General features: G+C 46.9%; 1 protein-coding gene across 1 annotated transcript; it reads left to right on the top strand.

Annotated features, from left to right (window-relative positions):
• The first annotated feature begins 51,468 nt into the window (after positions 1 to 51,468).
• LOC141098816 (vomeronasal type-2 receptor 26-like) lies at positions 51,469 to 57,734 on the top strand. Its single transcript, XM_073586791.1, has 2 exons — positions 51,469 to 51,823; positions 56,806 to 57,734. The coding sequence occupies exons 1-2, from the start codon at positions 51,469 to 51,471 to the stop codon at positions 57,732 to 57,734; spliced, it is 1,284 nt and encodes a 427-aa protein (XP_073442892.1).
• Positions 57,735 to 72,089: the final 14,355 nt, after the last annotated feature.

Genomic DNA, 72,089 nt, shown 5'->3' with positions numbered 1-72,089 from the left:
CTTGTATTGTTTTTATACAGTTAAGCAAGTTGAAGATGAAATTATCTCTAAAAAAGATAAAGATAAATTTAACACATTTCCTTTGTATTTTATACCAAAAAAAATTGCATTTTTTTAATTTAAAAAAGTTCCAAAAAGGGTATTGGGCCAAGGCAAACGTTTAGGGACCTTTGGTGATTTGTGTGCTCAGATAACTTGTTTCAGACCTTATTTAGTCTTTTAGGGATACGTCTTGTTCACTATCATCATCAGAAAAGGCCAGAGGATGAAAATTCCTCAGCTTTGTGAAAACCCAGCCTCCTCTAATCTTGTACCAAAAAACAAAGGCCATGGATTTTTCTAAGCAGCTGCTTAGCACTCTGAAAATGAAAATGTTGGAGGTCCATGATGCATGGGAAGGCTTTAAGAAAATAGTTTCACTTTCCTCAGTTTGAAATGTAATTGAGAAATGACAGTTAACAGGAACAGTGGAGGTCAAGATATGGTCTGGAAGACCAAGATAAATTTCAGTGAGAGCTGATTGTAGGATTTTTAGAGAATCAAATCAGAAACCCTGCTTGATTGCAAGTAACCTTCAGAAAGATAATGCAGATTCTGGAGTTGTGGTATATTGTTCTACTGTTCAGAGACACCATCACAAATATGGCCTTCATGGAAGAGTCATCAGAAGAAAACCACTCCTGCATCCTCACCATAAAATTCCCATGCTATGGGATTGTGTTTCAGCCAATGACACAGGAAAAATTTCACGGGTAGAGGAAAAAATGAATTCAATGAAATTACAACAAATTCTTGACACAGACTTAACACTATCTGTAAAAAAGCTGACGTTGAAAAGAGGATGGCTTCTACATTTGTATTATGATCCTAAACACATGTCAAAATTTCCAATACAAGGTTTTAAAATGGCCCTCACAGTGCCCTGATCTGAAAATCATTGAAAATCTTTGGCTAGACCTCAAAATAGCAGAGGATGGAAGATGACACAGGAATCTCACAGAACTGGAGGAATTCTCCAAGGAAGAATGGAGGAAAATTCCTCGAACAAGAATTGAAAGACTCTTTCTGACTACAAAAAGTATTTGCAAGTGTCATGGTATGCCTAGGTTACTTTAGGCAAAAACCCCGGGACCCCTGCGATGTCCCTCAGACTAGGGGAACCCTGTCTGTCCCTCTACCCAGGGTTTACACTGAAGGTGTGCCTGCCTGAGCCTCCACCCTGTCCCTGTCTCCTGTCCAGCCCTAAGCTGAACCCACCACCCTCCACCCAGTGAGGGGACCAGACACCAGACCCCACAAATACGTATGGACAGGGGTAAAAGAAACACCACACAGTTAATACACAAGGGAATACAATAATGTGCAAGGGCAACCAAATATATATATAACAGATTGGAGAAAGAACCACTGAGGGATATACTGCACCAGATATCAGACGCTCCAACACCACCACTGCTGACCGGTATTGCTAGCACTAGGCTAAAGCTATAGTCGGCGACGCCCATAGTCAGGACGAACTATTTAAAGACCAAGGGCGTGGCCCAGCCCTCAGCCAGCATGACAACCTGGTTAACCCTATCCCGACTGGAACAGAATACCCAACAGGGTATTACCGCTGTCTGCCGGACACCCTGGTGTGAACAGTGTCCGACATGACAGTACCCCGCCTTCTACGAGGGACCTCCGGAACCTCACCATGTCGAGGACCTGGCTTGTCCGGATGGCGACGATGGAACATAGTAACCAGTCGATCAGCATGAATGTCAGAGGCCGGCACCCATGTCCTCTCCTCAGGACCATAGCCACGCCAGTGGACCAGGTACTGTAGAGTGCGACGCACAACCCTAGAGTCCACCACTTTGGACACCTCAAATTCCAACGCGCCATCCACCAAGACGGGAGGTGGTGGCCCGGGGGAACCATCCACCAAACCCACGACCTTCTTTAGCAATGCTTTGTGAAATACATTATGAATCTTATACACAGCCGGCAACTCCAAACGAAATGCCACTGGGTTGATCACTGCGGAGATTCTAAATGGGCCAATGAACCTGGGACCCAACTTAAGTGACGGTATCTTGAGCTTAATGTTCCTAGTAGATAACCACACCCAATCACCCACACACAGGTCCGGACCTGGCACACGTCTGCAGTCAGCCACCCGTTTGTACCTGGAACCCACCTTCAACAAGCGCTGCTTGACTCTCCTCCAAACAGACGACAATTGAGCTCCCAACTGGTCCTCTTCAGGGACGCCAACTGAGCACCCCTGACGCAAGGTGCAAAATTGAGGATGTTGACCATACACACAAAAAAAAGGAGATTCCCCAGACGATTCCTGGCAATGGTTGTTTATTGCGAATTCTGCCAGAGGAAGAAACGCTGACCACTCTTCCTGATTGTCGGAAATAAAGCAGCGCAAGTATTGCTCCAGGTTTTGGTTCATCCGCTCAGTCTGTCCATTCGACTGAGGGTGGAAAGCCGATGAATGAGATAATTTGATTCCAAGGCTAGAACAAAAAGCTCTCCAAAACTTTGCCACAAACTGCGTACCTCGATCAGACACAATGTCAGACGGGACACCATGAAGTCTGACCACCTCGCGAATAAATATCTGAGCAAGAGTCTTAGCATTGGGCAAAGACGGTAAAGCAACGAAATGTGACATTTTGGAGAACCTATCAACAATTACCAAAATGACCGAGTTCCCTGCCGAGGCGGGCAAGTCAGTAATAAAATCCATGGAAATCTCAGTCCATGGCTTACTGGGCACCCCGAGAGGCTGCAAGCTACCAGCGGGACGGGAATGAGGAGTCTTGGCCCGTGCGCACGTGGTACAGGCAGCCACATATGAGGCCACATCCTGCCGGATTTCAGGCCACCAAAAACGACGCGATACCAATTCCAGAGTGCTCTTAACCCCTGGATGACCTGCCAGTACCGTGTCGTGATGTTCGCCCAACACTCTAGAGCGTAGATGTAGCGGCACAAAAGATTTATTAGCAGGTAACCCCGGCGGTACCACCTCCTGAGCCTCGGCAATCTCTGCCTCAATCTCTGTCGTGATGGCAGATACCACCACACCCTTTTGGAGAATAGGCACCGGCTCTTCACATAACTCTCCACCAGGAAAACACCTGGATAAAGCGTCTGCCTTAACATTCTTCGACCCAGGTCGATAGGTAACAATGAAGTTGAACCGGGTGAAGAATAATGCCCAGCGAGCCTGTCTGGAGGACAGGCGCTTAGCAGATTCTAAATAAAGCAAATTCTTATGGTCGGTTATCACAGTAATCTGATGAACAGCCCCCTCCAAGAAGTGTCGCCACTCCTCAAATGCCAATTTGATGGCCAATAGTTCCCTGTTGCCAATATCATAATTACGCTCCGCAGGCGACAGCTTCTTGGAGAAGAAGGCACACGGATGCAACTTGGCCCAAGAAGGGCCCTGAGACAGTACAGCCCCCACTCCAACCTCCGACGCATCCACCTCCACGACAAACGGTAAGGAGACATCGGGCTGCACCAGAATGGGCGCTGAGGCAAAACTATTCTTGAGGAATTCAAACGCCTGTACCGCAGGCTCAGACCAGTCAGAAAAGTCGGTACCCTTCTTAGTCATGTCAGTCAGTGGTTTGGCAATCATAGAGAAGTTCTTAATAAATTTCCTATAGTAATTGGAGAAGCCAAGAAATCGCTGAAGCGCCTTAAGATTATCAGGCCGATCCCAATGTAGTACCGCCTGCACCTTTGCGGTGTCCATCTTAAAACCTGAGGCGGAGATTATATAACCCAAGAACGGTAGCTCCTATACAAAAAACACACATTTTTCAAGCTTGACATAGAGCCTGTTCTCTCTGAGCAACTGCAGAACCTGTCTAACATGCTCTATATGTGTATCATGGTCGCGAGAGAAAATGAGGATGTCGTCAAGATAAATTATAACAAACCTCCCCAACAACTGAGAGAAGACATCATTAATGAAGTGTTGAAAGACCGCCGGTGCCATAGTCAACCCAAACGGCATTACCAAACTCTCAAAGTGACCCTCAGGGGTATTGAACGCTGTCTTCCACTCATCCCCCTGACGGACTCTTATAAGATTGTACGCCCCCCTGAGGTCCAGTTTGGAGAACCACCTGGCACCAACCACTTGGTTGAATAAATCGGGTATAAGTGGCATAGGGTAAGGATCACGGACCGTAATCTGGTTGAGTTCTCTGAAATCCAGACACGGGCGTAAACCGCCATCCTTCTTTTTAACAAAGAAGAAGCCAGCAGCCAGAGGAGAAGAGGAAGGTCTAATATGACCCTTGCTCAGGCTATCCGCAATGTATTCCTTGAGAGCTAGCCTCTCGGGACCTGAGATATTAAACATTCTAGCTTTAGGTAACTTGGCCCCTGGTTTCAACCTAATAGCACAGTCATAGGGGCGATGCGGTGGTAGTTCCGAACAACCCTTCTCAGAAAATACATCCGCATAATCCAGCAACGGCTCCGGGATACTGGGGGTCAAAGCGGAAATACATGTAGCCAGGCACCTCTCCTGACACTCCCTGCTCCACTGAATTATGTCCTGGGTCTTCCAATCAATAACAGGATTATGCATTGACAACCATGGAAAGCCCAGAACCATCTGAGCCGGTAAGTTACTAAGCACCTTACAAGTTACCCGCTCTGAGTGTAATACTCCGATGTGGAGTTGTATATCCAACACATACTCTGTGATCTCCCCTTGAGACAACGGGGAAGCATTGATGGTAACCACCCGGATGGGGTTCGGCAATTTCTCCACCGGAAATCCCGCTGTATGCGCGAACCTCTCATCAATGAGATTGGCAGCTGAGCCACTATCAATAAATACTGTAATAGAGAGCATTTGCCCCCCAAGTACCACCCTAGCAGGGAGCATACACTGGGAAACCATGACGGAGGATACACAAAGGCTCAGATTAGACTCCTCCAAACCCTCTGAGCCTATCAGTTTTCCGCCGGCGCGCCCTTCTTAGGTACCAGGGGGCAAGCGTTAATAAAATGTCCTCCTTTGCCACAAAAAAAACAGAGCCCCTGCCTTCTGTGCCAAGGACGTTTAGGCTTGTTACTCGGTGACTGTGCTATACCAGCGATCTGCATGGGTTCCACGGATTCACCCGCGGCAACCTCACCGACCACTCCCCCACCTCCCGGAGGCAACGAAACCAGCGCCCCCTGACGGAGACTTCGGTCTATGCGTACTACAAGTGCCATCGCAGCCTCCAGAGAGGCGGGAGTCTCGTACATTAGGAGAGTCTGTTTAACCCTTCCAGAAACCCCATGCAAAAATTGACTTCTAAGCGCAGGGTCATTCCACTGCGTGTCCACCGCCCAGCGCCGGAATTCCGTGCAGTAATCCTCAGCTGGTCGATCACCCTGTAGCAGTGAGCGTATCTTAGACTCTGCTAAGTTTAATCTATCCGGATCGTCATAGATCAAACCCAGAGCAGAGAAAAAAAAATCTACAGATTCAAATGCCTGTGAGTCTGAAGGGAGTGAAAAGGCCCAAGCCTGTGGATCACCACTCAGCAAAGAAATCACCAAGCCCACGCGTTGAGCCTCATTACCTGAGGAATGTGGACGCATACGGAAATACAATTTGCATGATTCACGAAACACCGTGAACTTACCACGATCACCAGCAAATCGTTCAGGAAGGGGAAACTTGGGCTCAGCTGCCCTGGCTGCAGCCTCAGCAGGTACTGCAGGAGCTGACAGGCCTTGTTGCTGGACCGCCCCCCTGAGTTCAGTGACCTGTATGGATAGAGCCTCCAGCTGCTTGGTTAGGGAAAGTATAGGATCCATAGTAAGTAACCCCAATATTCCCTATCTATACCGTTTTTTTTTTTTTTTTTCTCTCACTTTATTATTTGGGCCGACTATAATGTCATGGTATGCCTAGGTTACTTTAGGCAAAAACCCCGGGACCCCTGTGATGTCCCTCAGACTAGGGGAACCCTGTCTGTCCCTCTACCCAGGGTTTACACTGAAGGTGTGCCTGCCTGAGCCTCCACCCTGTCCCTGTCTCCTGTCCAGCCCCAAGCTGAACCCACCTCCCTCCACCCAGTGAGGGGACCAGACACCAGACCCCACAAATACGTATGGACGGGGTAAAAGAAACACCACACAGTTAATACACCAGGGAATACAATAATGTGCAAGGGCAACCAAATATATATATAACAGATTGGAGAAAGAACCACTGAGGGATATACTGCACCAGATATCAGACGCTCCAACACCACCACTGCTGACCGGTATTGCTAGCACTAGGCTAAAGCTATAGTCGGCGACGCCCATAGTCAGGACGAACTATTTAAAGACCAAGGGCGTGGCCCAGCCCTCAGCCAGCATGACAACCTGGTTAACCCTATCCCGACTGGAACAGAATACCCAACAGGGTATTACCGCTGTCTGCCGGACACCCTGGTGTGAACAGTGGCCGACATGACAGCAAGCTGTGATACTTTAAAAAGAGGTTGCTACTAGGTGCTAACCATTAGTAATGCACAGAGCCCAATACTTTAAACAGCATAAATGGCGATAACCTAAAGTCATGGTTCGCCATGATAATGAATGGTTCCATTCCATAAGCATGTATTTATTACCGGAGGAACACAGAGTGATTGAATCCAAGAAAGTGGTAAAAATGTATATCAAACTTTATTATTACAAATGTACATAAGAACATACAGCATTCATAGCAAAATTGCACATAAGTACATAACACCCAAAAACGAAAAGGAGCAAATGGGAGTAACAAAGTGCACGCAAAACTACGCCTCTCCGCTACAAAAGAAGAGACCCCTGCCTGCATATAATACAATTACAACCATAATAGGTACAGAGTGGCAGAAGGTTTACAGGGCAGAACGAGTGGGAAACGGTAGCGGAGGAAGGTAGCGGTAAACCAACCCGCAAATACATAATCATGCCATAATGGCCAAATGGTCAGGCAATGGGAAAGCTCACCTACTGCTGTCCTTGAGAAAGCGCTTATGGTAAGCGCGAAATGCGCGTCGGAGACTCTGCCACAGCCGGGGGTTCTTGTGCAGCAGTAGGTGAGCTTTCCCATTGCCTGACCATTTGGCCATTATGGCATGATTATGATTTTGATATGAATACTGTATGTTCTTATGTACATTTGTAATAATAAAGTTTGCTATAAATTTTTACCACTTTTTTGGATTCAATCACTCTGTGTTTCTCCGGTAATATATAGGTACTAACCATGTGTGGTGTCCAAATTTTTGCATTAATCCATTTTCCTTTCTGTAATTTTTAAAATGTAAGAGATGAAACTATACTTTTGTTTTCCTAAAATACAAAGGAAATGTGTCATCTTTAACTTTAGGCCTTTTAGAGATCATTTCATCTTCAGCTTGCTTAACTGTTCACAATAACAGCAATTTTGACCAGGCGTGCAGAAACTTTTGCATGACCTTGAATGCGTACAGTTAGGTCCTTATATATTTGGACAGAGACAACATTTTTCTAATTTTGGTTCTAGACATTACCACAATGAATTTTAAACAAAACAATTCAGATGCAGTTGAAGTTCAGACTTTCAGCTTTCATTTGAGGGTATCCACATTAAAATTGGATGAAGAGTTTAGGCGTTTCAACTCCTTAACATGTGCCACCCTGTTTTTAAAGGGACCAAAAGTAATTGGACAATTGACTCCAAGGCTATTTCATGGACAGGTGTGGGCAATTACTTCGTTATGTCATTCTCAATTAAGCAGATAAAAGGCCTGGAGTTGATTTGAGGTGCGGTGCTTGTATTTGGAAGGTTTTGCTGTGAAGGAAACATGCGGTCAAAGGAGCTCTCCATGCAGGTGAAACAAGCCATCCTTAAGCTGCAAAAACAGATGAAACCCATCCGAGAAATTGCTACAACATTAGGAGTGGCAAAATCTACAGTTTGGTCGCGGCCCAGCGACCAATCAGCGATATTGGCGCGGAATTTAACCCTCACTCACAGCGTGACATAGTTCACTCATCTTTACTGAACAAGTTCTGGCAGTAACAGTGCCACATAGTTCAGTCACGTTTACTGGACAAGTTCTGTTAGCCACAGTGCCACATCCAGTGTTGGACTGTAGTGCCAAGGGCCCACCAGTAACATTGACTTTGGGGGGCCCACTTTTCACCTGCATACAAATATTATACTACCCTCATTCAAAAATTTAGCTCTATTTCAATATAATAATAAGCTGGGTAGTTTGGTAAATGAATGATGAGATGCTGCTTTTTTTTGTACAGAGTGAATCAAGTTAATTATGCCAAGTACTGTCCATAGAGTGGGGTTGGGGGTCCAGATCTGCACAGGGGCCCACCGGGGAATTCTCCTGTTTCCCTGTGGGCCAGTCCGAGCCTGGCCACATCTGTTAGCCACGTTTACTTAACAAGTTCTGTCAGTTATAGTGGCATGTAGTTCAGTCATGTTAACTGAACAAGTTCTGTTAGCCACAGTGCAATATAGTTCAGCCACGTTTACTGAAGATGTTCTGTCAGTCATGGTGCCACGTAGTTCAGGCACGTTCAGTGAACGTTCTGTCAGTCACAGCGCGCTGAACAAATACTTCTTTACTGTACACTATGACGATTTAGGCTTCCAGTCTTCCAATGGGTCATAAGCGAAAATACGCCAGTGATAATGACGACAGGAAAACAGCAGCAGTAGCAGCAGCAAGGCAACGGTAATGTTGAGAGCAAGAAACACTTCAACAATCTGCCACCAGACAAGCCCAGAATGCAGAATCTCACAGACAACGTCGGGAACAGGAGACACCACAACAAACTGCCGCCAGACAAGCCCAGGATGCAGAATCTCACAGACAACGTCGGGAACAGGAGACACCACAACAAACTGCCGCCAGACAAGCCCAGGATGCAGAATCTCACAGACAACGTCGGGAACAGGAGACACCACAACAAACTGCCGCCAGACAAGCCCAGGATGCAGAATCTCACAGACAACATTGGGAACAGGAGACAGCACAACAAACTGACGCTAGGCAGGAACACGATGCCGAATCCCACAGACAACGTTGGGTGAATGAATCTCCACAATCCAGGGCAAACAGACAACAACGCGATCACAAAATTCATAAAAAACGAATACTCTACCAACTAAGGCAAGCTCAGCAGAATATTCAACAACTTGCACGTTACGTAACAGACAACGACACTACAAATATTCAACACTACTGTGGGAATATGAATGCAGTTTGCTCTAAATGCAACTCTCTGAATTTCATTGATAAAAAACCATCTGATAATCAGTTTACTCAATGCTGCCAAAAAGGAAAAGTTATGCTACCGAGACCTCACTACTCAGATCTGTTTGAGCAATTGATGAAAGGAACGCATCAACATAGTAGAAATTTTATGGAAAATATCTGCAGCATCAACAATTCTCATGTGTTTGCTTCATTTGGTGCCAACATTGCACCGCCCCCTGGATTCGGACCGTATTGTTTTAAAATTTACAGCCAGATCTACCACCGCACTGGAACACTTCGCCCAAAATAGGACAACCACCAAATTTTGCACAATTATACATCCCTGATACAAATGAGGCTACAAAACAAAGAATGAACCTGAAAGAAAATGAAAAGTGTGATGCTGAACTGATGAACCAAATTGCTGTACATTTAGAAAAAATCAGTCCATATGCTGCCGCATATCGCATGCTAAAAGGCGTCTAAGCTGAGGAGGAACAGAGGGCTATACAAAATGGAACTAAAATGCCTTCTATTGCCATGGCCATTAAACAAGAACATACACAGGATCCCCGACTTTACAACAAACCACTAGAGTTGAGCGACTTTTGGTTTTTTAGGGTCGAGTTTCGTTTTGTGAAACCCGACTTTTCCAAAAGTTGGGTCGAGCAAGATCGGCCGATTATAGGGAAAAGTCGGGGTCGTCCCGAAACACGAAACACAATGTAAGTCAATGGGGAATAAAAGTCGGCAGTGAGAGGAGGACAGGAAACACACCTACAGTGCTCATTTGAATGCTAAAAGCATCAATTCTTACTTAAGCTGGTCAACCTTAATTAACTTCATAATACAAGTTACGCACTGAAAAATGGGGGTTATTTGGCTAAAGTTGTGGGGGGGGTAGGGCTGGCTCCAGGTTTTCATGTGCCCTGAGCGAAAGAGCGCCCCTTTAACACATACCACAACTCATCATGCTCCGAGAAATAGCGGTATAGTACAATGAAAAATACTTCACTTTTTACATCTCATGACGAGGCCCATCTATTTCTCCATACAGAATCATTGGTCCCATATAATGTTTGAAACATTATATGATGAGCTCCACATAATGCTACAGTATATGTTGGTCCCCATGGATGAAGCTCCACTGTCTTATGGGCCCAAATAATGCTCCAAACATAATGGGCCCCATTTCTAATGCTCTAGTGTATAATGGGCCCTGTAAATGCTGCTCCAGTGTCTGATGTCCACCTTTGGAATGTTCCAGTGTATGGTGGGCCCCATCTATCATTCTCCAGAGTATAGTGCTCCCCAAAAATTGCTGTCCCAACATTGAAAACAATCAAATAAGTCTCCTCGCTAGGGAATCCCTGTACTAGTCTGGACTCCTTGTCGTCCCCATCTTCCATCTCACTGCACAGTATTTCAACCTTGCAAGTGAAGTGATCCTGAGCAAGCAGGGGGGCCCACTCGTTGGCGACGGCACTGGCACAGGGCCCCTGATAGTACGGTGGTGTGTCTGATGGCGGGTGGGCTGAACCTGCACTTTCATCTGCAGCTTCCTCTTTGTCACCGTATAAGATGGAACTGTATATGGGAAGGGTAACCTGAGTTTCATCAGGGTCAGATTCAGGCCGTGTAGCGTGCGAGGGGAATGTAGTGGTCTGGGTCAATGTACCAGCAGATTCATCGAGCAGTGGCTGGGCATCAGTGCACTTGTGTCGCCCCCAGGAGTACGGTCGCCACAGTTGCATTACCTTCCTCCTAGGGAGTGTGATGTCATGCTTGGGAGCAACGAAGGATCTCTTTAGCAGGTTAACTGATTGGGCGGTGTTATTCCCACGAGTCATGACCCTCCAAACAGCGTTCATGAAGGCAAAGTGTTTGTTTTACGTGGGCAGTATGGTTGCAAAGCTGAACCTTAAAGGAATGTCCAGAAGGGCACCACCAGGAGTGGAGCCTATGGTTAAATTCGACTCCACCTGGGAAACCTCAACCATGCCAGCTACAGAACAGATGCACACATTGCAAGCTTAATTCCGTTAATGAACGAGACTCCGTCATGCCCCGCGGTCCGAGTCCGGCTTACTAGAGGGACACGTGAGGCTCTGGCACATGAGATTGGCCAATAACTGGTGTGTCATGCCCTTACATGTCCGTGGCTGCATGTGCGCTACACTGAAAAGGCCAGCGTTTGTCGCTTACAGGTGCAGATAACCCGCTAAACAACGTTAGTGATGGGGATCACTGATTACAATTATTACCCGCGAACAATGATTTCCCAGTAAGTGCAGGTCAACCGCTGTTCCGGAATTAGGCCTAACCGTCATTCCTGAAAAAATGAAAAACTTACGTGTGCAAACAACAGGTGCTGTAGCTTGCTTAACAGCTCGCCAGCCGTTCTCACTCCCAGTATGGATTACACGTGATTGCACAAAGGTGAGAAAGGGTACCGTATCCCCGGATAACATGTATGGATAGCGTACACATTCAAAAGATATGTCTATACATCAGGAGGCAGGCTCAGACGGTGTTAGGCCCAGTATGGCTTGCATGTGATTGCACAAAGGTGAGAAAGGGTACCGTATCCCCGGATAACATGTATGGATAGCGTACACATTCAAAAGATATGTCTATACATCAGGAGGCAGGCTCAGATGGTGTTAGGCCCAGTATGGCTTGCACGTGATTGCACAAAGGTGAGAAAGGGTACCGTATCCCCGGATAACATGTATGGATAGCGTACACATTCAAAAGATATGTCTATACATCAGGAGGCAGGCTCAGATGGTGTTAGGCCCAGTATGTCTTGCACGTGATTGCACAAAGGTGAGAAAGGGTACCGTATCCCCGGATAACATGTATGGATAGCGTACACATTCAAAAGATATGTCTATACATCAGGAGGAAGGCTCAGACGGTGTTAGGCCCAGTATGGCTTGCACGTGATTGCACGAAGGTGAGAAAGGGTACTGTATCCCCGGATAACATGTATGGATAGCGTACACATTCAAAAGATATGTCTATACATCAGGAGGCAGGCTCAGACAGTGTTAGGCCCAGTATGGCTTGCACGTGATTGCACAAAGGTGAGAAAGGGTACCGTATCCCTGGATAACATGTATGGATAGCGTACACATTCAAAAGATATGTCTATACATCAGGAGGCAGGCTCAGACGGTGTTAGGCCCAGTATGGCTTGCACGTGATTGCACAAAGGTGAGAAAGGGTACCGTATCCCTGGATAACATGTATGGATAGCGTACACATTCAAAAGATATGTCTATACATCAGGAGACAGGCTCAGACGGTGTTAGGCCCAGTATGGATTGCACGTGATTGCACAAAGGTGAGAAAGGGTACCGTATCCCCGGATAACATGTATGGATAGCGTACACATTCAAAATATATGTCTATACATCAGGAGGCAGGCTCAGACGGTGTCAGGCACAGTATGGATTTGACGGCCCAGACTACACAGCGGAGGAGCAGGGAGAGGTAAAGATTGCAAATGCTGGGGCCCTGCCCAAGCAAGGGAGGCCCACTCGTGGGCGTCGGTACTGGCACTGGGCCCCTCATAGTACGGCGGTGTGTCTGATGGCGGGTGTGCACCACCACCGTCAGAGACACTTGATTGCACTATGAGGGACCCTGTGCCAGTGCCCGCGCCCAAGAGTCGGCCTACCCACCTGTCCAGAGCAACGGCACTGGCACGGTGTCGTGCGCTAGGTGGTGACCCCGGCCATGGGGGGGGAGGCAGCACAGTTAGGGAGTTTTAGAAAGTGGCATATGTTGATGTTGGACATTCAGCTGATGCAAAATGCGAAATAGGTCAAGTCCCAGGAAGAGGTGGACCAAAGCAAGCCATTTTTCTGTCACCCTATGTGTCATCAGGGGAAGGTGGGACAAAATCCTTGGTAACCCATGAATGGTTCATTTTAATGAAGGTTAGATCATCCACATTTTGGGTTGACAGACGGGTCCTTTTTTCTGTCAGGATTGATCCAGCTGCACTGAAGACTCTTTCCGATAGCACACTTGCAGCTGGGCAAGCGAGCTCCTGTAAGGCATATTGGGCCAATTCAGGCCAGGTGTCCAGTTTAGCGGCCCAATAGTCAAAGGGGAATGACCTGTGTGGGAGAACATCGATATGGGAGGAAAAGTAGTTTGTAACCATAGTTGACAACTGCTGTCTCCTGTCACTTTCCATCGATGCAGTATTACCAGTTGAGTGAGTGGTAATTGAAAAATCAGTCCACAACATTGTCATGAAACCCCTGTCTCCAACGCCACTTCTGCTGTGTGTACCATGAACACCTCTGCCAAGCTGCCCCTGGCCCGTATGGCTCGTGTGAGAACCATCACCGCTGCTGTGTGCTGGGAATGCCTCAAGCAACTGATTTACCAGAGTTGCTTGTTTATTTGCCAATATTAGGTCAAGGTTCTCCTGTGGCATGATGTTTTGTAATTTGCCTTTATAGCGTGGATCCAGGATGCTGGCCAACCAGTAGTCGTCATCGTTCATCATTTTGGCAATGCGGGGGTCCCTTTTTAGGATCCGCAAGGCATAATCTGACATGTGGGCCAATGTTCCTGGTGTCAATGATGCACTGCGAGTGCTGGTTGGAGGAGCACTTTCTGGCAAATCCACATCCCTCCAGTCACGCACAAACCCTGTACCAGACCTTGCCACGTCAACATTTTCACTTGCCCCACGAGATGCATCCTCCTCCCCTAAGTAATCATCCCCATCATCATCCTCCTCCTCCTCTTCTTCCTCCAGCTCGTCCAGGAGAGGTCCCTGAGCAGACAATGGCTGAATGTCATCAAGGATTCCCTCCACCTCTTCCTCCTCGTCAACATTGGCTGCAGACGCCTGCTCCTTAAGGTGCGTCAAAGTTTGCATGAGCAGACGCATAAGTGGGATGCTCATGCTTAGGATGGCGTCGTCTGCGCTTACCAGCCGTGTGCATTCCTCAAAACACTGAAGGACTTTACAGAGGTCTTTCAGCTTTGACCACTGCACACCTGTCAACTCCATGTCTGCTCTCAAAGTGCCTGGCCATGTATCCTCCCACGAATGCATTATGGCCTGCCTCTGCTCGCACAGCCGCTCCATCATGTGCAGGGTGGAGTTCCACCTTGTTGCAATGTCGATAATGAGGTGGTGGTTGGGAAGGTGGAGCAATCGCTGCAGCTTCTGCATACGAACGGAGTGTACAGGTGACCGGCGGATGTGCGCGCACAGTCTTCGCACCTTATGGAGCAGGGCTGTTAACTCCGGATAATTTTTGAGGAAGCACTGCACCACCAGGTTCAAGGTGTGAGCCAAGCAAGGTATGTGGCTGAGTTTTGAAAGGGCTATGGCTGCCACAAAATTACGGCCGTTATCACTAACTACCTTGCCTGCCTCAAGATGTACACTGCCCAGCCATGACTCAGTTTGTCGCTTCAAGTACTCGGCCAGCACCTCGGCGGTGTGTCTGTCGCCCAAACACATCATCTGCAACACAGCCTGCTGACGCTTTCCACTAGCTGCTCGATAGGGGGACACCTCGTGTGCAACAGTGGCAGCTGCAGATGGAGTGCTCGTACGACTGCGCTCTGTGGACGAGCTTTCGCTTCTGGAGTAGGAGGAGGAGGAGGAGGGTCGAACGCCTACAGCCAACTGTTTCCTATACAGTGGGCTAGGCAGCACTGTCCCACCACCGTTGTCCCCTGTGGACCCTGCATCCACCACATTAAACCAGTGCGCAGTGATGGACACGTAACGGCCCTGGCCATGCCGACTGGACCATGCATCAGTTGTGAGGTGCACCTTTCCACTCACTGACTGCTTGAGTGCATGGACAATGCGGTCTTTCACATGATGGTGGAGGGCTGGGATGGCTTTGCGAGAGAAGTGGCGACTGGGTAGGTCATAGCGTGGTACTGCATAGGCCATGAGTTCGCGGAAAGCTGCGCTTTCCACCAACCGATAGGGCATCATCTCAAACGAGATTAGTTTGGCAATGTGGGCGTTCAAACCCAGTGTACGCGGATGAGAGACTGAGTACTTTTTTGACCTACTCATAGTCTCTGGGAGGGTGAACTGGACTTGAGAGCTGCATATGGTGGAAGTAGCGGTGGACAGGGCGGACTGAGAGAGGGTTGATGATGGTGATGGAGTTGGTGTTCTATCTGATTTCCTAGATTCAGTATTTCGTTGATATAACAGTGGGATTCCCTGACTGCTGTGGCCTTGCAACGACACCTCAACATTTGCTGCTGTGCTAACCGGTGGGCTTACAGTGGGGGAAACAATGTAGCGTTGCTGACTACCTTCTTTGTGATCAGTTGCACATGTGGCACTTGAGGTTTGGTGTTGTGTCCACGCTTGCAAGTGCATGCTGGTTAAATGTCTAAGCATGCAACTGGTATTCAAATTTTTCAGATTTTTCCCTGGGCTAAAGGTCTTTGCGCACTTCTTACAGATAACCTTGGCCTGATCATGAGGACTTTGTTCAAAAAAGTGCCACACTGCACTCTTCCTACTTTGGCAGACATTTTGCGGCCTAGCACGCTGTGATGTTTTGACCCTCTGGACAAGCTGTCCAGCAACTCTTTTGATTTTTGGAACCTGTCTTTGGAGTGCTCCGGGCCTGCCAGATAACAGCTGTTGCGATGTCGATGTCTGCTGTGGATGCTCCTCATCTGAGCTATTGGAAGCAGGACCCTGGCAATGGATGCCAATCTGGGTCAACAACTGGGTCATCCATCACCTCCTCTTCAATGTCATGTGCACCTTCCTCTGTGTCACTGTGTATGGTGGTATAGTTTGCGGGAAGGGGCACCTGAGTCTCATCAGGGTCAGAATCTGGCTCTGTACACTGCGAGGACAATGTAGTGCTCTGAGTGAATGTACCAGCAGAATCATCTATCAGCGACTGTGCATCAGTGCACTCCATGTCAGATTCATCTTGGCCTGGGTAATTCACCATTTCACTTGATAATCCAGGCATGGTATGTGAAAACAGCTCCATGGAGTAATCAGTAGTATGGCCTGCGTCATCATTTAATCTTGGTTGGGGTGAAGGACACAAGGAAAGGTGTGGTTCATGAACATGAGCCTCCAAAGGCGACTCAGTGCTTTTACTTTTTACAACTTCAGAAGAGGAGGCGAAAGACCTGGAGGCTGAGTCAGCAATGTAAGACAAAACTTTTTCCTGATGCTCTGGCGTTAAAAGCGGTTTGCCAACTCCTAGAAAACTAAGCCTTCGAAGCCTTATGGAGCCAGACGATGACGCAGGCTCAACACCTCCTGCATTCGGTCCTATTTTGCTTTTGCCACTACCATCAGATCCACCACCAACACCATCATTACCAGCTGCCAACCCCCGCCCAATTCCACGGCCTCTTCTACCAGCCGTCCTCATTTTTGGTAGAAATGTAGACAAAATCCTACAAACTATATAGTAATGTAAAACAAGGTACAAGGTGTCTATAGGACAGGGGAGATTTAGATTTTCTGCACACACTAGTGGACACTGGACACTTTTGGATTGTGTGAGGCCCACTGAATATCAGAGCGCTATGTCACAGGCTCGATGGCACAGGTGTGAAAAAAGTGACTACAGGATAAGGGAGATTTTGAATTTCTGCAGACACTTGTGGACACTGGACACTTTTGGATTGTGTGAGGCCCACTGAATATCAGAGCGCTATGTCACAGGCTCGATGGCACAGGTGTGAAAAAAGTGACTACAGGATAAGGGAGATTTTGAATTTCTGCAGACACTTGTGGACACTGGACACTTGGATTGTGTGAGGCCCACTGAATATCAGAGCGCTATGTCACAGGCTCGATGGCACAGGTGTGAAAAAAGTGACTACAGGATAAGGGAGATTTTGAATTTCTGCAGACACTTGTGGACAATGGACACTTGGATTGTGTGAGGCCCACTGAATATCAGAGCGCTATGTCACAGGCTCGATGGCACAGGTGTGAAAAAAGTGACTACAGGATAAGGGAGATTTTGAATTTCTGCAGACACTTGTGGACACTGGACACTTGGATTGTGTGAGGCCCACTGAATATCAGAGCGCTATGTCACAGGCTCGATGGCACAGGTGTGAAAAAAGTGACTACAGGATAAGGGAGATTTTGAATTTCTGCAGACACTTGTGGACACTGGACACTTTTGGATTGTGTGAGGCCCACTGAATATCAGAGCGCTATGTCACAGGCTCGATGGCACAGGTGTGAAAAAAGTGACTACAGGATAAGGGAGATTTTGAATTTCTGCAGACACTTGTGGACACTGGACACTTTTGGATTGTGTGAGGCCCACTGAATATCAGAGCGCTATGTCACAGGTTTGATGGCACAGGTGTGAAAAAAGTGACTACAGGATAAGGGAGATTTTGAATTTCTGCAGACACTTGTGGACACTGGACACTTGGATTGTGTGAGGCCCACTGAATATCAGAGCGTTATGTCACAGGCTCGATGGCACAGGTGTGAAAAAAGTGACTACAGGATAAGGGAGATTTTGAATTTCTGCAGACACTTGTGGACACTGGACACTTTTGGATTGTGTGAGGCCCACTGAATATCAGAGCGCTATGTCACAGGCAGAAATTGGCTAGTGTATCACAAACTACAAGATGTATGTAGAATTGGGCAGAATAGGAATCTCCCTAGAGTGTAGGTCTGTAAGAACGGAACAAGTCCTCCACTTATCCTTCCATAGTGACACACAGATAGCTTCACTGTGGCTGTGATAACAGCCGTTACACGGTACTGTGTGAGGAGCGTACACAGCTGTATGGTGTGAATAAATGCACGCTCAGTACCTCAGCAGGACAAAAAAAAAAATTGGGATTGCTTTTAAAAAAGCAGTTAGCAGAGCAGTGGGGAAACAGCAATGCAGCTGTCAGGAAGCCTTAGAAGGCAGCCTAACAACCAACACCGCTGATCCACCACAATATAGCCTCCCCTTGCACTGCACACACAGTGACTGGTGTGTTGCACAGGCAAAATTGCTAGCAGCAGAAGCAGTTTTTTTTTCTTCTTCCCTGCCTAACGCTCTCCCTACAGAATCAGCAACCTCTCCCTATGCTAAGATCGGCAGCAGTAAGATGGCGGTCGGCGTGCACGCCCTTTTATAACCCCTGTGACGCCCACCAAAGCAAGCCAATCACTTGCATGCCCTTCTGAAAGATGGTGGTGACCCCTGCCTATGTCATCACGTTGCCCAGAGTGTCCGTGGATCCTGATTGGCTGAAAAAGAGCGCAAAACAAACTTTTGAAACGCGACTTGGGCGCGTAAGTCGCCGACCTCGTGGCCGACCTCATCCTAGGGTCGGGTTTCGTTTCATGAAACCCAACTTTGCCAAAAGTCGGCGACTTTTGAAATTTTTCGACCCGTTTCGCTCAACTCTACAAACCACGTGTAAGTGAGGTTGCAGTTGTTTTTCAAAACGATGACGCAAAGCCTTCTTTTCAAAGGGATATATTAGTCCATCTTAAGCCAGACCAAAACAACCCTTTGGTTCCTAAGACACAACGAATTAGCATTTTGCACAGCAACCTTGATGCTTTTTTCTTCTCTATTCGCTATTCTTTCCAAGAGGTGATCAAGGGTGGCATGAAAATCTACAACAGCAAGGAACTTCAAGAAGAATTACACAACTGCAGTGCTACAGTTTTCTTCTGTCTGTCCGAAATTACTTCAATCCTATTTTAAACGGTGGGAAACTGACACAACAGTACTTAGTCGACGCATACGTTAAAATTGAAGCTAATCGTCTAAATTTCATACGAATGAATCAAAAACAACTTAAAGTTGAAGACTACTGCATTCTTCAAGAACATTTGCAAAAACAATCAATTCAAAAGGGAATTCCAATTGGAAAAACAGTAATACTCCCCCCGTCGTTTTAAGGTAGCCCCCGCAACATGCAACAGCGTTATCAAGATGCAATGGCAATAGTAACATAGTATGGAAGACTTGACATTTTTGTGACAATGACCTGTAATCCAAAATGGCCGGAAATTAGCCAAAATCTAAACCCTGTCAACAAGTTGAACACAGGCCGGACTTAGTCGCACGTGTATTTCGACTGAAGCTCAGCAGCCTTATGAAAGACATCAAAAATGGTCTTTTTGGAATAGTCGTAGCAATGGTACACATCATAGAGTTTCAGAAACGTGGTCTTCCACATGCGCATATACTAATTACTTTAGACGCGGATTCCAAGTTTCGCACGGAGGAAGAAATCGACAACATAGTGTGGACTGAAATTCCTAACCAAGAAAAGTATCCTGAACTGTATAATATTGTAGTCTCTCATATGGTTCATGGCCCATGTGGTGTAGCAAATCCAAAACATCCATGCATGGAAAACGGAAAGTGTACAAAAGGGTTTCCAAAGGAGTTCAAACAGCACACTGCTAAAGACATTCCAGTGTTCTGGAGAGGTATGGCTGGTCATGTAAAAGACGCTCTGGCCACCAGGGAGATTTTTCCTCTCTCCCCAAACACTATCATCAGTATGCGAACGTGTTCTCCAAGAGGGCGGCGGAGACCCTTCCGCCTCATCGCTGCTACGACTGTCCTATTGACCTCTTGCCTGGTGCTGAGCCTCCTCAGGGTTGAGTCTACCCCCTATCTCTCCCAGAGACAGAGGCCATGTCTCAATACATCAGGGAGAATCTGGCAAGAGGATTCATTAGGAAGTCAGTGTCACCAGCTGGGGCGGGATTCTTCTTCGTCCAGAAGAAGAACGGAGAACTGCGTCCCTGCATCGAATACAGGGGTCTTAATGCCATCACAGTTAAGAATAAGTACCCTCTGCTCCTGATATCGGAGCTGTTTGATAGGCTACGGGGAGTAAGAGTGTTTACCAAACTCGATCTGCAGGGGGCTTACAACCTGATACGCAACTGCGAGGGGGACGAATGGAAGACGGCATTTAATGCCAGGGATGGGTACTATGAATACCTGGTGATGCCCTTCGGGCTCTGCAATGCCCTGACCATCTTCCAAGACTTTGTGAACAATATCTTCCGGGATATGCTTACCACCTCGGTAGTAGTCTATCTGGATGATATTCTCATCTACTCTCCAGATATCGACTCCCACCGGAGAGATGTTTGCAAAGTTTTTGACCTCCTGCGGGCTAACTCCCTCTATGCTAAGTTGGAGAAGTGTGTGTTTGAGCAGGAGTCCTTGCCTTTCCTGGGCTATATCATCTCCGCCCAGGGATTGGCCATGGATCCTGCCAAGCTACAAGCGGTGATGGATTGACAGGAGCCCCATTCTCTCAAAGTGGTGCAGCGCTTTATGGGGTTCATAAATTACTTCCGCCAATTAATCCCCCACTTCTCAACTTTGGTAGCCCTCTTGGTGGCCTTCACCAAGAAGGGTGCAAATCCCAAGTCGTGGTTGGAACCTGTCTCCAAGGCCTTCTCCTCCATTAAGTCCCATTTTGCTAGCTCTCCCATTCTACATCGCCCTGATGTAGATAAACCCTTCATTCTGGAGGTGGATGCCTCTTCCGTCGGTGCTGGAGCAGTCTTGTTCCAGAAGGACACACAAGGTCGGAAGCACCCTTGCTTCTTTTTCTCGAAGACCTTCACACCAGCGGAGAGGAATTATTCCATCGGGGACAGGGATTTGCTAGCGATGAAGTTGGCCTTTTCAGAGTGGAGACACCTCCTGGAAGGGGCTCATCACCCTTTCCAGGTGTTCACAGACCACAAAAATTGGGTATATTTGCAGACTGCCCAGTGGCTAAATTCTCACCAGGCCAGATGGTCCTTGTTCTTCTCCCAGTTACACTACACCCTCCATTTCCTATCCGGTCATAAGAATGTCCGGGCGAATGCTCTCCTTCTCCGTCGTATCATTGGAGGAGGAGAATGAGGAGCCTTGGCTGATTGTCCTGTCCAAGAGCCTGAGGACCATGGCTCCGGTCACCCTTGAGTCAGTATTTCTGGGCAAGACATTTGTCCCTGCCGGCCTGCGACCAGAGGTCCTCTCTTGGGCTCATTCATCCAGGGTGGGTGGACATTTCGGGACAAAACGGACCTCTGAGCTTCGGCGAGGATGTACTGGTGGCCGCATATGGCCCGTGATGTCAGGGACTATATTCAGGCGTGCATCTCTTGCGCTCAAAATATGTCCTCTCAGCAGCGGCCTGCTGGGCTACTTTACCCTCTGCCGATAGCGGACAGGCCCTGGGAGATGGTCTGTATGGACGTTGTGGTGGGGTTGCCCAAGTCCAGTGGCAGCACGGTCATTTGGGTTGTCACCGACCATTTCTCCAAGATGATGCACCTGGTACCTCTCTCCCCATTACCTTCTGCATGGGGCCTGGCAGCGTTGTTTATTAAGCATGATTTCCGCCTGCACGGTATGCCGGACAAGTTTGTCAGTGATCGGGGTCCCCAGTTTGCGTCTCGGTTCTGGAGAGAGCTCTGTAGCCTGCTCAGCATTGAGCTAAATCTCTCCTCGGTTTATTATCCCGAGACAAATGAGTTGGTAGAGAGAGCCAACCAGACCCTGGTCACATATCTACGACATTTTGTCTTGGCCAGGCAGGATGACTGGGCATCCTTGCTGCCATGGGCGGAGTTCGCTTTGAACAAACCATTGGCCGACTCCACCAGCCAGACCCCATTCCTACTTAATTATGGCCAGCATCCACGCGTCCCTGTGCCCATGCCCATGTCATCCACCGACTCTAGGGTGGAAGACTGGGCGGTGGAGGCACGTGACATTTGGGATTGCTCTCATGGTGCTATCCGGGCCTCCAAGAAGAGAATGAGGGTTTCCGCTGATGCACACTGGCGCCCTGCTCCGACCTTTGTCCTTGGCGACTTAGTGTGGCTCTTCGCCCGTAACATCAGGCTGCGGGTTGAGTCCACTAAGTTCGCTCTTCGCTACATTGACCCCTTCAAGGTTCTTGAGCAGATCAACCCTGTGGTATACCGTCTGGCCCTTCCACCACACTTGGCTATCACTGACACCTTCCACGTGTCCCTCCATAAGCCTGTCCACATGTACGGGTTCTCTGAGTCATCTGCCGGGACATCAGACCTGTCCTCGGACGAGTTTGAGGTTAATGCCATCGTGGGATGCAGGGTGGTACATGGAAAAAAGATTTATTTGGTGGACTGGAAGGGTCATGTTCCAGAGGCTCAGACCTAGGAGCCAGTGGAGAACATCCGCGCTCCGCTTCTCATTGCGGCATTTGAGCGTAACGAGGCGAAGAGAGGAGGGGGCCCTAGGAGGGGGGGTAAAGTTAGGCGTCGTGTTCCTGTTGCTGCACAGCAGGAATCCTGAGATTTGCCTTCGGTGGTCTCCCATTCCTCTCCGACCGCAGAGGAGGCTGCTCAACAGACTCGTCGATCCCGGCGCTCTGCTCAGACTAGCACTGTGGGTTTGGTTGCTGCTGCCACCTCTGGTCAAGCTATATCAATGCTTGCTGATCAGCAGCGAGCTACTCCAGGGACTAAATCCTCCTTGCAGTCTATTGAGCATGCCCGTGGGACGATCTCGCATTGGAGATCGTAGGTCACATGCGTAGGTCCTTCTCCAGCACAGATTGGACCATCAGGAAGGTCCCTGAAGGACGCTGCTATAAAAGGGTCGCATGGCCTCTCGGCCATGCGCTAGTATACACTCATAATGTTATTGGCATGTGTGATGATGGATGCCTGAATCTGGTGAATGACTCATTAAATTACCCCCTCCTTTGATACACATGTGTTAGGATATTTGAGTCAGCACCAACAGGTGGCTAGACTTCTGCCACTGTGCTCCTAGCACTATCACACTAGCGTCCGGTGGTGTCATCCTGTATAGGGCACTACCATACCGCGCTAAGTCTGCACCCGCCAGTGCAGCGCCATGCGCAAGTTGTGCACTGTTTAGTCCAAGCCTGGGCGATTAGTGGTGCATGTCAGAGAGGCGCCGTGCACACTTGCGCATTGCTTTCTAACCGCAATTGCGGCGCCAAGCGCTGCTGGTCTGGAGGGTCCCTTTCCCTTGTCTCTGGGACAGGGTCTTGTGACCGTAAAGCAGTGCTTCCTTAGCCGAGTTCTGTGAAGTTAACAGGCTCTGGCTTTACTTCCAGTGACTCGGTGAAGTAACAGAGTTCGCTCCTATATGCACTGAGTCAGTGGTTACCCGCCGGTGTTCAGGTAGAACTCTGCCATTACCTAGAAGAAGTATACTATCTCTGCCCGGTGGACCCCGGGTTGCGATCGCACTTTCTCATATTTTATATTTAGTGAGATTCGCAACCCTATCACTTACTTTAGAAGACACAGTTACCCTACATATGCCTAAGCAACTTCGCAAATTGTTTGCCTACATCTGCGTATTTGGACCGCCTACAAATCCGGCTCAATTTTGGGCAAATTTCAAAGAACATATCATTGAGGATTACTTCTTACGTCTTCACAACAGAAGTGGAAATTGTCATTCAAATTCCACGCCAATTTGTGGCCGGACTGTGCCTGTTGCTGATTGGTCGCGGCCGGCTGGGCGCGACCAATCAGCGACACAGGATTTCGTTACAAACGGAGAGACAGACAGACAGAATTAGACGATATATATATATATATATGAATATCATGTAATCAAAATTAAATATTCATAATTTTGTACAAGGATTTTAAATTATTAGTATGTACATTATATTAATGATGATTTTACTGCCACATCTCCTTTCTCTGCTTTGTCCTGTAATAGGTTCCCATGTCTACTTGCTCGGAACTGTGTCCTCCAGGTTACAAAAGGACTCTAAAGCCAGGACCCCATAAATGCTGCTATCTATGTTTGAAATGCTCAGAGGGAGAAATATCCAATGAAACAGGTAAAAAATGTTAACATAAATTGAATAAATATAATTTTTGCAACATTGTGATTGCAAGGTCAAGTACAAAAGATTGATCGTATTTACAAAATGTTAACTATATGAATCTTAATTATAAAGCAAATGCATAACTCTAGACACATACAATACACAAAGGTCTGAGACACTGAGACCATAATAGTCTATAAATCCAATAAACCAACACCTAGTATCAGTAGGTCTCTTCTTTTTTCATGATTTACAACATACAACAATCAACTAATCTCAAAGCTAAGAATGACAAGTGTACCCAGTTACAGTATAAAATCCCAGGTCACACCACAGGTGGCCTACGCAGCGTTGAGATATACACTGTACTTGCCCAGCCTGTCAGCAGAGGTAGGCACCCTAATTGTTGACCTTTTGGCGCCCCTGCTCCATGACAGCTCTACCTCACTTTCCCGGTATGTACCTGGTTAAACAATTGATACTCAGAGAACCGAAACTAGACAATCATATGCTATCTACTAAGAGAATTCTCTCAAGTCAGGCCAAGACATAATATCATATAAAACTTAAACCACTAATTTTGATGCTTGTCGATAAAGATTGCTTCTATGTCTCTGCCTCGATGTGCATCTCCTTTAATGGTTCATCAGGAGGCCAAAATTTATATTTATAGGAGGTACAAATGCCAAAAGATGGTATGCCTAAAATATAAAGGAAATGTGTCATAATTAGCTTTAAGCCTTTTACAGATCAATTCATCTTCAACTTGCTCAAAGGGAACCTGTCACCAGGTGTGCCCGATGTGAGATACAGCCACCACCTTTCAGGCCTGATATACAGCATTCTATAATGCTGTATATAATCCCCTAACCCGACCTATAAGAGAAAAAAAATAACTTTTATTATACTCACCTGTGGGGTGGTCCATTCTGAGAGGTGTCGATGTTCTTGGTCCAGCACCTCCCATCTTCATAATATCACCGTCCTCCTTCCTGTTTCTTATGAAGGATTCATCATCCACACAGTCTCCTCGTCACTGCGCTCCTGCGCAGTCGTACTTCGCAGTGGTCATGCACCGTGGCTCCTTGACCTTTTCTGGAGCCTGATCTTTCTTCAGTGCCTCTTTACACCTAATTAACCCCTTCAGTACCCCATATGCACAGTGGATCACCTTATTTTCCTCCAAATCTAAAAAAGAGCATTAAAAGTAGTTTAGGATAGAATGTTAAATATATATAGTGCATTATAAAAATATTTATATCCTGTGAATTCTTCCATTTTTTTACACATTTCACCCACAAACTTCCGTGTATTTATAGGGATTTTATGTGATATACTAAAACTAACTAGCACAAATTTGCAATGGAAATGATGCATGGTTTTCTAAATATTTTAAAAATATAAATCTGAATATTGTAATGTGCATTTTTATTTTGCTTCCTCCAGTTAATTTTTTGTAGAGCCACCTTTCAGTGTAATTGCTGATGCAAGTCTTTTGGGGTCAATCTCTACCAGCTTTGCACATGTAGAAGATGACATTTTTACCCACCGATTATCAATTTGATTTAGGTCTGGACTATCAACGGACACATGAATATGCTTTCAGGTTTTCTCTGCCTGACTTGCCCTGTATTTAGCTCCATCTATTTTCCCATTAACACTGACCACCTTCCCTGTCTCTGGTGAAGAAAAACCTCCCCACAGCATAATGATGCCACCACCATATGTGACCGAGGGGATGGTGTTTTCAGGGTGATGTGCAGTGTTAGTTTTCTGCCACATGTAGTGTTTTGAATTTAACTCCAAAAGTTCAACTTTGGTCTCATCTGACAAGAGCACCTTCTTCCACATGCTAGCTGTATTCCCTACATGGCATGTGGAAGAAGGTACTCTGGTCAAATGAGATGAGACTGCAAAATAAAATAAAAACCACCTTGTTAACTCCTGCAATATAAGGACCCTGCTATGAATACTGGGGCTAACTTGAGGGCATTTCTGAATTTGAGGTAAATTACCCAACAAATGTTAAAATGATATTCTTTGATTGTAAGCTCTGCATCTGAAAAATAAGTCCTTTAAATGACACAATTGTGAAAAAAAATTCAAAATTATTTTATTTTTTAAGTTGCTGATTTCCATTAAATCATGCAATATATCTAGATAAATTATTTCAAAGGTCTAGTATTCAAAATGGGGTCACTTTTTGGGGTAATGATAACTCGGAACATCTTCAATCATAAAGTGGGGTTGATAAACCATTCATGCTAAATTTGGACTATGAAAGCCTTAGGATGCTCCTTCATATTCAGATCCTGCCATACATCCTGGCAGCAAATTTGGACAACATTGGTAGTATTTCTGAACTCAAAAGAAAAAATGTGATAGCCTTTGAGAAGTACTTCTCTATAATGTTGTTTGGTGTTTGAAAAGACGTATTCTAAACAATGAATTTATAAAAAAAATTGAAAATGTATGTTTTCATTCCAAGGTTTACACTAAATCCTACATAAAAACTATGGGATTTAAAACTATAACCCAAGATATTCTTTTTAGGGAGCAGTCAGATAATAATAATAATAATAATAATAATAATAATAATAATAATAATAATAGTAGCCATACAATACAGACAACTATTGTTTCAGTTGGTTCTCCTGACCACAGTATGACAGCTTCTTGTATTTCCTTGCACCTGTGACGCTCAGTTCAGGAGAGTCAGGAGTCCATGCACTGTGTTACGATCGTCCTCCGTGTTCTACAACCATGTGACTGCACTCTCAGGGTTGTAGTATGGGGTCACTACTGGGAGTTTTCTGTCATTCTGATAGCTGAACAGCGTCTTCAATCATCATGTGGGGTTGCTCAGCCAGTCATGTAGAATCTAGACTCCGAAATCCTTAGACACAACAAGAAAACAGATTTGCAAAAATACTCTGTAATAAAATATATGACAGTAATCAGCAAGTGCTGGATAACAAATACAGGGTATTTAGTCGATATGTTTTTTTGCAAAAAAATGTAAACTAAGCTGCTCCACCACGTCAAGGTAACCCGTATTGAAGCAGTCCCTATCTAATGTATTTAAAACCTGAACATCTGAGCAGTGTCTAAAATGAACAGGATTCGGACAGGCGCGTCTTAGTATGGGCTTGTGGTGCAAGACAGCTCTTTTGTGCATGCCACACAAGAGAGGGGTGGGGTCTCTCAAACCATGCTAAGCAAGGAAAAAACGGATTAAAAACACGTGTGACATGCACACGTGTGAACAAGTCGGTAAGGCAACGTTCACACCACCCACTAACTGAGACACAACAAGAAAATAGATTTGCAAAAATACTCTGCAGTAAAATATATGACAGTAATCAGCAAGTGCTGGATAACAAATACAGGGTATTTAGTCGATACATTTTTTTGCAAAAAAATGTATACTAAGCTGCTTCACTGCGTCAAGGTAACCCGTATTGAAGCAGTCCCTATCTGGGAGTTTTCTGTCATTCTGATAGCTGAACAGCATCTTCAATTATCATATGGGGTTGCTCAGTCAGTCATGTAGAATCTAGACTCTGAAATCCTTAGGTTGATTCTTTACTTTTAGACCCTGCCCTGCATGTAATAGTCAGATTTCTCTATTCAATGTATTTCTGAGCTCCACAGATATTGCCCAATCAATCTTGAGCTGTAGCTTTCCAATCTATTGCTATATGCCAACAATAAATGTGCTCTAAAAGATGCATGAGTAGAAGAAAATTTAACTTGTTTTTTCACTTCCGATTTCTACCATGTCTTGCATAAAAATCTCTGGATTAAAAAAACTGAACATGCTCATAGACAAATTCTGTGAGACGTTTAGTTTTCAAAATGGTGTCATAAATACCTGGAATATTCTATCATTTTGACATCTCTGTTTTTTTCAAATATGGCTAAGTGAATAAAACAAAATTCATACTAAATAATGCAAAATTGCATTACTATTATTTTTCACACCATTGAGATATGCTCAAAGTAAAAAAAAAAAAAAAATTATATTATTTTGAAGCATTCAAATAAAATCTATTTAACCCCTTAATTCTGTCCATCATTGGACGTCTCCCCCTGTTTGGTGCGGGCTCCGGCGATAAGCCCACTCCTTTTCCGGCACATGACAGCTGATCTGATCAGCTGACATGTGCCCAGAACAGCTGCAGGTGGAATTGCTGTTCACCCGCTGCAGTTTACATGTTAAATACCACTGTCAAACGCTGACAGCGTCAATTAACATGTACATGCAGGAAGCGAGTTAGTACCTTCCCCCATCGGCGCCCATGTCACATGACGGCGGGTCTCATTGCTGGATCGCTATGAGTGACGCCTGGTGGTCGGCGCTCATAGCAAGTGAGCATGTCTGCTACATAGAGCATGGCTGCAGAGGCGATCAGACAACTGCAGCATCTAGTCTCCCATGGAGACTATTGAAGCAAGTAAAAAGTAAAAAAAGGTTTTTAAAAATATTAAAAAATATAAAAGTTTAAATCACCCCCCTTCGCCCCATTCAAAATAAAACATTAAAAAAAATAAGTATGCACATATTTGGTATTGACACATTCAGAATCACCCAATCTATCAATATATAAAAATGATTCATCTAATCAGGAAATGTCTCAGAGAAAAAAAATCGAAATGCCAGAATTACGTTTTTTTGTTTGCTGGAACATTAAATTTGCTGATGACACAAAGCTTGGAAGGATAGCTAATACTAGAGAATAGAGAGAGAAGATTCAAAAAGATATAAATATACTGGAGCAGTGGGCAGCAACTAACAGAATGGTTTTTAATAGGGAAAAATGCAAAGTGCTACATCTGGGCAATAAAAATGAAAAAAGCATATACAGAATGGGAGGAATAGGGCTAAGCAACAGCACATGTGAAAAAGACTTGAGTATACTAATAGATCACAGACTAAATATGAGTCATCAGTGTGATGCAGCAGCAAAAAAGGCAAATGCAATTCTAGGATATATTAACAGAAGCATACAGTCTAGATCACGTGAAGTCATTATTTCCCTCTACTCCTCTTTGGTCAGACCTCATCTGGAATATTGCGTCCAGTTTTGGGCACCACATTTTAAAAAAGACATCAACAAACTGGAGCAAGTTCAGAAAAGAGCGACCAGAATGGTGACCGGTCTGCAAACCCTGTCTTATGAGGAAAGGTTGTAGAATTTGGGAATGTTTAGCTTGCAAAAGAGAAGACTGAGAGGAGACTTAATGACTGTCTACAAATATCCGAAGGGCTTTCACATTGCAGAAGGATCATCTTTATTCTCATTTCCACAAGGAAAGACTAGAAGCAAAGGGATGAAACTGAATGGGAGGAGACACAGATTAGATATTAGAAAAAACTTTTTGACAGTTAGAGTGATCAATGAGTGGAACAGGCTGCCACGAGAGGTGGTGAGTAGAGTTGAGCGACTTTTGTTTTTTTAGGGTCGAGTTTCGTTTCATGAAACCCGACTTTTCCAAAAGTCGGGTCGAGCAAAATCGGCCGACTATAGGGAAAAGTCGGGGGTCCGACCGAAACACGAAACCCAATGTAAGTCAATGGGGAATTAAAGTCGGCAGTGAGAGGAGGACAGGAAACACACCTACAGTGCCCATTTGAATGCCAAAAGCATCAATTCTTATTACTTAAGCTTGTCAACCTTAATTTACTTCATAATACTAGTTACGTACTGAAAAATGGGGGTTATTTGGCTACAGTTGTGGGGGGGTAGGGCTGGCTCCAGGTTTTCGTGGGCCCAGGGCCAAAGAGCGCCCCTTTAACACATACCACAACTCTTGATGCTCCGATACGGCAGAGAAATAGCAGTATAGTACAATGAAAAATACTTCACTTCTTACATCTCATGACTGATATCCATTTTAAATTCTCCAATACCTCCAAAAATGGACAGTATATAACTCCATACAGTATTATGGCCAGCGCTTAGTGCGCTATACAGAGTAATGAGGCCCATATATTTCTCCATATGGAATCATTGATCCCATATAATGTTTCAAACCGTATATGATGAGCTCCACATAATGCTATAGTATATGTTGGTCCCAATGGATGAAGATCCACTGTCTTATGGGTCCAAATAATGCTCCATATATAATGGGCCCCATTTCTACTGCTCTAGTGTATAATGGGCCCTGTAAATGCTGCTCCAGTGTCTGATGTCCACCTTTGGAATGCTCCAGTGCATAGTGGGCCCCATATATCATTCTCCAGAGTATAGTGCTCCCCAAAAATTGCTGTCCCAACCTTGAAAACAATTACATAAGTCTCCTTGCTAGGGAATCCCTGCACTACTCTGAACTCCTTGTCGTCCCCATCTTCCATCTCACTGCACTTGGCTGTTTAGGCCCTCCCACCAGCAGAGACACTTTTGCGTACTATGCGGTGCCCTGTGCCAGTGCCATCGCCCATGAGTATGCCACCCCCACCTGCTCAAGGAACCTGCACTTTCATCTGCACCTTCCTCTTTGTCACCGTGTAAGGTGGTATAGTATGTGGAAAGGGGAACCTGAGTTTCCTCTGGGTCAGATTCTGGCAGTGTAGAGTGCGAGGGGAATGTAGTGGTCTGGGTCAATGTACCAGCAGCATCATCCAGCAGTGGCTGTGCCTCAGTGCACTTGTGGCGTCCCCAAGAGTACGGTCACCACTGTGGCATTACCTTCCTCCTAGGGAGTGTGTTGGCAAGCTTGGGAGCAACGGAGAATCTCTCTAGCAGTGAAACCAACACCCAACACATTTCCCACTCCAGGCTAGCAGGGAGACCTCTGAACCTGACTGCTGAGGAGCTGCTCTCTGTGGTCGGGAGGAGGTAAGTTAGGGCTCTCTGTGCAGGGAAGGGGAAGTGTGTGGACGTGAGAAGGGGAGCTGGAGGATGAGCAGAGTTAAGGCTCACTCCTAGCTGGAGCGCATGGTCCCGATTCCTGTCTCCGAGTTTGTAGGGACACTGACATTCCTGCAACAGAAACTGGGGGAAGTAGCAGCTATAAATGCTCTGTACCCAACTAAGGCTCGGAGGCCCCAGCATCGACGTGCGGGAGCCAGAAGGAAAAGGCTACAGCTGTCTGCCATACAAGTAAAGTCTGAGGAACATCTGTTAGACAGGAGGCGCTTCAGTGAACAACGGTCCTGTGAGTGCTTCCCCCACAAGCGCTAGAAAGGAGACGTTCAGGAAGGTACATGTTGGCGGAGTGTTGGAAGGGAGTTTTACATTTTGGTCCCGGAGGTTGGCTGAGGTCCTGACCCGGAGGACACAGCATGGAGGCAGGCATCTGTGTAACCTGCAGACTGTGAGTAAAGCTTTGGAACTGCACGCTCTGGTGTCCTACAGTTATTCCAGCACCGCTACATCTGGGTACCAGCACCTACACCGCCTGTGCCTTTCCCCCATCACTACATCTATACTTCCCTGGGACTCCAGCTCCACCTGTGGGGAGCTTCACCATCTTTGCTGCACAACACCATCAGTCCCAGAGGATCTGCATGCAGCGTCGGCCTAACATCTATGTTGCCGAACACCACAGGTGGCGTCAAACTATCTATATAAGCTCTTTACCATTTTACCACGCCATTTACATGGGCACCCAGGGCCACTGTCCGGGTCACCGCTGCTGTGACACATCCCACTGACACCGGCCCGGTACCGTGTACCCCACAGCCCTGGGAGGGCGACCCATATGCCGACTGCTGATCGGGCGGCGTTATTCCCACGAACCTCCAAACAGCGTCCATGAAGGCAAAGTTTTTGGTTTCCGGGGCAGTATGATTGCAAAGCTGAACCTTAAAGGAATGTCCAAAAGGGCACCACCAGGAGTGGAGCCTGTGGATTAATTGGACTCCACCCGGGAAACCACAACCATGCCACCTAAAGAAAAGATGCACACTTTGAAAGCTTTGTCGATTCTGTGTGCGGTGTGGTATGTGTGTTTGTAGTTGTGCTAGCGATTTCTCAGCTTTATTCCGTTAACAACCGAGACTCCGGCATGCCCCCGCAGTACGCATCAAGCTTACTAGAGGGATAAGCGAGGCTCTGGCACGTGAGATCGAGCAATAACAGGTCTAGCATTCCCGCACATGTCCAGGGCTGCATGCACGCTACACTGAAAGGACCAGCTTTTGTCGCTTACTGGTGCAGATAACCTGCTGAACTCCGTTAGTGATGGGGATCTGGGATTCAGATTATTCCCCGCGAACGAACGATGATTTCCCAGTAAGTTCAGGTCAACCGCAATTCCGGAGTTAGGCCTAACCGTCATTCCTGAAAAAATTACGTGTCCAAACCACAGGTGCTGTAGCTTGCTTAACAGCTCGGCAGCCGTTCTCAGGCCCAGTATGGATTCAACAACATTGTAGAAAGTTGATAAAGGGTACAGTTTCACCGGATAACACGTATATATTTAGCCTAGTTTACACATTAAAAATATATGTCTAAAGATCAGGAGGCAGACTCAGATGTTCTCAGGCCCAGTATGGATTTGACCAGATTGTACAAAGTTGAGAAAGGGTACTTTATCACTGGATAGCAGGTATATATAGCATAGTTTAAACATGTAAAATCTCCGTGTTCTCAGTATGGATTACACAGCAATCTAAAAAGTGGAAAAAAGGAAATGCATTTGAGGCGTACACAACTATATACTTTTGGTGTTATTTTTAAATCTTCCTATATATTTTTGTCTCAGTAATACAGTCCAGCCTCTCCGCAATAGGAAATGAGATGCATATAATTACTGACATAAAGGCTAGTGATTGCAGAAATCTAGGAATTACTATTTATGGGAAAAACTTCCGTCACAATTCTCATAGGCGATGCTGACCCTCAATTAATTTGTGTGTTGAGACAGTGAAAACGTTTTTTGTGAATAAAGTCTTGCTGTATTGCACTTCCGTTGATTCCATCTCTGTTACTCATCTCAATCAAATTTTTATCACAGGAAGCGATGTAAACATGGTGCTCACTGGCTATCATGATCTGTCACGTAACTTTGGAGTGCAAAAGACAGAAGCCACAGGCCGTAGGCGATTCTATTTGATTGGCATGAGAGGGCACATTTCAAAATGTGCGCCGGAATGTCACACATTTGTGAGTAGGAAAACTGTGAAAGCTGATGATAAACCACCACTGCATGTCATTGTGAGTCGACATCCATAAGAAATGGAAGCCATTGATCATCTGGAGCTAGAGCCCGGCCAGCAGGACAGGGCATAGCTACATCTTAACCATCATCTTTCAGTTCAATCAATTTGTAGTGGCACTCCCAGTGAAGGATTTGACAGCCCAGACTACACAGCGGAGGAGCAGGGAGAGGTAAACATTGCAAATGCTGGGGCCCTGCCCAAGCAAGGGGGGCACACTCGTGGGCGTCGGTACTGGCACTGAGCCCCTCATAGTACGGCGGTGTGTCTGACGGTGGGTGTGCACCATCACCATCAGAGACACTTGATTGCACTATGAGGGAGCCTGTGCCAGTGCCCGCACCCAAGAGTCGGCCTACCCACCTGTCCAGGGCAACGGCACTCTCACGGTTTTGTGCACAAGGTGGTGACCCCGGCCATGGGGGGGGCAGCCCAGTTAGGGCGGTTTACAAAGTGGCATATGTTGATGTGGGACATTCAGCTGCTGCAAAAGGCGAAATAGGACCAAGTTCGCGGAATAGGAGGAGGACCAAAGCAAGCCATTTTTCTGGCAACCTAAGTGTCATCAAGGGAAGGTGGGGCAAAATCCTTGGAAACCCATGCATGGTTCATTTTAATGAAGGTTAGATCATCCACATTTTGGGTTGACAGACGGGTCCTTTTTTCTGTCAGGATTGATCCAGCTGCACTGAAGACTCTTTCCGATAGCACACTTGCAGTTGGGCAAGCGAGCTCCTGTAAGGCATATTGTGCCAATTCATGCCAGGTGTCCAGTTTAGCTGCCCAATAGTCAAAGGGGAATGACCTGTGCGGAAGAACACCGATATGGGAGGAAAAGTAGTTTGTAACCATAGTTGACAACTGCTGTCTCCTGTCACTTTCCATCGATGCAGTATTACCAGTTGTGTGAGCGGTACTTGAAAAATCAGTCCACAACATTGTCATGAAACCCCTGTCTCCAACGCCACTTCTGCTGTGTGCACCACGAACACCTCTGCCAAGCTGCCCCCGGCCCGTACGGCTCGTGTGAGAACCATCACCGCTGCTGTGTGCTGGGAATGTCTCAACCAACCGGTTTACCAGAGTTGCTTGTTTATTAGCCAATAGTAGGTCAAGGTTCTCCTGTGGCATGATGTTTTGTAATTTACCTTTATAGCGTGGATCTAGGATGCTGGCCAACCAGTAGTCGTCATCGTTCATCATTTTGGCAATGCGGGGGTCCCTTTTTAGGATCTGCAAGGCATAATCTGACATGTGGGCCAATGTTCCCGGTGTCAATGATGCACTGCGAGTGCTGGTTGGAGGAGCACTTTCTGGCAAATCCACATCCCTCCAGACACGCACAAACCCTGTACCAGACCTTGCCAAGCCAACATTTTCACTTGCCCCACGAGATGCATCCTCCTCCCCTAAGTAATCATCCCCATCATCATCCTCCTCCTCCTCTTCTTCCTCCACCTCGTTCAGGAGAGGTCCCTGAGCAGACAATGGCTGAATGTCATCAAGGATTCCCTCCTCCTCTTCTTCCTCGTCAACATTGGCTGCAGACGCCTGCTCCTTAAGGTGCGTCAAAGTTTGCATGAGCAGACGCATAAGTGGGATGCTCATGCTTAGTATGGCGTCGTCTGCGCTTACCAGCCGTGTGCATTCCTCAAAACACTGAAGGACTTTACAGAGGTCTTTCAGCTTCGACCACTGCACACCTGTCAACTCCATGTCTGCTCTCAAAGTGCCTGGCCGTGTATCATCCCACAAATGCATTATGGCCTGCCTCTGTTCGCACAGCCGCTCAACCATGTGCAGGGTGGAGTTCCACCTTGTTGCAATGTCGATAATGAGGAGGTGGTTGGGAAGGTGGAGCAATCGCTGCAGCTTCTGCATACGAATGGAGTGTACAGGCGACTGGCAGATTTGCGCGCACTGTCTTCGCACCTTCTGGTGCAGGGCTGTTAACTCCGGATAATTGTTGAGGAAGCACTGCACCACCAGGTTCAAGGTGTGAGCCAAGCAAGGTATGTGTCTGAGTTTTGAAAGGGCTATGGCTGCCACAAAATTACGGCCGTTATTACTAACTACCTTGCCTGCCTCAAGATGTATACTGCCCAGCCATGACACAGTTTGTCGCTGAAAGTACTCGGCCAGCACCTCTGCGGTGTGTCTGTCGCCCAAACACATCATCTGCAACACAGCCTGCTGATGCTTTCCACTAGCTGCTCGATAGGGGGACACCTCGTGTGCAACAGTGGCAGCTGCAGATGGAATGCTCCTATGACTGCGCTCTGTGGACGAGCTTTCGCTTCTGGAGGAGGAGGAGGGTCGAACGCCTACAGCCAACTGTTTCCTATACCGTGGGCTAGGCAGAACTGTCCCACCACCGCTGTCCCCTGTGGACCCTGCATTCACCACATTAACCCAGTGCGCAGTGATGGACACGTAACGGCCCTGGCCATGCCAACTGGACCATGCATCTGTTGTGAGGTGCACCTTTCCACTCACTGACTGCTTGAGTGCATGGACAATGCGGTCTTTCACATGATGGTGGAGGGCTGGGATGGCTTTGCGAGAGAAGAAGTGGCGACTGGGTAGGTCATAGCGTGGTACTGCATAGGCCATGAGTTTGTGGAAAGCTGCGCTTTCCACCAACCGATAGGGCATCATCTCTAACGAGATTAGTTTGGCAATGTGGGCGTTCAAACCCAGTGTACGCGGATGAGAGACTGAGTACTTTCTTGACCTACTCATAGTCTCTGGGAGGGTGAGCTGCACTTGAGAGCTGCATATGGTGGAACTAGCGGTGGACAGGGCGGACTGAGAGAGGGTTGATGATGGTGATGGAGTTGGTGTTCTTTCTGATGGCCTAGATTCAGTCTTTCGTTGATATAACAGTGGGATTCCCTGACTGCTTTGGCCTTGCAACGACACCTCAACATTTGCTGCTGTGCTAACCGGTGGACTTACAGTGGGGGAAGCAATGTAGCATTGCTGACTACCTTCTTTGTGATAAGTTGCACATGTGGTACTTGAGGTTTGGTGTTGTGTCCACGCTTGCAAGTGCATGCTGGTTAAATGTCTAAGCATGCAACTGGTATTCAAATTTTTCAGATTTTTCCCTGGGCTAAAGGTCTTTGCGCACTTCTTACAGATAACCTTGGCCTGATCATGAGGATTTTGTTCAAAAAATTGTCACACTGCACTCTTCCTACTTTGGAAGACATTTTGCGGCCTAGCATGCTGTGCTATTTTGACCGTCTGGACAAGCTGTCCAGCAACTCTTTTGATTTTTGGAACCTGTCTTTGGAGTGCTCCGGGCCTGCCAGATAACAGCTGTTGCGATGTCGATGTCTGCTGTGGATGCTCCTCCTCCTCATCTGAGCTATTGGAAGCAGCACCCTCTTCCCCCAATGGATGCCAATCTGGGTCAACAACTGGGTCATCCATCACCTCCTCTTCAATGTCATGTGCACCTTCCTCTGTGTCACCGTGTATGGTGGTATAGTATGCGGGAAGGGGCACCTGAGTCTCATCAGGGTCAGAATCTGGCTCATTACACTGCGAGGACAATGTAGTGCTCTGAGTGAATGTACCAACAGAATCATCTATCAGTGGCTGTGCATCAGTGCACTCCTTGTCAGATTCATCTTGGCCTGGGTAATTCACCATTTCACTTGATAACCCAAGCATGGTATGTGAAAACAGCTCCATGGAGTAATCAGTTGTATGGCCTGCGTCATCCTTCAATCTTGGTTGGGGTGAAGGACACAAGGAAAGGTGTGGTTCATGAACATGAGCCTCCAATGACGACTCAGTGCTTTTATTTTTTACAACTTCTAAAGAGGAGGCGATAGAGCTGGAGGATGAGTCAGCAATGTAAGCCAAAACTTTTTCCTGAAGCTCTGGCTTTAAAAGCGGTTTGCCAACTCCTAGAAAACTAAGCCTTCAAGGCCTTGTGTAGCCAGACGATGACGCAGGCTCAACACCTCCTGCATTCAGTCCTATTTTTCTTTTGCCACTACCATCAGATCCACCACCAACACCGTCATTACCAGCTGGCAATTTTTGGTAAAAATGTACACAAAATCCCACAAACTATATAGTAATGTAAAACAAGGTACAAGGTGTATGTAGGACAGGGGAGATGTAGAATTTCTGAACACACTTGTGGACACTGTTGGATTGTGTGAAGCCCAGTGGATATCACACCACTATGTCACAGTCTTAATGTCGCAGGTGTGAAAAATGTCAGTATAGGACAGGGGAGATGTAGAATTTCTGAACACATTTGTGGACACTGTTGGATTGTGTGGGGCCCAGTGAATATCACACCACTATGTCACAGTCTCAATGTCGCAGGTGTGAAAAATGTCACTATAGGACAGGGGAGAGGTAGAATTTCTGAACACACTTGTGGACACTGTTGGATTGTGTGGGGCCCAGTGAATATCACACCGCTATGTCACAGTCTCAATGTCGCAGGTGTGAAAAATGTCACTATAGGACAGGGGAGATGTAGAATTTCTGAACACACTTGTGGACACTGTTGGATTGTGTGGGGCCCAGTGAATATCACACCACTATGTCACAGTCCCAATGTCGCAGGTGTGAAAAATGTCACTATAAGACAGGGGAGATGTAGAATTTCTGAACACACTTGTGGACACTGTTGGATTGTGTGGGGCCCAGTGAATATCACACCGCTATGTCACAGTCTCAATGTCGCAGGTGTGAAAAATGTCACTATAGGACAGGGGAGATGTAGAATTTCTGAACACACTTGTGGACACTGTTGTATTGTGTGGAGCCCAGTGAATATCACACCGCTATGTCACAGTCTCAATGTCGCAGGTGTGAAAAATGTCACTATAGGACAGGGGAGATGTAGAATTTCTGGACACACTTGTGGACACTGTTGGATTGTGTGGGGCCCAGTGAATATCACACCGCTATGTCACAGTCTCAATGTCGCAGGTGTGAAAAATGTCACTATAGGACAGGGGAGATGTAGAATTTCTGAACACACTTGTGGACACTGTTGGATTGTGTGGGGCCCAGTGAATATCACACCGCTATGTCACAGTCTCAATGTCGCAGGTGTGAAAAATGTCACTATAGGACAGGGGAGATGTAGAATTTCTGAACACACTTGTGGACACTGTTGGATTGTGTGGGGCCTAGTGAATATCACACCGCTATATCACAGTCTCAATGTCGAAGGTGTGAAAAATGTCACTATAGGACAGGGGAGATGTAGAATTTCTGAACACACTTGTGGAAACTGTTGGATTGTGTGAGGCCCAGTGAATATCACACTGCTATGTCACAGGCTCAATGTCGTAGGTGTGAAAAATGTCACTATAGGACAGGGGAGATGTAGAATTTCTTAAAACACACTTGTGGAAACTGTTGGATTATGTGGGGCCCAGTGAATATCACACCGCTATGTCACAGGCAGAAATTGGCTAGTGTATGACAAACTACAAAGTGTATATAGAATTGGGCAGAAAAGAAATCTCCCTAGAGTGTAGGTCTGTATGAACGGAACATGTCCTCGACTTATTCTTACAGAGTCACACAGATAGCTTCACTGTGGCCATGATAACAGCCGTTACACGGTACTGAGAGAGGAGCGTGCACGTACACCGCTGTCCGGTGTCCGTAGAATTGTCAAGCTCCATGTTTTTTAAGTATACGGACTGACACACGCTGTCTCTCTATAATTTTTAATGTGATCAAACAGCAAATATACTTAACTGTTTGAAAAACAGACAAAACTAGAAGGTGGACGTCTGTAAGAACGGAACATGTCCTCGACTTATTCTTGCAGAGTCACACACAGATAGCTTCACTGTGGCCATGATAACAGCCGTTACACGGTACTGAGAGAGGAGCGTGCACGTACACCGCTGTCCGGTGTCCGTAAAATTGTCAAGCTCCGTGTTTTTTAAGTATACGGACTGACACACGCTGTCTCTCTATAGTTTTGAATGTGATAAACAGCAAATATACTTAACTGTTTGAAAAACAGACAAAACTAGAAGGTGGAGGTCTGTAAGAACGGAACATGTCCTCGACTTATTCTTGCAGAGTCACACACAGATAGCTTCACTGTGGCCGTGATAACAACCATTACACGGTACTGTGTGAGGAGCGTACACCGCTGTATGGTGTGAAAAAATGCACGCTCAGTACTTCAGCAGGACAAGAAAAAAAAATTGGATTGCTTTTAAAAAAGCAGTTTGCAGAGCAGTGGGAAAACAGCAATGCAGCTATCAGGAAGCCTTATAAGGCAGCCTAACAACCAACACAGCTGATCCAGCAAAATATAGCCTCCACTTGCACTGCACACACAGTGACTGGTGTGTTGTACAGGCAAAATCGCTAGCAGCAGAAGCAGTTTTTGGTGTCTTCTTCCCTGCCTAACACTCTCCCTACAGAATCAGCAGCAGCAGCTCCCCCTATTCTGAGATCAGCATGAGTAACATGGCGGTCAGCGTGCAGCCCTTTTATACCCCCTGTGACGCCCCCCCAAAGCAAGCCAATCACTTGCATGCCCTTCTCAAAGATGGTGGTGACCCCTGCCTATGTCATCACATTGCCCACAGTGTCCGTGGATCCTGATTGGCTGAAAAAGGGCAGAAAACAAACTTTTGAAACGCGACTTTGGCGCTAAAGTCGCCAAGCTTGTGGCCGACCTCACCCTAGGTTTGGGTTTCGTTTCATGAAACCCGACTTTACCAAAAGTCGGCGACTTTTGAAATTTTTCAACCCGTTTCGCTCAACTCTAGTGGTGAGTTCTCCTCCAATAGAAGTCTTCAAACAGAGGCTGGACAGATATCTGTCTGGGGTAATTTAACGAATCCTGCTTTGAGCAGTGGGTTGGACCAGATGGCCCAGGAGGTCCCTTCCAACTCTATGATTCTACGATTCTATGATTGCAATAAAATGCAATAACGGGAGATCAAAAGATCATATCTGCACCAAAATGGTATCAATAGAAATGTCAGATCGGTGCGCAAAAAATAAGTCCTCATCCAGCCCCAGAGCTCGAAAAGTGGAGAATAGTGATCAGCGAGCACTAAAATGCTCGGGTGCTTGTTGCTCTGGTCGAGCATATTGGAATACTGCGGTGCTCGAGTCCAATGTAAGTCTATGGGAAAACCAAGTATTTTTGCCGCGATCCCCCAGGATTATAAAAGGGTTATAAAAACTTATGAAAATAAGGGAAACAGTGCTCAGATATCTTGGGAGCATCATTGGGAATGCCTCTGGAAGAATTTCTGACTCCCAGGTCACAGCTGTGAACAATGTTGTCAGAGTCTAATGCCATTTTACAGGTGCACCAAAAAACATACAAAAACGAAACCAAAATGTATTTTCCTGGGAAATATGTTAAGGAACATATTTTCCAGGATAGTGACTTTTATATATGGCAAAATAATTAGCCCAAAGCAAAAATGTTCCTCCGCTACTTGGGCTATGTTCATACATAGCGTTTTTGATGCGTTTTTAAACTTTAGCATTGCTTTCAACCAAGACTAATGCATTCACTGGGAAATGTCATTTTAACAGTTTACAACCTTCTTTGGCCATGTGGTGTGTGACACATCATCAGACACATCCTGTTTCATTCATAAAGGAGGGACTCTGAAAGTCACAAAGTCTATTTTTAGAGGGCCAGCTGTCGGCCCGCACTATTCATAGAGAGCCATCAGCTGGCTCCACCCACGGAGTAGAAGGCCCAGCGTCCCCCAAATCCCCGGTTACCTTTTCTGTAACATTCTGTACCACATCCTCACCCTCCTCTGCTGCTGAAGGGGATGGAGAGATGTCACACAAGACATGATACTGATTGGTGAGGCCCACCAGAGGTGGTGTGGCCAATCCTTTCTCCGACACCTGAAACTGTGTCCCAACTAACGACCTCAAGGGATGAAGCAATGGATGGAGGACCACCACAATGCAGAGAGACTACAGTCCACAAGATGAGGTGCAAGCAACAAAGGGTTAATTTATTTACAGTCAAGGAATGCAGTGTTTAGGAAAATGCAGAAACAGGGGTATGCTATGGAAACAGACAATTTACAAGGATAATATTATTTAGCTGGGTCTTCAAACAGCATCGAGCACCAACTATAACAGCTCAGTGTATTTATCCAACTGGCAAAACAACTGTCACGTCGCCATCAGACACAGGTACTGCTGTTCCTGCCTCAGCCACAGGGAGGCGCCGGACTGTCACGTCGCCGTGGGACTCGAGGACGGCTGTTCCTGCCTCGACCACTAGGGGGCGCCGTGGTTCGCCCGTGGGTGGTGGCAGAGAAGGGGCTCCTGTGCAGACATCTGGTGGGCACAGGCTCTGCTCCTCTGTCAGCCATGAAGGGGTTGATGCATCACCATCTTTGACTCTGACCTTAGCCTGGATTTCTGACTCTGCTCCTGCCTGACGATTTTGTACCTCTGCCGCCCTCCCGGTTTATGACTCTGACCTTGGCCTGGATTTTGACTCTGCAACTGTCTGCCATTTTTGTACCTCTGCTACGCGCCTGGTTTAGACTTGGACTCCTGACTATGCTTTTGGTCCCATTTTTTAACCCCTTCCTGGTGTCCATCCTGCTCTGGTCCGCTGCTCTTATACAGACAGCTACCTCCTGGGCTCAGATGTAATTCCAGATCCCTGTATAGGGGTAAAGGGTCTCAGGGTTGCTCGGGGTGCTGTCTTACTGCAGCCCAGACTCGCACCAGATGGATGTCACAACAACACAGTAAAGTCATGTATGATGCTATACTAACTATAACCTATTTGGCCTTTACTAAACAAGCCACACGGTTGCCTTGCTCTATCTGTTGCAGCCTATCCTAAACCATAGCATGTGCTCAGAAAAGGTTAAAACTCACAGTAGTGTTGGTATCTCAGTCCATTCCCGGGGGCCTGCAGATTTGCAAGATGATGTGCACTTCTTCCTGGAAGCTCTATGTAACGTGGTCTTTTCCATGTGTGCAGGTTCAGTGATGATCCTAGAAATGGTGGACTCCCTCCTCCGGATTCCTTTCTTATTTTTCTTTGTGGCTCCTTACGGCAACACAAGGAAGCCACCTTGTTATTCCCAGAATAGTTTACAAAGTCCTAGTCTCAGTCTAAACGTTCTTTTCCTCACAGCTCCAGGCAGGCACGTCTGCTTCCTCCAGAAATCTAAGCTCTCTACTCACACACAGAAAAGCAGCCCTTCCCCTCTCAGTGCCGGCAGAAGAAACCACACAGTCTTTACTGCAGGGGAGAGAGAATGTCCCATTGCTCTAACCAAGGGGGGTGCTGTCTTTCAAAGTGTCAGCTTGTCTCTACAGTCCATAGCAATGCCACCCCCTTACATGCCTTCCTACTTAAAGATGGTCGTCCTCAACATCACAGCATCAAGGTTGCAGTGGGATAGAGACACTTGCAATGCGGAACACCACCTATAAGGGAGAAATCACAAGCGGAAAAATAGACAGAGAACACTATTCTATGTATCGGGCTGGTGGAACCCCTGCAGTAGACCTCTGGAATCTCCGGATGTGTTAGGAGTGGCGGAAGACACTAAAAAAATAAATAAATAAAGTGCCTTCGCCACTCGGGGTCCACCGTGCGGTGGATGGAAAAACCACTGCTGAGAGAGGCAGAGCACTGAAGCAGTAATGTGCACAGGGTTCTAACTCACCCAGGTGCAAAATAAGCAAGCTCTGTTAAGGGGACACAGAGCTGCACAGGTAAATGAAGAAAAGTAGTAACGCTGAGCCTGTTCACAGCACAGGATCTCAGCAGCAGCGGCACATGTGCGGTAGCCGATCACAGGAGTAGTTATAAAACGACACTACAACCAAACGGACTTACCATAAAACAAAGTGTGCACGGCGTTGCAACTGCGCACGCCAGAAAAGACTGCAACCGCAATATCACAAGCACGCTGCAGGTCGCTTTGTTGCTGAGATGGATGAAGCTAGAGCGCGCTGGCGCTGCTCCCAGCTGGCCCAAACACTCACACAATTGTAATAACCAAGGAAGGGGGTATTTAATGAGTCATTCACAAGTCCAAGCATCCATCAGCAAACATACAGCAGTAAGTATGAAATACTAGCGCATGGCATAACGGCCATGCGCACTGTTTATAGCGTACGGGACCTGCTGGAAATCTCCAGAGCCCTGAGCTAAACCAATGGAATTAGGAGCCGGACCAGAGCACCTGACTCCTGAACTCCAATGGGAGCTCGTCCTGTGGGCATGCTCAGAAGCTGGAAAAAAGGACTTAGCCTCTGGAGACAAATGTGAGAATCTGGATTCCCACATAGGCGACATAGAACCCAGATTCCTACCAGGATGTCTTGACTATCTTCCAGAGGAATACTTGCTGCAGGAGTTTTAGTGGGCTCTTGTTTGGACTCATCGTCACGTAGCAGCAGTGGTACCATCTCTGTCCGGCTGAGGGCCCCCACGTTGTCAGGGCCAATCCATCATTCATCATTGACTTCACCAGCAGGCAAGCCAGGTTCAGGAGGTAGAGCATCACCCTCAAGCAGCACTGGTACAGGACGGGCCTCAGACCGGCATGGCCACAGCATATTTCTGTGGAGCACTCTAGAGACGGACGCCCCATTCTCAACCTGCACCTTGTAGACCAGGCCATCAACATACACTACACGCTCGATTACTTTGTAAGGCTGTATTTCCCATGTCTTGCTTAGCTTACCCCTGGGGCGTTTCTCTCTGACTAATACTCGGTCCCTGGACAGAGCTGTATCTCCAGAATCGGTTTATGGCCCGTATGTTCTTTCTCCTGTAGCTGCTGACCCACCAACTGCCGTATTGCTTGCAATCGTTGCTGATGTTCCTTCACCCATGAAGTGACGTTTCGCTCCATCAGCTCTTCTGGCTGTTCTATCTTCAACTCAGTGATCTCTCATCCTGCTCTTCCAAACAGCAGCAGATATGGGGTGTAACCCGTGTTGGAATGGACCCGATTGTTGTAGGTCCAGACCAACTCTGGCAGGTAGTCTGGCCAGCACGCCTTCTTGTCCTCAGCATTTGAAGCAAGGTTCGGTTGAAGCGTTCACATGCTCCGTTGCCTTGAGGGTGGTAAGGGGTGGTCCGGGACCGCTCGATGCCACACAAACGATACAGTTCATCCATCACCTTGTCTTGGAAACATGCAACTTGGTCAGAGTGGAAGCACATTGGGCACCTATACACTCAGATGAAGTCTTGACAAATGGCCAGCACCGCCGACTCGGCAGTCTGATCTCTGGTCGGTGTGACTACCGCAAACTTGGAGAAATAGTCAGTCATCACCAAACAGTACTGTGGCCCCTGGGCTGAGTGTCCCATGAGGAGATAGTTGATCATCGAGACTTCCAGCGGTTCCTTAGTATGCATGGTCTGGATGGGTGCCCTTTGTTCAGTACTCTTAACGAGGTCACATACCTGACACTGCCGGCAGACCTCTTCTACCACGGACTCCAACGGGGGGCAGTACATGTACCATTGTAACCACTGGTAGGTCTTTGTGGACCCAAAGTGGGCTCTGAATTTGTGGGCTTCTGTAGCTACTTCCTGGGCCATTCCTCCTGGGATGACCACCTGCCACCTTACTTCAGTGTCTTTTGGCTGTTGTCTCTTGCGATATAGCACCGATTCTCGCAACTCCAGTCTATCCCACTGGTGTAAGACACTCTTCATCCAGCATCCAGACTATCCCTCTCTTGTTTGCCTGGCTTCCGGTTCTGCGCTACCCAGCATTTCATCTGTCTCAGCCCTTCAACTTCATCTTGAACACATCCCCATTCTTCATTGGTTCTCCCCAGATATCGGGGTAGCATGCAGGCCTCCCTACTTGACTGGACAGCTATCACTGGGGTCCTGAACTTACGGAAGTCTGGGGTTTCTTCCTCTTTGAGTTGTTCATCGAGATTCCCCACTGGTGTTTCCACCATCACTCGTGATAGACCGTCTGCATTTGCATTTTCAGTGGCAGAGCGATTGTTCCAAGGCCCCCAAATTAGCATTATCAAGGTGGGCAAAGTGGGTTATTGTCCATTTGAACTTGAATCTTGGTCCCTGCCAAGAAGCCCGCAAACTTCTCTGTCATGGGCCACATCAGGGCAAGAGCTCTAACCAGGAAGAAATGTAATTGTGGGGGTTTCTTTCTTTGTCTCGCAGGGGCCTGCTAGCATACCCTATGACTCTCTCATGTACATCCTGTATTTGGGAAAGTATTGCACCGAGTCCAAGAAGGCTACCGTCTCTGTACAACAGGAACAGTTGATCGAAATCTGCGCAAGCCAAAATCGAAGGCTGAAGTAAGAGCATTCTTTATAACCTGGAAGGTCTCATCTCGCCTCTGGTCCCAAGGGATGCACTAGGTCTTCGGCACTCCAACGGTCCCCCTCAGCAGCTCATTCAGGGGACCCGCCACCTTTGCAAAATCTTTGACAAACCATCGGTAGTACCCGGTGAGTTCCCTCACTGTTGAAGGGAGTGGCAAGTTCTGCATAGCAGCCACTTTTTCCGGTGAGGGTAGAACTCCATCTTGTGACACTATGTGGCCCAAGTACTCGATCTCTCTTTTGAAGAGGTGGCATTTCTTAGGCTTCACCTTCAGATTATGAGACCGCAGTCTTCCAAGTACCTGTCCAAGCCAGACAAGTTGTCTTTGAACGAGGCAGAGAACACATTGATGTTATCCAGGTAGATCAGGGTAGCCTCAAAGTTTAAGTCTCCCAAACACTTTCCATCAGCCATTGAAACGTGCCCGGAGCTTTGGAGAGCCCGAAGGGCATCCCGTTAAACTCAAACAATCCCATAGGGAGGATGAAGGCGGTTTTTTCCTTGTCTTTTTCTGCCACAGCTACTTGCCAGTATCTGCTTGCTAGGTCCAAAGTGGAGAAGTACTTGGCTTTCCACAATGCTGTCAAGGATTCCTCAATGCAGGGTAACGAGTATGAGTCTTGCACAGTGCAAGTATTGAGCTTCCTTTAATCGATCCAGAACCGGATGGTCCCATCCTTCTTCTTGACGAGCACCACCGGCGCCGCCCAGGGGCTCTGACTACTCTGCAGTAGTACTGAGTCCAGCATCTGCCCGAGTAATGTCTTTACCTCTTGATACATCTTGGGTGGGATTTGCTGGTATCGTTCTTGAATTGGATGAGCGTTCTCGGTCGGTATCTCGTGTGTGATCACTTTGGTACAGTCAAAATCTTTGGCGTGACGAGCGGATGTGGCCTGGTTTTCCCACAGCATAGCTTCTATCACCTGCACACACTCAGGGCCTAGGGCCTTCACATCCACTTCCATTTGATCCATGATGACTTGCCCATTCCACTCCGGGGATGGAGTCTCTTCGGGCCTCGCAGCGACTGCCAGAGTCCACCCCTTACCTTCTATCGGTGATAAAGACATCTCCTTCTGACTCACCACTTTGCGCTTGTGTAGATATACCCAGGCCAGATCTGTCCCTCGCAGCAAGTTGACCTCCCCGGGGCCCACATTCAAAGCTCTTATGGGGATGTGTCCTCGCTGGACCACCGCTATTGTATGAGCTATCATGACTTCTTGGTCCGCTCCTCCGTCTACCACAGGATGAACAATCGCCACCTGCCTTCAAGGTAGCAATGAATTTCCACTGGAAGGTGTAATATACTTTCGCGCTCGGGAGGATGGATAACAGACTCTTTCCCTGGGGCCCTGATGACCCCTACTGTCTGATAAGATGGCACACTCTTCTGCGTCCGACAGATGCGGATCAATTGCTGAAGGGCTTCTTGAGCAGGCTTGTGTGTAGCAGCCTTCTTCCAATAACTGGGTCGCCATTTGGTAAACATTATCTGATCGAGTTCTCGTAGGATATTCATTCCCAGTACTACAGGCACATCTTGTTTGATGGGCTCAGGGACCAGCAGGATCCCTTTCTTTCCCACTTCTTGCCCACAGATTCAAATATTCATCCACACGACCCTGTGACCAGGATCGGTTGTTGATTGGCAGCAAACATCCAAACAACTGGATCAATGTCTCCTTCACTGGCTTGGCCAGGGCCTGAAAATGCTGTTTGAAATATGATTCTGATATCGTTGTCACTTGTGGCCCGGTATCTATCAAGCAATCCACTGGAACACCTTCAAATTCGGCACACAGAATGGGACTCCCAGCAATCAAATGTTCATTATGATAAGGAGCGGCCTCTCTTCTTGCCTCCCCCGCAGAGTGCCACACTACTGCGGGGGTTGGTAGTTTAACGGTGGCTGTGGCTGGCTTTGAGCATAATTCCATCAGTCTCTGGCAAGCTGCCCTTGTCCTCCATATTCCCAGCATTGGATGCCTCCTCTCCACCGAGGAGGCACCCCGAACCTGTCTTTGTACCTCCAATGTCTGACGGGAGGGAGCCCGCACCCACTGATCCCCTATGGGTCGAGCCGAAGAGTGGGTATATGAGTATGATGAGTCAGACTGTTGTTCTCCCATTCTTTTCTCCATCCGGGTTAATTTGTCTTGCATACTGACGAGAGACCGCTGCAAGTCTTGCACTACCTGGACCAGCGCCTCCTGATGATTTGGGTCCCCTCTGGTATTGGCTCCCTGGACATGCATCACCCCAGATGCGTAGCTGTCTTCCTTGATATGGGACACTGCTTCTGCCAGGATTTGACGGAATGAAAGAGCCGGATCTGCACGGACCCATTCTGACAGTGCTCTCTTCAAGGATGTGTTGTGCAGTCCCAGAATTAATTGCTCCCGGAGTATCCGATCTTTGTAGCTCATGCCATGGAGCCCATCAGTCTCTTCCCTCTGTACTACTGCCAACATTTCTTGCAGTGTTGTCGCATACTGGGAGATCCCTTCCTCTTCCCACTGCAGTATAGAGAAAAATTTGGCTTGCAGGTGTCCCACGCTAGCAGTCTCGCCACAGATCTCTTCCAAGAATTTCACCAGCTCCTTCAGGGTACTACAGGTGAGTTCCGGCTGTAGACAGATGATTTTACGGGCCTCTCCCTCCCAGGCAGTCAAAGCAATATCCACTTCAAGGTCTGTGCTGATCTTATGGGACATCCAATCAGACAGGGGCATAATATTGCCATCAAACTTTGGAAGCACACTAAATATGGTGCCGATAGGGAGTGTCCTTGCAGAGGTTTCACCAATGCCCACAGCATCCCCACTAACACTGGCACTCTCGCCTTTGCCGCCTGCTGCCTGCACCTTGATGACTGTAACCCTGCTCACAGCGCCACTTGAAGCGATGGATGGGGGACCACCACAATACAGGGAGACTACGGTACACAAGATGAGGTGCAAGCAACAAAGGGTTAATTTATTTACATGCAAGTAATGCAGTGTTTAGGTAAATGCAGAAACAGGGGTATGCTATAGAAACAGAAAATTTACAAGGATAATATAATTTAGCTGGACCATCAAACAGCGCTGAGCACCAACTATAACAGCTCAGTGTATTTATCCAACTGGCAAGACAACACAATAAAGTCATGTATGATGCTACACTAACTATAACCTATCTGGCCTTTGCTAACCAAGCCACACAGCTGCCGTGCTCTATCTATTGCAGCCTATCCTAAACCCTAGCATGTGCACAGAAGAGGTTAACACTCACAGTAGCGTTGGTATCTCAATCCATTCCCGGGGGGGGCCTGCAGCTTTACATGATGGTGCACACTTATTCCTGCAAGCTCTGTGCAACGTGGTCTTTTCCTTGTGTGCAGGTCAAGTGATGCTCCTAGAAATGGTGGACTCCCTCCTCCAGATTTCCTTCTTGTCTTTTCTTCATGGCTCCTCACAGCAACACAAGAAAGCCACTTTGTTATCTCCAGAAGAGTTTACAAAGTCACAGTCTCAGACTAAATGTTCTTTTCCTCATAGCTCCAGGCAGGCACGTCTGCTTCCTCCAGAAATCTCGGCTCTCTACTACTCACACTCAGAAAAGAAGCCCCTCCCCTCTTAGTGCTGGCAGAAGAAATCACACAGTCTTTACTGCAGGGGAGAGAGAATGTATCATTGCTCTAACCAAGGGGGGGGCTGTCTCTTAAAGTGGCAGCTTGTCTCTATGGTCCATAGCAACGCCACCCCCTTACAGCAATCCCATTACAGGGATGAACCCTGAGCCGTCTTTTTTGTTTTAATTTTTTTCTTACCATTACACTTTTTCTTTTTATCTAGCCATTCCTTCGCTTCCTCATTCAGACCCTCACTGCATTAAGATCGTGAGGCATCAGTATCATCCTCTCCATCCTCCACCCCTTCTTCCAACTCGCTGTCTGGAAAATCAGCTGCAAGATTTGAGCTCGGGTCGCGAGACAGAGATATTACTTCCTGTCCCATTTCCCTCTCCCTGTGTCACTTCAGCTGCCTCTTAACCTTTGAAGGAGACAGCTGCTTGCTCCTCACGGGTCCCCCGTATCCCTCACCTCTGCTAGTCCCTTCACCAGCAGTTCCAGACCCACTTCCCTCGGCCAACCCCACCGGATTCAGGACCGCATTGGCAAAACAGCGTGGACAGCGGCTGAACAGATGACCAAGATCTCCACACAGGTTACACTTAATGTACTTACAAGATGCGGCAAGATGACCCTGGCCCCCACATAAAGCACACTTCACCACCTTATACCCCATGCTAAAATGTGAGGGGCTGCCGCACTTGTGACAGACATTCGGCTGCCCCTGGTAGAAGATCATGATCCAATCCTTCACAAAAATGTTGAGGAAGGAAACGTGATGGTCACACCGCCTCCAGCAGGGCGAATTTCTATTACACACGTGACCCTGGATACACCGCCTCCAGTAGGGCGAATTTAAATAATATAGCGTGCAGCCGGATACACCGCCTCCAGCAGGCGAATTTCAGAATTACACGTGTAACTGGATACACCGCCTCCAGCAGGATGAATTTAAATAATAAGGGGAAACACCAGGGAAACTGATACAGTGGAGGGCCCTGCGATAGGGAACGGGGACGTGGAGACCTCCTGCACTCCCCTGAGCCAGTTTCTACACTCCTAACTGTCCCTATACAGGCTCCGCACCTGTCGCCGAGCTGGAACCTAAGAACCCTAGCTCGCCCTGCACCTAGCCCTTTCTAATGAATTGGATGATGCAGAAACTAATCCCACCACTGCACCAAAACACACATAAGGGAAGTCACAAACAGGGATAACACCACTTAGCTTTGCTCTGTTGCTTTTGCTCCCAGCAACAGAGTCCACCACTAGAATGCAGCTTTCCTCCAGAATCGCTGCTACTTAACCAAGCTCTGTCAGAGCTGCAAGGAACTCTCTCTAGCTCCTTCCACACCAGGACTCTGACTGAGCTGCCAGGAACTCTCTCTAGCTCCTTCCTCTACCAAGGATGGTTGGAAATGACCACTATCACCAACAGTGATTGCAACCACCTGAAACTCTTTTATAGGTAAGAGCCAGCAATCACACCTGCTTCATAATCACGTGCACTAAACTAAAGTAACCAGAGTGTAATGACCCTAACGGCCATCGGGGGCAAAACTAGAACTGAAACCACCACAGTGCAATGACCCTAATGGCCACCGGGGGCAAAACTATCTTTAAGTACAAAGCTTAAGGAAAAAAAAAAAGGTTACTAGTGCTTTTATCTGTCATAATCCAACCTGGATCATGACAGGAATGTGCGTAACAGAATTTCCTGAAACCCTCAACTTTACCATGAAGGTCCAGGCCCCCAACCAGATGCCAAAGGGGTCAAGATTCTATTCTGGATCCTTGACCACATCTCCAAAATGACTTGACCAGGTCATAATGTCCATACAAGAAAGTGACTAATTGCCTGTCAAAACATTCACCTTCTTGACTGCATTCTGATTGGAGATTGCATGCACCGCCAACCCCCACCAATCTGGGTGACAATGAGCCAGCTCGTACTGTGACCAGAGCAGCTCCATGCCCTCCGGCCTTACGAAACTGACATCGAAGTAGATGGTGCCAATTGGTTGAATCAGGGCATAAATGTCCTGAGCCATGAAGCCCGCCTTCATGAGGAGCTCCACCACCCTATCTCTATGGGGCACGCACCTTCGCCCACCCTCCGAAAGCAGACCACATTCCTGCAGGCACCACCCTGCCCCAGTGTTGGCAGAGACCGAACAGCCCTTGCACCTTTATCTTGGAAGGTAGATAAACCATGTCTCCTTGTCCAAATAGACAGGTCAACCACCCCAGCCCCTACATTGATGGATTCCTCATCCCTCTTCAGGGCCTCCAGAAGATGCCATTGCAAGTCACCATCACCAAGTTTGCCAGTCAAAGACCCAGATACACCTCCCATCCCATACATAACTTCCCCCTTGGGGTACAGTCGCCACTGTCGGGGAGCAGTGGAACTCTCAACAGCCATTCCAACATCCCCCACCTCCCCTCCAGCACCCCACTCTCATCATTTGTCCACTCATCCACCATCACCACCCCCATGCTCCCTTCATTCACAACCTCCCCACTTACTCACTCCACACTCACTCCTCCATCCACACTCGGATCAGGTAGGGCCGCCACTATGTTCACAGTATTAACAGTATTTAAATAATTTATATTGGCCATATGCAAGACAGCCACAGTCACTGTGGACACAGACCCTGCTGCATTTTCGAAAGCCTTACCAGGCACCTTACCACTGCTCAGGGTCTCTGTACCACCCACCATTCCAGCTACCGGACCAACACAAATTGTAGACAGGACCTTCCCAACCTGCAGAACCCCTGTCGCAGCTGCAAGTCCTCATGTTTTTTCCCCTGCAACCCTGGTGGCGACTGGCTTAGCAACAGGGGGAAGAGATGGAAACTCCGTCGCACACCCAATGACTGCAGCTTTAACAACCTCACTTTCTTTTTCACTCTCCCCACCTGATCTACGCCCTGAACTCACTACTAGAGCTGGTTACATCTGTCCTGTGTGGTTCACACAGGAAGCAATAGTAACATCAAACACATTAACATATTTGAAATTCATCACTTCCCGTGTATCGGACTTTACTTTGCTTTTCTTCTTTTTTTTTCTTCTCTTCTGGAACCTAGCCATCCCCCCAAAAAGGGACAGTTTAACCAGAGATTCTTGCTGCCTTATGGCCATCAGCAGGCCACCAGATTCACAAGATTCATTGTCCTCTTCACTTGATCCACTGCTTATACTCTGTGCCTGCTCAGGTCTCAATGAAAATTCATTAGATGTTGTTACTTCAGACGCCATTCCCCACCAATTCTCCTCTACCTCAGGCTGGGTAGTGCTGACAGGATCACCCATGGGCGGGACTATGCTGCCACTGGGAGGGCTGCAGCTGGAACTGTGCATAGCAACCGAGCCATGCAGAGCCTTTGCAGAACTATGCAGTGCGCCAGAGCCACACAAATCCTCCACGGAGCCGACCCACGAAGCCTCCACGCCACACTGAGCTGCAGAGCCACGCACATCAATGACCGTCTCACACGGAGCGCCCCCTTGTAGAGCAGCAGAGCCAGGCAGAGTATTGGAGCTGTACTGAGCTGCGGAGCCGTGCACAGCAACAGACCCCTGTGGAGACTATTTAGCAGAGCCACTTTTCTCCTCCATTTGCGGTGCAACAGGACCATGTGGATCAGCAGAGCCTTGCGGAACCGAAGCACCAAGCAGAGCAGTGGAGCTGGATGGAGCTACACTGCCAGTCACATTCCCACTAGGTGAGGCATCAACCTTGGTTGGGGCACTTGCAGAGGGGGTGGCATTAGACTGGACATCCGACATCCCAACCATTGTTTCAACTACTTTTCCACCGCTGGAGGCCACACTTCCTTTGGCCTGATTGACATTCTTTTGGCCTGACTTTTCCATGTCAGCAAACCGAATGTCATTTTGAAACTTTTCCAGGAAGGGACCCAAATTTTTAAGGATTATCTCCGTGATATTCCTAGCCTTCTCCAATTTTCCCTTCAGGGTTTTCACCCTGTCAGATGCCTCCGGACGGCTCTTTCTAGATGTGTGGTCATTTTAAAACTGCATGCCCTTCAGTTCCTCCTGGAGGCGACACACCTCCTTGCTAGCCTCCTTATCAATTTTAAACATCTGGGTCACCTGGGTAGCATAGGCGCCCACAGACTCAGGGGGATCAATCACCCGCCAGTTTTTTGCCAGAGTCACCATGCTAGTCCCATCAGTCACACTGCTGGCCATCCCTGGGGCAGACATCAGCCCCTTACCTTGCTGCTGTTGCCAAGTTGGTACCTCTTTGTGTGCTGGACCTGGGGAAATCATCCTATGCACCCTTGCAGACCTCCTCAGCATGTCCTTAGCTGATGTCTCCCTGCCCCCCGCTGATGTGGACCGGGGGGCAGGAGCCTCGGGCTCCATGAGCCCTTCCCAGGAAACCCTGCCTCTCCCTGGGGAGTAGAGAGGCAGGACTCGGTGTTGATCCCTGGTCTCTGGAGCTTCCTCCACACCCTGCACACAGACTTGCAGCACACACCACAGTCTCCTCTCACAGCTGCCGGAATGGACCCTCCTGCTGTGTGCAAGGAAGTATGCCACATACAATGCCTTCCTGCTACTGATATCTATATACCCATATACAGTGCCTGCATGCCTTGCACTAATGAGTATTTACTCACATACACTCCCTGCCTAACTAGCACTGCAATCTGTAAACCCGTAATTAGTCCTTAGAAGGATTTTTGGTTTAGCTGGATACAGTCATATGTAAAAGTTTGGGCACCCCTATTAATGTTAACCTTTTTTCTTTATAACAATTTTGGTTTTTGCAACAGCTATTTCAGTTTCATATATCTAATAACTGATGGACTCAGTTATATTTCTGGATTCAAATGAGGTTTATTGTACAGAAAATGTGCAATCTGCATTTAAACAAAATTTCACCGGTGCAAAAGTATGGGCACCCTTATCATTTTCTTGATTTGAACACTCCTAACTACTTTTTACTGACTTCCTGAAGCACTAAATTGGTTTTGTAACCTCATTGAGCTTTGAACTTCATAGCCAGGTGTATCAAATCATGAGAAAAGTTATTTCAGGTGGCCACTTGCAAGTAGTTCTCCTATTTGATTCTCCTATGAAGAGTGGCATCATGGGCTCCTCAAAACAACTCTCAAATGATCTGAAAACAAAGATTATTCAACATAGCTTTTCAGGGGAAGGATACAAAAAGTTGTCTCAGAGATTTAACCTGTCAGTTTCCACTGTGAGGAACATAGTAAGGAAATGGAAGAACACAGGTACAGTTCTTGTTAAGCCCAGAAGTGGCAGGCCAAGAAAAATATCAGAAAGGCAGAGAAGAAGAATGGTGAGAACAGTCGAGGACAATCCACAGACCACCTCCAAAGACCTGCAGCATCATCTTGCTGCAAATGGTGTCACTGTGCATCGGTCAACAATACAGCGCACTTTGCACAAGGAGAAGCTGTATGGGAGAGTGATGCGAAAGAAGCCGTTTCTGCAAGCACGCCACAAACAGAGTCGCCTGAGGTATGCAAAAGCACATTTGGACAAGCCAGTTACATTTTGGAAGAAGGTCCTGTGGACTGATGAAACAAAGATTGAGTTGTTTGGTCATACAAAAAGGCATTATGCATGCGCTGTATTGTTGACCGATGCACAGTGACACCATCTGCAGCAAGATGATGCTGCAGGTCTTTGGAGGTGGTCTGTGGATTGTGCTTGACTGTTCTCACCATTCTTCTTCTCTGCCTTTCTGATATTTTTCTTGGCCTGCCACTTCTGGGCTTAACAAGAACTGTACCTGTGTTCTTCCATTTCCTTACTATGTTCCTCACAGTGGAAACTGACAGGTTAAATCTCTGAGACAACCTTTTGTATCCTTCCCCTGAAAAGCTATGTTGAATAATCTTTGTTTTCAGATCATTTGAGAGTTGTTTTGAGGAGCCCATGATGCCACTCTTCATAGGAGAATCAAATAGGAGAACTACTTGCAAGTGGCCACTTTAAATACCTTGTCTCATGATTTGATACACCTGGCTATGAAGTTCAAAGCTCAATGAGGTTACAAAACCAATTTAGTGCTTCAGGAAGTCAGTAAAAAGTAGTTAGGAGTGTTCAAATCAAGAAAATGATAAAGGTGCCCATACTTTTGCACCGGTCAAATTTTGTTTAAATGCAGATTGCACATTTTCTGTTAGTACAATAAACCTCATTTGAATCCAGAAATATAACTGAGTCCATCAGTTATTAGATATATAAAACTGAAATAGCTGTTGCAAAAAACAAAATTGTTATAAAGAAAAAAGGTTAACATTAATAGGGGTGCCCAAACTTTTACATATGACTGTATGTGGATTCAATAATGGTATACTCACACTACCTAATAAAAGCACAAATCTGACCCTATCTCAGCAGCAACTCTCACTACACATCTGATTCCAGAGGTGACTGCGTCGAGCAGGGCAGCGCCATGTGTCTTATAGACCTGGAGGAAAGAAGGTTTAAGCATACTCACAGATGTGGATTCTTTACTGTAAGAGCAGTGAGACTACGGAACTCTCTGCCATATGATGTTGTAATGAGTGATTCCCTACTAAAATTTAAGAAGGGACTGGATGCCTTTCTTGAAAAGTATATTACAGGGTATATACACTAGTTTCCTTAATATTGCGTTGATCCAGGGAGCTAGTCTGATTGCCGTATGTGGAGTCGGGAAGGAATTTTTTTCCCCAATGTGATGCTTACTGTTTGCCACATGGGTTTTTTTGCCTTCCTCTGGATCAACATGTTAGGGCAAGTTAGGATAGGATATGGGTTGAACTAGATGGACTTAAAGTCTCCCTTCAACCTTAATAACTATGTTACTATGTTACTATGATGACACTGTGCTGCCAGCCAATCTCTGTAATACCACAACAAAGATGGCTGCGGCATTACAGTGTATGACAGACAATCCCTGCATGTTGATTGGTGCTCTGAAGAGTGCCAAACATGCAGGGCAGGGACCCAAGCTCCTGCCGAATAATCCTGTAAATGCTCGGTTCTTGACGAGTACCTCTGCTACAATGATACTCGGGCGAGTGCCAAGTATTGGCGAGCCTGTTCGCTCATCACTAGTGGAGACGCTATGGGTCTCAGAAAACAGCAATTTGTTTTTATTTTTTTAAAAATTTGGAATATTTTTCACCACTTAGATAAAAAATAACCTAGACATGTTTGGTATCTATGAACTTGTAATGACCTATAGAATCATAATGGAAGGTTAGTTTTAGCATTTAGTGAACCTAATAAAAATTACAAGCAAAAAAAAGTGTGGGATAGCACTTTTTTTTCAATTTCACTGCACTTTTAATTTTTTTTACCAAGTGTATGATGAAAAAGACAATGTCAGAATTACTTGGATACCTGAAGCCGTGACTGAGTTGTGTTTTGATGAACTCATAAATACCAGAGTTCTAAATTATGTCTTTGTCCTAAAACTCTTCAATAGAATAGTCATATAGGGGTTGGTTAAGGTTTACTGTTTTCTTTCTTCTTTTTTTAGACAGTGTATCTTGCCAAAAATGCCCAGAAGATCAGTGGCCAAATGACATCAATCAATGTGTACCGAAACCTATTGAATTTTTGTCCTACACAAATGACCCTACAGTTCTTGTAATTTCTGTAATTTCCGTCTTATGTTTTTTTAAATCATCTGTAATTTTGGGGATCTTTATCCTATTTCAAGACACTCCAGTTGTTCAAGCAAATAATAAAACCATGAGCTTCATTCTCCTGGCTTCCATCATGTTGAGTTTCCTCTGTGTATTTTTGTTTTTGGGTCGTCCTACACATGTCACCTGCATGCTTCGTCAGACTTCATTTGGGATCATCTTCTCTGTAGCCATTTCTTCTATTCTGGCTAAAACCATCATGGTCTACACGGCCTTCAAAGCTACCAAACCTGGAAGTTCCTGGAGAAGATTGATTGGTGTGAAGATTACAAACTGTGTGGTCTTCTTCTGCTCATTTATCCAAGTTTTACTCAGTATCATTTGGTTATCTACTTCTCCTCCATTCCCAGAGATGAACACTCACTTATATCAGGACAAGATCATATTTCAGTGTAATGAGGGGTCCATGTTGGCCTTTTCTATGCTCCTGGGTTATATGGGACTACTTGCTGCCATCAGTTTCATTGTGGCTTTCTTGGCCAGAAATTTACCTGATCGTTTTAATGAAGCTAAGAACATCACATTCAGCATGCTGGTGGTCTGCAGTGTCTGGGTGGCTTTCATCCCATCCTACATGAGTGTTACTGGGAAAAATACTGTTCTTGTAGAAATATTTGCTGTAATAGCTTCAACTTTTGGCATTTTAGGCTGCATATTCTTTCCTAAATGTTACATCATACTGGTGAGACCAGAGTTAAACTCAAAGTGCAGTTTATCCAATCAAATAAAATCAAACACCAAGGGTATGTGCTCACTTTGAGTATTTGGATGCAAAAAAATTCTGCACCATTTCTGCATCTCTTGGCTGGAAAAATGCAGCATTTTTATACATTTGAGATGCAGTTTTGCATATGTTTTCCACTTGCTTTTGTCCATCGTTTTTGGACAGCAATGAATTCTATAGAGATAGATAATAGATATGCATTGGCTTGTGAAAGTATTCACCTCTCTAGGCTTTTTACCTATTTTGTTACATTATTTTCAACCTGTGTTTAAGTATTTTGTAATCCAATTTGTATGTGATGCACTAAAGATTCTTAATTGTTGAAGTGAGAAAAATATAGGAATAAATTAAATTTATGGGATCAAATAATAAATAATTGGCATGTGTGTTTTTGAGCATAGACTCAGAGCAGGGGACACCCGGAATGCCTTGTGCTCCCCCTGCCTTTCTTCATCAACCCCCGAGACCCCTGTTGTGGGTCCTTAGAGACTGCCTAGCCTACAGCGACTAGAGAGACGACAAGTGCCACTGCTGATGGCGCCGACGTGGGAGAAGACGACCATACAAGCAAGTACTCAGCAGACTGACAATTTCCAAAAAAACCTGTTTCTAACTGTTATTCTTTTTGACTGTTGGATATACCGCTTTAAAACCAGTTTAACCCCCACTGCTTTCTCCCTGTGAGGAGTATCATATCCCTGTAAATAAATAAAATCCTTTATCTTTTGATCTGTCTCATTTCCGTGGTGACATACCAGCACCTGCACGTTTACTACATTTGGCGCAGTCGGCGGGATGTCATAGTAGCGTGGACAGGGCAGCTCAAGCAGTTGGGGGAGGCCCCAGGTCTAGCATTACCCTGAGAGCCATGATGAATAATCTGCCAAAGTTTACTGGGACTAATGTAATGTTGTGGAGTTGGACGGAGCATATCCGGGGACTGATGTGGATTTGTCACGATGTGAATTGGCCCTGTGTAACGCGACCAGACGATCGGTCGGTCACTATAACAACCAAAACAGACAAGGGGACACAATAACAACAGTGGGCCCTGCAATAGGTAACTGGGAAATGGACACCTCCTACACTCTGCAAAGTAAGTGCCCTGAGCTCTCCTCACGTTCCCTATACAGGTTCTTTCAACCTGTCGCCGACCAGGATACCTCAGCCCATGCACCTATCCCTCAGTAGGGAATTTGTAAGTGCGGACACTGGTCCCACCGCTGCACTAATACAACACAAGGGAAAATAACGGACAGGGAAAGATAAATAACTTAGCTTTCTCTGCTGCCAATGCTCCGAGGCAGCAGAGTCAGGCACCCGAACTCAGCTTCCAGCAGAAACACCACTGCTCCAGTTAAGCTTCAAAAAGCACCGCTCCAGATAAGCTGCTCTCTTCTCAAAGGTTGGTTTGCAAAGGACCTGCTATTACCAACGGTCAGCCGATGTAACAGGTGACCTTATATAGGAGTGTGGGAGTGGTCACCAGCTGCATCCACAGACTATCAAAACATGCAGTAACACCAGCGGTCACTGGGGGCAAAAACTGACATTAACCCCCGATGGCCCGAAAGAAAAAAGTTTAAATCAGAGCAGCCCAAACTGACACAGATCCAGAAATGAATTGTGACAGGATGCCTCCCATGACACCGACCCTGGAGGCAGAGATTGTATTTATGGCCCTGGAGGGGGAGGCACGGGATTCTCTTATGCTTAGGTCTCCCCGAGAAAGTGAAACCCTGGACAAAGTGCTGTGCATACTTGAGGAGACGCATGGGGATCCCACTGACGAAGGAGAACTGCGCATGCGACTGTTTCAGCGGGTGCAAAGAGAGGGGGAGACTGTGGCACAATTTATGAACACCCTGCAAGAGCTCCATATTGCCATCAAATGGAAGGACGGTGTAGGTGTAGGGTCAGTTGATGTTGTGCTCCGGGACCAGCTGGTGATAGGTTTGCACGACATATTGATGAAACAGGCCCTGCGAGAGCGCATACGGGTAAAGCAAGAAATTACTTTCTCTGAAATTGGCAGTGAGGCACGTGCGTGAGAGCAAGAGCAGGGAGTGTCAGGGCCAGTGGGGAATGTGCGGAGCGGGGAGGTAACCACCCCCACGGACACTATCCCTCAATGGGTGGAAGACCTGAAGATGGAGATTAGACAGATCTGTGAGAAATGGCGGCCTCAAGAAGAACTAGGGCGAAAGAGCCTGTCCCTATGGTACGGGACAGAGAAGCTGCCCCCTGACGTGAGATTGATACTACCCGGAGGAGAAGCCTTCGCACATGTTATACCTGTGGAGAGCCTGGTCACATCGCCCATTGGTGTCCCCAGTGAAGCCGCTCATCCCCACGCCATCCGTTAAACTAGGTGGCTCCAAGCCGGAGGGACGCCACCCAGAGCGTGAAGATTGGAGGAAGAGTAGTAGAAGTTCCACCAGCCTTGTTTCTACGTGCCCCCTGGTCTGGGCAGAAATCAATGGAAAAGCAGTGTGATGCCTTGTAGGCACTGGCTCACAAGTGATCACCATGCCTGAAGGATATTTCCGCCGTCACTTCACGGAGGAACTACGGTCAGAAAGGGGCCCAGTGATCAAACTTACGGCGGCTAACCACTTACCCATCCCGGTCGCAGGGGTGATATGGATGAACATAGAAGTCTGCGGTAAAGATGTAGGAAGAAGGGTCATAGTACTGGTGGATGGAGAAGCAGCTAAGGACCATACCGTGACACTGGGCATGAATGTGCTTAAAGATCTCCAGAGTCTTCTGTTTAACGAGTCCCCGGAGCAGTTCCTGCTGCAATGGAGCAACCAAACCCCTCAGAGGAAGGTCTTTCAGCAATTGATATGGACAGCTCAGGCCCGGGAAGCATATAGTGACGGGAAGGAACTCAGTAAAGTCATCGCACCCACCTACATTAATCATGTGTTGCCCCCTGGACAGACTGTGCTGCCCCTTCCCCTGTCCAAGCTGGTATTCCCCTGGAGGGGGTGGAGGCTCAAATTGAACCCAGCGGAGTTGACCAGTTGCCATCGGGAGTAATGGTCGCATGGACCCTGGCTACCGTGCGGGATGGCACTGTCCTCGTATGATGTTTAAATTTGGGGGAAACTGATGTAACTTTACCCCCCAAAAGTGAAGTCGCCCACGTTCTGGGTCTCCCAAGCGAGCTGATCCCGACTGAGACAGCACAGCTGACTGCAAGGTCAGAAGGTCGGTGGCTAGTGACCATCAAGGCAGAGGCAGCCCGGACCCCAGATTGCTGCAAGAGAGTCTACGGATACTGGAATACATGAGGGCAGAGCTCACAGGACTGACCCCTCAGCAGGTGCCCCAGGTATCATAACACAACCCATAAAGGGTGAGTACTCCAGAGTACTTTTATATTTTAATTGATTTATACCAGGTGAAGCCCTATGTCTGCGCCCCCGCCCTTGTTTTCTCTTATACAGGTGCCCCAGGTGGAAGCCTTGTTGGGAAAATACCAGGAAGTGTTCGCGAAGAATGAAAACGACTTCGGGCGCACCACAGCCATCACCCATGAGATACCCACCGGGGATATGGCACCAATCCGGGAGCGGTACCGCCTGATACCTCCACAGATGTACCAAGAGTTAAAGGGGATGCTGTTGCAGATGTTGAGGAAGGGGGTGATACGTGAGAGTCATAGCCCGTGGGCTGCCCCCATAGTCTTGGTGAGGAAGAAGAACGGGTCCCTACATTTCTGTGTGGACTACCACCGGCTCAATGCTTGCACAGTGCAAAACTCGTATCTACTGCCAAGGATAGAGGAGTCCCTGTCGGCGCTAGGGAATGCCAGGTACTTTTCCATCTGGCCAGCGGTTACTGGCAAGTACCAATGTCCAAACGAGAACGAGCCAAGACAGCTTTCATCCTTCCGATGGGATTGTATGAGTTCGACCGCATGCCCTTCGGCCTAGCCAATGCCACAGGAATGTTTCAAAACCTAATGGAGAGATGTCTGGGAGACCTGAAATTTGAAAACACTTTGATCTACTTTGACGATATCATCGTCTTTTGCCCCCCACCTTTGAAGAACATCTGCAGAGGCTGGAGCAGGTTCTGAGTCGGCTACAGAGGTACAGGTTGAAAGTGAAGCCCCAGAAGTGTCACCTCTTCCGGACTGAGATTGAATACTTGGGGCACGTTGCTTCAGCTGAGGGAAGAAAGCCTTTTCAGGAGAAGATTGCTGCGGTACAAGAGTGGCCAACCCCAAAAACTGTGAAAGATGTGCGTGCATTCTTGGGACTCACCGGATACTTTCAACGCTTCGTAAAAGAATTTACCCGCCTTGCAAATCCTTTTCTGGAGCCGTTGAGGGGATTACCCTCAGGTGCCAAAAACAGGAACATACAGTGGGGAAAGCATCAGGAAGAAGCATTCCTAGACCTGAAGAAGGCTTTGTCGGAGGCCACTGGGCTTATGCTAACTTCATCTTACAGATTTTGGAGAGACTGCCAGGACGGTGGCAGCTATGTGGGAAACTGGTCAGGAAGAGGCCCATGACACTCCCTCTCCCATCATTACCCTCTTCCTCTGACACACAGCGGGTGCGTGATGATGTCAATTCATCGCATCCCCGTTGTGTGCCGGTCTGTCTGCAGCGCAGCTCCTGACATCAGAGCGGAGTTGCCGCCAAAATCAGTGTGGGAGCGAGGAGGAGAGGTGAGTATAGTTTTTTATTTATATAGTGAATCCTGGTTGCATGATTATGATACCCCAGATGGAGGGGCAGCAGCATGATACCCATATGAGGAGGCAGCATGATATATGCCGTATGAGGAGGGGGCAGCATGATACCCTGTATGATGTGGGGCAGCAAGATACCCCGTTTGAGGGTGGTAGTATGATACCCTGCATGAGGGGGGGCAGAATGGTACCCCGTATAAGGGGGCAGCATGATACCCCATGAGGGGGGCAGAATGATATCCTATGAGGGGGATTGCATTATATTTTGAAGGGGCTACATTATATTCTTTGGGGGAGTTGTATTATACCATATGAAGGGGGCTACATTATAGAGAAAGAAAGAAAGAGAACAGAGGAAGAGAAAGAACAGAGAGAGAGAAAGGAAGAACAGAGAGAGAGAAAGAAATAACAGTGTGAGAGAGAGAAAGAAAGAACAGAGAGAGAGGGAAAGAAATATTAAAGAGAGAAAGACAGATTAGAGTGAGAAAGAATGAAATATTAGAGAGAAAGAAAGAGGGGAAAGAAAGAAAGAACAGAGAGAAAGAAAGAAAGAAAGAAAGAAGAGAGAGAGAAAGAAAGATCAGAGAGAGAGAGAAAGAAAAAAAGATTAGAGGAAAAAAGAACAGAGAGAGAAAGAAAGAACAGAGAAAGAAAGAAAGATTGTAAAAAGATACTATAGCAGCCCGGCTCCCATTGTAGTGCCCACCTGAGCCTCTATGTGCAGGACATATGATCCGCTCACATGGCCGACATCCCCCAGTCCAAGGCAATCCTGCTGTCCACTCTGTCGGAGGAGACGGTGATGGATCTGAAGCATTCCCTGAAGTGCCTCCATGGTTCTGTTACAATCTCCTCCCAAAATGACCCAATTTCCGGTCAGCTTCCAGCACGTCACTTCCAGTGGAACGGCACGTGCGAATTTTAAAGTGCTCCTTGGGGCTCTGCCGTGTACTCCTGTGTGTGTGGGAAAAGTAAGCTCCTGACCGGGGCAGACTTTCTCTCAAAATCGAGACAGTTCGGAGGTATGAATGCTCCCCACCATACACCTTGTACCCGCATAGCTCCACAAACCTCATACACACACAGTTCCGCTTTCTATGCCTCGTACACACACGGCTCCACTCCGTACACCTCGCACACACAGGGCTCCACTCAGCACACACATGACTTCACTCCGTAAACCTCGTACATATGCTGCTCTGCTCCATACACCTCATACACACATGGCTCCGTACACCTCGTACACACACAGCTCTGCTCCGTACACCTCGCTCGTACACACGCGGCTCCGCTCTGTACACTTCGTACATGCACGGCTCCGTACACACGCGGCTTGGCTCCATACATCTCGTACACATGCGTCTCAGCTCCATACACCTCGTACACATGCGGCTCGGCTCCGTATACTTCGTACACATGCAGCTCGGCTCCGTACACACGTGGCTCGGCTCTGTACACCTTGTACACACGTGGCTCAGCTCCGTACACCTCATACACATGCTGCTCGGCTCTATACACCTCGTACACTCGCGGCTTGGCTCCGTACACCTTGCACACACGCGGCTCGGCTCCGTACACCTCGTACACACACAGCTCTGCTCTGTACACCTTGCTCGTACACACATGACTCCTCACACCTCATACACATGCGCCTCCACTCTGTACACCTCATACACACGTGGCTCGGCTCCATACACCTCGTACACTCGCGGCTCGGCTCTGTACACCTCGTACACATGTGGCTCGGCTCTGTACACCTCGTGCACACACAGCTCTGCTCTGTAAACCTTGCTCGTACACACACGGCTCTGCACACCTCATACACACGCGGCTCCACTCTGTACACCTCGTACACATGGCTCCGTACACCTCACACACACGCGGCTCCGCTCCGTACACCCCGTACACACATGGTTCCACTCCGTACACCTCGTACACACGCGGCTCCGCTCCGTACACCTCTTACACACATGGCCCAGCTCCGTACACCTTGTAAGCACACGGCTCTGCTACATGCACCCTGTAAACCCCTCCAGACCCCACACAAACTTTCCCTCATCCAGCACGATGACAACCAGCACAGCAGAGTCCTGCATACACTGAGGCCCCTGATCATGTGACCCCTGACTCCTCCCCTCCAGTGATCTCATCACAGGTCCTGTGGCAGAGAACTTGAGAGAAGAGATAGAACATAGTGGCAGAACAGGGAGATGATCGATTCTCCCAGCTCTGCCGCAGATACAGTTAGAGTAGCATATATTCGGGTGGGCCCCCTCAGAGCGTGGGGCCCAGGGCAACCATCCACTCTGCCCTCCCGGTAGCTACGCTACTGGGGTGCCCCAAATTCATGCATTCCAGTCAGGGGGCCTTCTTCCTCAGATAGGTGATGGAGGAGCTGCACCAGCTGTAAAAGTTCAATAAGTCCTGGACAAATCCTTATCATCCAAAGGGAAACGGAGCTTGTGAGAGATTTAACTGCACCCTGATCCAAATGCTGAGGACTCTGGAAGAGGAACAGATGGCCCGTTGGACTGAGTACGTCCCTGAATTGATGTGGGTATATAACAATCAGAAACACAGCACCACTGGCTTCACACCCTACGCTCTGTTCTTTGGGCGGTCCGGGAATGAGTTGGCAGAGTTTGAGCCTGAGGAGAACTACACACTGACTGGGATGTACTCCTAGGTTCAAGAACACCATCGTTGGCTATGGACTATCCATCAGCTAGTGCAGAATCGGCTGCGGGAGTTAGAACATTCTCAAGTCACTCCTCAAAGGGAGACAGCTCTGTGGCCTGGAGATTGAGTCCTGGTGAGGGAAAAGCGCCCACACAACAAATTGGAGTGCCGGTGGGAGAAAAGACTGTACAGGGTGAGGCAGCGAATTGGCAGAAAGAGTTCCGTCTACGAGGCCTGGCCGAAAACAGACGAAGGGGCCCCCACTCGCATGCTGCATTGGAATATGCTGCGTCCTTGTTTGTCTCGAGATCCTGAACCAGTTCTATTGGCCCCAGTGCCTCCACCAGCCGTAACAGCGGTTAACGTTGATATTGAAGATGAGGAAGATATCCAATTTTCCCCAGGGGACCCGGAAACAGGGCTGGTGCCTGAAACTACCAATGTGCCAGGAGTGGCCCAGACTCCCTTTTCTCCCACAGCAACTGACACCATGACCTCTGCTGAATTGAGACACTCTGAACGTTCAACGGCTGGTGTACCCCCGTTTGATACTATCAGGATGAGTTCATCTGGCAGCAGATTGTGCAGGGATTGGAAGATTGTCAAAAGGAACTTCAGAAATTCTCGCCAGTGGAATGGCGAGTGAAAAGAGAGGGAGAATATAAGGGGATGAAGCACAAGAAGACTCAGAGGAGGGTTACCTTCTCCGCTCCAGATCTGGAACCACTTGGCCAGATAGCAGGCATGCTAGGGCGAAGACTTTCTGCCCTGAAATTGCTGGGTCATGTGACTGCTGGGAGGAGCAGGGAACAGGAAGGAGGTCAGCCTGAAAGCGCTCAAAGCTCAGAGCAGTGTGTGCAGGGGACAGGGCAGGTTGCAGCTGCACCCAGGGGAAAAGTGTGGACTCCTGTTCAGAGGACAAATCCAGGGGGACTGTGCAGAGAGACTGCATCTTGTGAGTACGTGAGACCAGAGCCTGAAGTGACTGGAGAGGTGCGCCCTGACCCCCGTGCAGAGACAGTGACCCCCGTGCGTAGTCCCGGTACCTGTTGTGTTGGTACAGAGCTCCTGACTCCTGTTGAGAGAATTATAGAGACACAGAGCGCTTGATTCCTGCAGAGAGACTGTTTAGTTTTGGAGCAGGGGACACCCGGAATGCCTTGTGCTCCCCCTGCCTTTCTTCATTAACACCCGAGACCCCTGTTGTGGGTCCTTAGAGAGTGCAGAGCCTACAGCAACTAGAGAGACGACAAGTGCCACTGCTGACGGCGCCGACGCGATAGAAGATGACCCTACAAACAAGTACTAAGCAGACTGGTAAGTTACAAAAACACCTGTTTCTAACTGTTATTCTTTTTGACTTTTTTATATACTGCTTTAAAACCAGTTTAACCTCCACTGCTTTCTCCCTGTGAGGAGTATCATATCCCTGTAAATAAAACCCTTTAACTTTTGATCTGTCTCGGTTCCGTGGTGACATACCAGCACCTGCACGTTTATTACAACTCCATAGAGATGGCCTTTATGAAAGAGTAGGCAGAAAAAAGGTATTTCATACACACGAAAATTGTAAGTTTCATTTTGAGTTTGCCAAAAAACATGTGGGGAAACTCCACAAATATATGGAGAAAGGTGCTGTGGTAAAATCAGATCAAAATGAAACTTTTTTGTAAACATTATATCTGCCACCAAACCAACACACCTCATAACCCCAAGAAGACCATCCCCACATCGAAACATGGTTATGGCAGCATAATGCCGTGCAGAATTTTTTTGGCTGCAGGGACAGGACAAATGGTCCGAGTCAAGGAGAAGATGGATGGTGCGAAATAAAGGGATTATTTGGAGCAAAACCTCAGTGATTTGAGACTAGGATGAAGGTTCACCTTCCAACAAGACAATGGCTCAAAGTGCTAAGGTAACATTCGAGTGGTTTAAGGAGAAATGAGTAAATGTTTTGAAGTGGCCTAGTCAAAGCCCAGACCTTAATCAATTGGAGAATGTGTGGTCAAACTTGGAGATTGCTGTTCACTAGAGTAAACCATCTAACCTGAAGGAGCTGGAGCAGTTTTACCTTGAAGAATGGGCAATAATCAACTTTGAAGGATGTGGAAAGCTCCTAGAGGATTATCCAAAGGGACTGGAAGCTGTAATTGCCACAAGTGGAGGCTCTAATAATAATAATCTTTATTTTTTATATCGCGCTGACATATTCCACAGCGCTTTACAGTTTTCACACATTATCATCACTGTCCCCAATGGGGCTGACAATCTAAATTCCCTATCAGTATGTCTTTGGAATGTGGGAGGAAACTGGAGGAAACCCACGCAAACACAGGGAGAACATACAAACTCCTTGCAGATGTTGTCCTTGCGAACCCAGGACCCCAGCGCTGCAAGGCTGCAGCGCTAACCACTGAGCTACCGTGCTGCCCTCTAAAGACTTCTTAGGGGATGAATAGTTATGCACACTTAATTTTTCAGTTATTTTGTCCTATTTGTTGTTTGTTTTACAATAAAAAGAAAGCGTTCAAAGGTGTACTCATGTACTTTTACATGAAGTGATGCAAACCGTCAAAAAAGCAGTGAAATTCCAGGTTGTGAGATATCAAAACAAGAAAAAAGCCAACGGGGTGGATATTTTTGTAAGCAATTGTATATTTCTATTTTGCACCCTGTCTAACACTTGACATTATTGCGCATAGGCATATGTCCTTTTATTTCAATTAAATGATCTCATGTATAATGTGTCTGAGCAGACAACTTGTCATCATTTATGGGCCTTGAAATAGCATAAGGTAACAGAATGTTTAGAAATTAAGAGATCTTTATCTTTGTCTTTGGAAAATATAATACCTGGATACATCACTGTATGTGGGTGTTCTGATTATTTTTCTTAAATGTATATTAAAATAAGGGTAGTAAAAGGTAGGAAATGAGAAAATTTAGGAAGCCCCTGCCGAGCACTCAGTAAGTGGAGGTGATGGACAAGAGGTAAAGGTAGATGCCATTCCATCAGATAGCCCAGTTATCAGCACACATGCATGACATTATATACTGTTATCCTCAGTGAGTGAAGTGAAGACTGCAATTAATTGCAATGGGGAATTTTATACACTGCTCAAAAAAATAAAAGGAACACTAAAATACCACATCCTAGATATCTCTGAATTAAATATTCCCAGTGCAAATTTGTATTCATTGCATAGTGGAATTTATTCAGAACAATAAAAAATAACAATTATCAATATAAATCAAAATGAATATCCCATGGAGGTCTGGATTTGGAATGATACTCAAAATCAAAGTGGAAAATCAAATTACAGGCTGATCCAACTTCAGTGGAAATGCCTCATGACTAGTGTTGAGCGATACCACCCGATACTGAAAAATATTGGATCGGAATGGATTGGCCGATCTAAAAAAAAGTATCGGGTATCGCCGATTCCGATCCCGGAAGTCCCATTCAAGTCAATGGGACAGAAATATCAGAATTAAAAAAACCCTTTCTTGCCTTGTACAGCCTGTTCGGGAGGGGGGAAGAGTGTGGGCGGTGTGTGGGCAGACACTGTGCGTGTCTGTGTGTGTGGGCGGGGTCTGTACGGGCCTGTCGGGGCCTGTGCCGGCTGCTGGTGGTCTGTATGGGCCTCTCAGGGGCCTGTGCCGGCTGTTGGAGGTCTGTATGGGCCTCTCGGGGGCCTGTGCCCGCCTGCCGGGGGCCTGTGCCGGTTGCCGGTGGTCTGTACGGGCCAGCCGGGAGCCTGTGCCGGCTGCCGGGGGTCTGTGCTGGCCTGCTGGGGGTCTTGTGTGTGTGCAGGCATCGTCCGATGGGACTACAAGTCCCATCGGGTGATGACTGCTACACTGACAGTGATTGACACATTAGCCAATGATGGGACAGTAGTAGTCCCATCATCCGGCTAATGTGTTGAATGTAAAAAAAAAAACATACTACATACATACTACATACATACATACATACATACTACATACATGCTATATATATACTACATTCATACAACATACATACTACATACAACATGCATACATAGTACATCAATACAACATACATACTACATATATACTACATTCATACAACATACATACTACATACAACATACATACATAGTACATACATACAACATACATACATACTACATATATACTACATTCATACAACATACATACTACATACAACATACATACATAGTACATACATACAACATACATACTACATATATACTACATTTATACAACATACATACTACATACAACATACATACAGTAGTACATACATACAACATACATACTACATATATACTACATTCATACAACATACATACTACATACAACATACATAGTACATACATACAACATACATACTACATATATACTACATTCATACAACATACATACTACATACAACATACATAGTACATACATACAACATACATACTACATATATACTACATTCATACAACATACATACTACATACATACATAGTACATACATGCAACATACATACTACATACATACAATATACATACTACATATATACTACATATATACTACATTCATACAACATACATACTACATACATACATAGTACATACATACAACATACATACATACTACATATATACTACATTCATACAACATACATGTATGCTACATTCATACAGCATACATACTACATACAACATACATACATAGTACATACATACAACATACATACTACATATGCACTACATTCATGCAACATACATAGATACTACATACATACATACATACAACATGCTACAGACATACAACATACATACCACATACATACTACATACAATACATGCATATAGACATACAGTACATATAACTTAGAGTACATACTCACCATCACTTGTCACTTTGATCCCCGAAGCCAGTGTCATCTAAGGAAAAATATGAAAATAACAAACAAGCCATATACTCCCTGATCCACAGAAATCCACGTGTGAGTGTCCCACGCCGATCTCCCGTGGAGAGCAGCAGCATCAGCTGATGCGACCGCTCTCTACGGGGCTCAAGGAATCCAGTGTCGGGAGGTAGGTATCCTTCCACACTGTATTCCTTCGCCACTGTAAAAAAATAGTCCCTGGTCTTACTTTATGGCAAATGCTGCGTGGGAACTTTTTCACACAGCAATGCCAAAAGTGAGACTAGGGACTATTTTTTTACAGTGGTAGAGGAATACAGTGCGGAAGGATACCTACCTCCCGACACTAGATTCCTTGAGCCCCATAGAGAGCGGTCGCATCAGCTGATGCTGCTGCTCTCCACGGGAAATCGGCGTGGGACCCTCGTGGATTTCTGTGGATCAGGGTAAGTATATGGCTTGTTTGTTATTTTCATATATTTCCTTAGATGACACTGGCTTCGGGGAACAATGTGACAAGTATTGGTGAGTATGTACTCTATGTTATATGTACTGTATGTCTAGGTATGTATTGTATGAATGCATTGTATGTAGTATGTATTCAGTATGTAGTATGTATGTATGTATGTTGTATGTCTGTAGCATGTTGTATGTATGTAGTATGTATGTATGTTGTATGAATGTAGTATATATGTAGCATGTATGTAGTATGTATGTATGCTGTATGAATGTAGCATATATGTAGCATGTATGTAGTATGTATGTATGCATGTTGTATGAATGTAGTATATATGTAGCATGTATGTAGTATGTATGTATGTATGTATGTTGTATGAATGTAGTATATATGTAGCATGTATGTAGTATGTATGTATGTAGTATATATGTAGCATGTATGTAGTATGTATGTATGTTGTATGAATGTAGTATATATGTAGTATGTATGTAGTATGTATGTATGTATGTTGTATGAATGTAGTATATATGTAGCATGCATGTAGTATGTATGTATGTAGTATGTATGTAGTATGTTTTTTTTTTACATTCAACACATTAGCCGGATGATGGGACTACTACTGTCCCATCATTGGCTAATGTGTCAATCACTGTCAGTGTAGCAGGCATCGTCCGATGGGACTTGCAGTCCCATCGGACGATGCCTGCACACACACACAAGACCCCCGGCAGGCCCGCACAGACCCCTGGCAGCCGGCACAGGCACCCGGCAGGCCCGCACAGACCACCGGCAGCCGGCACAGGCACCCGGCTGGCCCGTACAGACCACCGGCAGCCGGCACAGGCCCCTGAGAGGCCCGTACAGACCACCGGCAGCCGGCACAGGCTCCCGAGAGGCCCTTACAGACCCCCAACAGTCGGCACTGACCCCCCGCAGTTGGCACAGACGGCGCATCATGATGCGCACAGACCGCGCATCATGATGACGTCATTTCAGCAGCCAATCACAGCCATGCCAATAGTTAACATGCCTAACAGGATGCGCCCACACTTCTGAGGATTCCCATTGGCTGAATCAAAACGAGCGGGCTCATAGCATTATGGGAACTTCTGATTCTGGTATCCGATATGAAAAAAGTATCGGAAGTCAGTATCGGAATTCCGATACAGCTAATATCAGCCGATACCCGATACTTGCGGTATCGGAATGCTCAACACTACTCATGACAAGGAAAAGATGCTCAGTATTGTGTGTGGCCTCCAAGTGCCTGTATGACCTCCCTACTGTACAACGCCTGGGCATGCTCCTGATGAGGCGGCGGATGGTCTCCTGAGGGATCTCCTCCCAGACCTGGAGTAAAGCATCCACCAACTCCTGGACAGTCTGTGGTGCAACATGACGCTGGTGGATGGAGCGAGACATGATGTCCCAGATGTGCTCAATCGGATTCAGGTCTGGGGAATGGGCGGGCCAGTCCATAGCTTCAATGCCTTCATCTAGCAGGTACTGCTGGCACTCTCCAGCCACATGAGGTCTGGCATTGTCCTAAATTAGGAGGAACCCAGGGCTAACCTCACCATATGGTCTCACAAGGGGTCTGAGGATCTCATCTCGGTACCTAATGGCAGTCAT

The sequence above is a fragment of the Dendrobates tinctorius genome, unplaced genomic scaffold, assembly GCF_039654945.1.
Source record: "Dendrobates tinctorius isolate UK_male_01 unplaced genomic scaffold, ASM3965494v1 ptg000095l, whole genome shotgun sequence".
NCBI classification, from domain to species: domain Eukaryota; kingdom Metazoa; phylum Chordata; class Amphibia; order Anura; family Dendrobatidae; genus Dendrobates; species Dendrobates tinctorius.
Note: the sequence above shows the minus strand (reverse complement) of the source record. Positions and strands in the feature narration are given on the sequence as shown.

What these genes read in the sequence shown, in the direction of transcription:
- LOC141098816 (XM_073586791.1), top strand. Translation starts at nt 51,469, where the DNA reads ATGTCTCCTTGTCCAAATAGACAGGTCAACCACCCCAGCCCCTACATT. An exon ending in TCCATCCACACTCGGATCAG is followed by an intron (nt 51,824 to 56,805) that starts GTAGGGCCGCCA and finishes TTCTTTTTTTAG; the next exon opens with ACAGTGTATCTTGCCAAAAA.